Source organism: Pinus tabuliformis, chromosome 1_2 (assembly GCF_031772625.1).
Source record: "Pinus tabuliformis cultivar Carrire ecotype Pingquan chromosome 1_2, CPIR1, whole genome shotgun sequence".
Classification (NCBI taxonomy): Eukaryota; Viridiplantae; Streptophyta; class Pinopsida; order Pinales; family Pinaceae; genus Pinus; species Pinus tabuliformis.
This window is the reverse complement of record NC_142298.1, coordinates 882353155-882425243: the sequence shown is the minus strand read 5'-3', so window position 1 is coordinate 882425243 and position 72089 is coordinate 882353155. Positions and strand designations below refer to the sequence as shown.

The 72089-nt window shown below is 35.7% G+C and overlaps 1 pseudogene; it reads right to left on the bottom strand.

Annotated features, from left to right (window-relative positions):
- Positions 1-33694: 33694 nt before the first annotated feature.
- Positions 33695-61014, bottom strand: LOC149208778 (iron-sulfur cluster assembly SufBD family protein ABCI8, chloroplastic pseudogene; annotated as a pseudogene).
- Between the last annotated feature and the right edge of the window lie 11075 nt (positions 61015-72089).

The following is a 72089-nucleotide window of genomic DNA, read 5'->3' as shown; positions in this document are numbered from 1 at the left end:
TTTCAGACTGGATCCAAGAGTACAAAGCAAACATTACCGCAATACAATCATCAACTTATACTTGCATCATAATTCATTAAACAACCCAATACCGAATCACTGAAACCCTGTCATCAAGAACACAGAACCCAAACCAGAATCTAGAACTCTGCAACAACCACCAGAATCAGCAACAACCTGAAATATCAACCCTTATCATGCATACGCTACTTCACTGTACCAAAACCGCGTGTATACGCGCTTTCTCCAAAGGCAACCCGCGTGCAGATCTAGAAATGATTACTTCTGCCTTTGCTGTCAGATCCGACCCTTGCCAAGCGTCCCGAACAGATAACCAGCAATACCAGATCCTCTCACTGCGTCAGACACCCACACACACTCTCTTTGCCTAGTGATCTTCTCCTTATATAGCCTTAGGCCTTGTTCAATACCAAGAGCCAAAACCATAGAAACACAATACCATCAACTTCAAAACTAGGGATCGACACGCCCGTCGAGACACAATGGTCCGAAACCATAGGCACAACTTCCAAGGACTAACCGCCATGGACCAAAGGTACTTTTCCACATACACGCGCTTTTTCGGAAGCCAACCTGCGTGTACACGCGACTTGGGCTTAACAAACCTGCGTGTATGAACTTCCTTGGCAAGCTATACTAGGATCTGTCTTCTGAGTAAGTTGCCATCACCTGTACCAACTTCTGAGCATCTGTACCAACCTCTGAGTGAGTTGCCATCAAGGACAACACTTGAATCATAATGCCAACAATTTGTAACACTTTTTCCTTGGGTGGGAATTAGGTATAGTCCAGGCATAAGAAGGTCAAAATTACATGAAAAGAGTTCGACTGTAGGTCAAAAAAGGGAAAAAAGTAATATAAAAAGTGTATGATTAGAGACAAAAATGGTGTCCAATAGGAACCATGCTAGATAATCAAGACCTCCTGACCTACCAAGTCCTTGTTTACTTCTGTCAGTGTCGACCCTGGTTCCGTTTCACAAAGGGACTTTCTAGATCAACCCATGCCAAGTTTGAATACCCCATCTCATTTATTAAATGATATAGTTGTCGACCTACCTCACCTTTAAATTTTGGACTACTTGGTCGCAGGGTTCTCATATTGGGATTTTTCATAGAAAAGCCTTCATAGGACGGGGCCTTCAGATCCACTTTAGCCCCTTTTACTTCATGTGACCAAAGGCTATGACCAGGTGCTTAGTTATCAGGCTCTAGGGCTATTGGACTTCCTTTTATGGGTATTTTTCCTTTGTTACCTGGAATACCGCATACTGACAATTTACAATGCTTTGCCTTTTGTATCTCCCATTGACATTTGTGATTGTTGATCTGTGGGATCAAGCCCACCCAGGATATCACAATCACAATGTGGGAGAGAGTGACATTTTACCTCCTTTCATAGCTTTGACTGATTATCTAGACGCAAAACTTTCATAAGGTATGACACATAAAATATCGCATCCCGGAGGGTCATTCACATATCACAATTGTAGGTCAGAAGGGACTGCATCAGAGGAGGGACATGACTTTGTGCGATCACTGATTGCCGATTTGCAATGGGTGACATCATCATTGCCTTGTGTCACTTTGTGAGAGGTGACATGCATCACCCAGAAATGCCCCGTTAAGACCCATGAAAATGCCAGATCACCATGCCATGTGTTCTCCATGTCATCGTGACATCTACATATGACCACATCATGATGATGTCAACAAACATGTGGATTCATATGGACCTACGGTATTCCACCATGTGGCCCTATGGTGGAGAGAGAAAAGGGCCTGCCCGACCTTTTCTTTTCACTACAATTCTTTTCTAATTGGTTTTCGTCCCCTTTTGACACTTTTTACTATATCAGGACTTCCTCACTTCATAGTCGTTTTAACACCAATCCCATCCAGAGTCATCGATCGTTGAAATTGTGGGACCTATGATGTTGTTGGAAGTCCAATATGCAGGACCTCCCCACTTCTGATAAGTTGATAAACTGTGCTCGCGGCCCTCCAATCACCGATAAGCTGGTGTGCCAAGCCTTGGACCCGCCGATTTGAGATTTATGATATCATCAATCGGCCAATTGTAAATTTCGCTACCTTTACCTACTGTTATTTTGGAAAATCCCCGATTTTGATTTGCGATGAGCCTGACCCTTAGCCATTTTTCCTTTGTTTTCTGGCTTGGAGAGGGTATCTTCAATCTACTCTAAATTCTGATCCAGGACTCTGTTTTTGGACTCCCACCTACTGTTGGAAATCTTATTTTGAACACTATCCAGTGCAGAGGGTCCGATTTAGCTTTGGGAGTTTCTTTGGCTTTGAAGATGGCTGAAAATATTTATTTTATTTGGCACTCTTTGTACAAATGGACCAGTGTTTTTAGAAGGTGACAACATAATGTACTTGTCTGAAAGAAACTACTCATGTTGAGCTTATCATACAACTGATTCTCTCTCAACAATCGCAAAATTACTTCTAAATGCTCGACATGCTCTTTTTCATCTTTTAGATATACCAATATATCATCAATCAACACAATAAAAATCGTGTCCAAATATGGATGTAGTACACTATTCATCAAGCACATAATGGGAGCTGGAACATTAGTTAAACCAAATGGAACTATGACAAACTCATAATTCCCATATATGGTCTAGAAACCCGTCTTGTAGATGTCCTCTTCACTAATGCATATCTTATGATATCCAGATCTCAGATCAATCTTCAAGAACACTGTTGCTCCCTTCAACTGATTGAATGAGTCATCAATCTTGGGTAAAGGATACTTGTTGTTGATGGTCACTTTTTTCAACTGTCTATAGTTAATGCATAGCTTGATAGTACCATCTTTCTTCTTCACAAAAAATACTAGTGCACCCTATGGTGAAACACTTAACGTAATGTATCCCTTGTCAATCATTTCCTTCAACTGCAACTTCAACTCTACCAACTCACACGTACTCATCCTGTAAGGTGTGTTTGATGCCAGAGCTAACCCTAGCACCAACCCAGTAGAAAATTCTACTTCCTTATGAGGTGGAAACTTTGAAATATCCTTAGGAAATAAATTCTAAAACTGTTGTAGAACTAGGCACCTACTCAAAACATCTTCATCCTCAACATCCATACCTTTGTTACTAAAAATATTAACTACAAATAACACATGTCCTTTCCTGTGACTAGACTAGTCCTTCATAACTATCACCATTGTAACCGATGTTGCTTTCTTATTTTCTTACAAGACTCTTTATTCTCCATGGTCACCTAAGCACTCAATAGCTTTGTCATAACAATCCACCTTGCTTCCATGAAGGTACAACCAATCCATTCCCAACAACATATTGTATGATTCCAATGACAATACATTCAAATGTGCTGCGGTACGAATACCATTCAAATCAATTGCACAAGCTCTTACCCAATGATGAGCTCACTTATTTGTACCTATAGCCAAATTCACTAACCAAGACTTTGCATGCACTCCTTTATTAAAACCACACTTATCCGCAAAGTCAGGACTAACATAATTATAATTAGATCCATGGTCAATCGAAATAGAAACAACATGATAACAAAGCTTACCATCCATCTCAATGATAGATGACTAATGGTCTACCTAACTGTTATCCAACCCTGCATAGATCCTAGGAACACTTTGTCCAACATCTCCCACTGTTTGTGCCTCCTGAGAATTATAAATCTGTGGCTTACGACCCTGATATTGTGGACAATCTCTTCTGCGATCTCCTCCTCAAGTCTAACACTGCACGAGTTCCTTATTTTTCTCCTCATATCGAAATCCTTGTCCTTTGTCATATACATTGAAATTCTTAGATGGTGCTTCATTCTCTTTATTACCTACATTCTGTGGTCTTTCTCGCTTCTTGTCCCATTTTCCTTTGTTCCTTGCATTACCCTTCTAGTCTGGCTTAGTCTCATATATGTGCTTCGATTATGCATAGCAATGATTTAGCTTCTAGATGGACTCCTCTAATGATTGAGGCTCATCAAACTAAATCCTATATTTGAATGCAATCAGTAACCCATTGGTGAATCTTTGAATCTTGGCCTTCTCCTCCTTGAGCTAAGGCACATACCTTAGTATATCCAAGAACGTGTTATTGTAGTCCTCATCTATTATTGATCCCATGTTTAGATAATAGGATTCTTTTTCCCTATCATCAAAGTATCTCTCCGGTAGATACTTCTTCTTGAATAGTCTCTCAAGCTCATTCCAAGTCAAGTCAAGCTCATTAATTCCTATGGAATTCTTCACATCTTCCCACCAAATATTTGTTTTACCTTTGAGGTTGAATGTGTCTATTCTTTCTTTCATGTTCTCTGAGTAATCATGCAATGTGAAGAACTTCCTCATACCAAGAAACCATGCCTCTACATCCTGTGATTTATTCATCAATCTATCAAATTTAGGTGCCTTTTATTTCTTAAACTCATCCAGAAAATACCCCCTATCATTCCTCCTATAAGGATGATAATGATGGTGATGATCATGCCTGTTAGAACCAAAACCAGAATAGTACATGTGTCTACCACCTCTCCTATCTGGAGTATAGAAAAACCTTCCATATCTAACCATGTCATCTCTCTATGACATGTGACCACCATTATACCTACTACTATATGCCCCATTAGTTTTGTCCTCCTGCTCATGGCTGATTTGAAGTGGTCCCTGTCACTCTAATTCTGAAAAACATTGAAGTGTCACTACATTTGCCTCTATTTATTTCTCCTTTCGCTATATGATTCTGTCATTGTCCACCTTATAACTCCTTATTTCATCCTTTAAGCTTCTCAGTGTATTTTCCAAATCATAAGAATTCCCAACACCACGATACTCATCTCATCCACAAGGAGAGTATAGGGAATAGTAGTCTACCATCCTGCTAGTCACCTTTGATATTATTCGTGCTAAACCAAATCATAAGAAACAAATGTGCCTTATCATAATTCAGGGAGGATACCTCACCTGCAATATCAAAAAATCAGTGTAATACATGTATAACATAGTCATGACAACATATAGAAATATAAAACCTAAGCATATAACCACATAACCGTAATTCTAGCTAGAGTCTAGTCATCAACTCATGACCACATCAACTACACATACCATGACCCCATGCATGAAAAAACCACCACATCATTGTACACTTGAACACATGTGAATAATAACATGCATAAACAATGCATAATCAACCGCACACTCATGGTGACTCACTCCATAACAACACCATCAACTTCCCATGGTGACATCACTACAACCATGACACATACCATACAAATGCAACAGGTAGATGCTTTTACAACATGAGAGACACATATGCAACTGACATGAATGCATGAACAATACATAGCCCATCGAGTCTGACGGATGAGCCATGCTCTAATACAACTCTCTAACACCCTCCACCCACATATACCAAAGAATCCAACCAATCAAGGTAAACATGTGATGAGAAGTCACTATGATATGATTCGACGTCCTAAGTCATCTTAATGAAGTGAAACCTATAGAAACACACCACAAAGACCTTCCACATCAACAACAAGACTCTTAGGAACCATCCCAACCTCCCAGGTAGCCAGCCCTTGGGTTCCACTAATTTTTTAGACCATTACACTCTAGGAAGCTCACTTGACATGGGCATGCATGTGTCTAGAGGCCTTTGGACACTCCCATAGCATGGTATGCCACCATCTAGGGAATTTTCAACCCATTGATGTGCCTGAATCTCTAGAATTTGAGCCACGTTTTCAAGCCCAGAGGCTAGGTCATTGGCCAAAACTAAATGATACGTTCAGAATAGAAATATAAAAATGGAATTCGGATACAAATGAAATTACTTAAACAAGGACTTGAATGGAACCCTACTAGCCGTGACATGCATTTCATCAAACATATCACAAATATGTAATCTACAGGTGTAAATAATATATCTATGCATAGGAGTCTCGTACTCATCTGAGAGTCACTAAGAAGCATTGATTCCTCAACAAATTAGTCGCAATTCCATCCATTATGCCATAGATACATTGTTCATTCATTTACAACTAAAAACATGATGAGATCAACACATACCTAATGTCATAATACATGTTCATAACCAACATAATAGCAATAGACATACAAAGGAAATAAAATCCATATCATCCACATATAAACCAATATAATACTCATGAAATAAAAAGGAGAAATAACCTCATATTAATTATGAAAACTCCAACTGATTGTGGGACTTCCATGAATGACACGATAGTAGACATGTTTGAGCCAAATCTCTCTTCAACAAGTCACCCGCGTGTCACATTCCAAACATGAATATGGGATCTGATATAACACATTAATCCAAAAAATATAGGGCTTCCAGATGCCAAACCACCTCAACCCATCAAACAATGATTCCACCTCATGATCGAATATCACAACGATCACCAGATTGGTCTCTACACAAGCCTTCTAGCACTCTAGAGAGTTTGTTCCAACCAATGCTTCTAGGACTAGTAACTCAACCCACAACTTAAGAGGGCTCGAGAGTGTTTGTCCAACACACAGGGGCTTCACTCGATGAACCTCTAACATATCACGTGCATTCATGGAATATTAAACAATACCCTTAATTTGACTATATTGAAAAATAACTCTAAAAATCACATTATTTAACCCCTTATCAATATGAACCAAATACACCTTCCCAATTTAAAAAACCCCTACTTTCACTAGATGTTATAGGCATCCATTTTTTCATTATCATTTTTTATACTCCTTTATATTTTTTCACTAACTTTGAGCTCCATGTTTTATACTTACCAATACAGAAACCCTTTACCCCATATATATCCACTAATATATTGTCATTTTTTCCTCAATATATATCCCCCAATATGAACCCACGTGGTATGGTATTGCTCCATCGATGAAGCCCCCATGGTCCAGCCAAGGCTCCAGGACTAGTTTCTCAAACCACAAAGGGCTCCAGAGCATTTCTTCAACCAAGGCTCTAGGACAAGTAGCTCAACCCATGTTGTTACAGGGCTCTAGAGCGTTTGTCCAACGAAGGCTCCAGAAACTAGTAACTCAACCCAAGCTGAAGGAAAATATGAGAACCAACTAGAAAACAAAGAAATAAATCCAAAACACCATGGCTATCTAGGAAATAGAAAGGCTATGTAAATCCTCTGTCAATCTAAGAAATCCTCCATGCTAGTGACAAATCATGAGTAATAAACCACATGCATATGACATGCACGCCAAAACTAGTGAGGAAAACATACATGAAACTCAGTACTTGCAAGAAAAATCCACTTTAGTTTTTGATCTTGATGTCCTCTTGTGGTTTCCTTCTCTTCCTTTTCCTTCTTACTCCAAAAATCCATGTATGCCTCACTTTCCAAGAGTGCTCTAAGAAAACTCTAAGTGTCCAAGACGATGAGGGAGAGAGAATAAAGAGGGAGCTCCAAAACTGAACTGAAAAAAGTATCTATACTGATCCTCTGAAACCTTTTTATTAATGAGGCCTTTATTTTATTCATTTTCCACTATTTTTCTTCAATTTCCTCCTCACATGCAACCTGTGACCTTTCATGTCCCTTGTCCCCTAATTTCCACTATTTTCATAAATAAATGTTCTGAAATGCCATTTTGCCTTTCCAAAGCCTTAGCCATTGCCTGTGCCTATTTCCTTAGCCATGATAAACCAAATGAACACACAAACTAGGATTTATTTCCCAACATTCAATTTGGAATAAGTGTCCCATCAACTGTGGTTATTGTTTTTCATTTATTAACTTTTATTGCACGGAATTTTCACCATGGTTGTTACATTATATACATGCATGTACCATGAACGCTACCATTAGAACAATACTACATGCTTTATAGGGTGGCCAGGTTCATTATATCATACTTCAAAAATTAACCCAAAGAAATTTTTTCCAACAAAAGGTAAATAAAGGTATAAATTGGTATGAGAAAGGGCATATTTCATCAAACAACTCAAGCATAAACCTTAGGCTGTGATTTCCAAAATTGTGCACTAGTGAGAAGGCATCAACAAATTTATACTTAGGGATAGAATATGAAGATGTATGGATGCATTTTACATCTATCTAGGAAAATGGGGTTATCTAGGCAAATTGGGTCAAATGGGCTTTAATGGGAAGTGCACTTACGCTAGAAAACATGGTCATGTTATTGAGCTATTCAAGATATAAGCAACTATATTCCCATTCAAGTATGAAGGAATTGGTTCAGAACTCCATGATTTGATGATGTTTCTCCTATCTTTTTCAAGGTCTCCAATTACAACCCTAATCCACGAGCTAGAAAGAATTCAAAGACATAAAAAATTGTAGTTGGGTTCTCCATTCATGGGGTAGTTGGACTAGGTTTTTTGGTATTCCTATGTGTTGGGTTTCTCAGGCATAGAAAAAGGTCCATTATTAAATACATGGAACAATAGGTAGATTAAGAAGAGGCAATACAAACTACCATTGTTGGAGGAAAAAAAAGGCTCCAGCAACAGGTGGCACAAGGGCGCATCCCATGTTGGAGAGTGAACACAATACATAAGTTATGGCTAATTATAAAGATAGTAACAATTTTATGATGCTATCCAATTATTCATTGAGGAAGAAATGTACTTGTAACATTAGAAAAATTCAAATTTAAAAGCTGTTAAGAACAAAATAGAGCTTGGTATTTATTGTTGAATAGCTTATCACCTATGTGTTGACTCATCTTGTTTTAGTACCTATTCTTATTTTTCATATGCTAGTCTTGGGTGCCTAACAAAGTCCTATCATCAATGCATTTTGATTTTCACTTTCATGGATCTTCCCTAAAGAGGGCAATGCTAAGACATCAGACATGATCACACAACTCATCTTGAATTGTAGGAGTATTATGATTCATAGGCAGAAGGCTTGCAATGTTTCTTCTCTTGATTTTTGGATTAATTTTTAGTTAGGCAAATATCTCACAACTCCTCTTGAATTGTAGGAGTATTATGATTCATACAGTGGAAGGCTTTCAAGGTTTATTTTCTTTATTGTTGTATTAAATTTTAGTTACAGAATATGTCCCTTCTATAAATCCATCCTAAAAGGATGTCGACTGAGCCTAGTATTACAATTGACTTGGGAGGAATTATTATGTTGTGGTCGTGTTGAACCCCAGAAGTGCTTCGTTTTTACAATCATTTTTCACTCAAATCCTTCCTTTATGACCTACATAACTAAAATTTGGGTATAAATTTACAAGGTTCAAAGAATAGAAGGTAAATAATCATATTATATTTCATAAATGTCATTTCTCTTTAGTATTTAACTTAATATCTACTTGATCTACCAAATTACAGTGATTCTGTAGTTGATGTATGTTTCTACAGCTAAGTCCAAGGTTCGATAGGTTGTGGAGCCTCAGTCAAGAAAAATGGCACATGGGTAGTTGACCATTAGATGGGACAACAATTTGTTCCTATTTGTAGAAGCTAGATTGATGAAGAAGGTACTCTATCAATATGGTTAAAGGATCAGTCAACCATTATGAAAGGCAGATCAAGCAAGCGAGATGTAGATTTTTTTCCTCATGATTTGCTACGTTGATACCAAATATTGAGAAATATTACGATATCTTTTCTTGTAAGTTACTTATAGCCAAAGTCATCTAGCATAGACATAAAGGTTTGAAAAAGTTTATTGTGTAAGGGTTTTATAAATATGCCTCTCGGCACAACTAAAGGAGACTTGAATTTTATTTGTAAGCTCTCTATTTTGATATATAAAAACTTTGTTTTGATTTCATTCTGTTGTGGGATATCTATGTGTGGATAACTAACTTGTGAGAGCTTGATATTCTACCTTCTTCTCACAGGAGGGCCACCTTGAGATAGTAAGGTCTTCATTCATCAACAATTAGTATTTCAGTTTATATTTCTTGTAGATTTTTGTCAATTCATTTGAGTAATTGAGTCTTGATTCTTAGATAGAAGTTCTAGACTGTTTTGTTAACCATTTTACTGTTCAGGTGAAGAGGTATTTCATATGCACATGGATAGAGTATAATCTAACATAGCAGTAGAAGTATAATATTTACATTGTCATGATTTTCAATTACATAACTAATCCTTCTTTAAGTAAGAACAGATTCATTTGTAAGTGTGATTTATTTCAGAAAGTGATTTGATACGAGTCCAAGTGTGACTTAAATTTAAGAAAGTGTGGTTCCCAAGAGTGATTTTCATTCAAACAAGTGTGAGTTACATTTAAGAAAGTGTGGTTTTGAGAGTGATTTACATTTAAGCAGTTTTGCTTTTCAAGAGAGAGTTTTCCTTTAATCAAGTCTAATTTTAAGAGCAAGAGTAATTTTATGCTAAAGCAAGTGTGGGTGTCATCATTATTCAAGCAAGTAAATTAGAATGGATTTCATTTTGAATAAGTTACATAGCTATAGAAAAACATGTGCATTCCGATAACTCAAATTAACCTAGGAATTGAATGAGTGAAAAAGACTCCTAGCATATAAAATGCACATACATTTCATCAGTTTACTAGCTCTAGTTAATAATTCATGTAAGTAATCTAACATCAATAAAATTACCAAAAATTTTGGGATCGTTGTCAGGGAAGTGTATATAGGAGTATTTTTCTTTTTCTTTTCATTAAAAATAAAAAATAATAAAAATGATATGCATAGGGAAAGAGATTCTAGAGTTAGATTTGTAGGTAAAGGTATAAGTTTGATTGAAAAATCATCACTCACCCCACCACGACCTCGTAGTGCCACATCATCCACCCAAACTCATATTCCATCCATTACAGGCAGACACAAACTTCCTTAGGTACTTAGATCTGAAATCCAACCTAGAGATTCACCAACTTCATCAACTTAAGCCATAATAGAAGAAGAGGATCCTACATCCCCAAAAGAAGGAGTAATTTTTGTATCTTAAACTCGAGAACAAATTTTAGGAAAGGAACTAGAAATACCCAGTGAAGAGGAAGAAGAAGGAACCTATTTTAACATTCCATTGATAGAAGAACCAGAGGAGCTAGAAGAGGAACTAGAAAATCCAATTTGGAACCTTACATTAGTTTTCAGGAATATATAATGGTTGGAGAAGGGGAGGGATAAGTACATAATTTGAATGGTGAACAACCTAGGATTGGAGGTGGAAGAGGAGGAAATAAAGGAGGTGGAAGAGGTGGAGGTAGAGGAAGAGGAGGAGGTAGAGGATATCCAGGACCATTTGGATTTTCCATCGTCGATGAAGATACCAAAGCTATAATAAAAAACATCTGACCCTCCATCATTCCTATTTTTCATGGATTATAGAATGAAGATCGTGAAAAATTTCTCTTTCAATTTGAAGTATTAGATAGATCCTATGACTACCTTCTTGATACTCAAAAGTTGAAATTGTTTCCAACCACTCTTAAGGATGCAACATTAAAATGGTTTATGGGATTAGGAGTACATTCTATAAGAAAATGGGAACAAATGAAAACTACATTATAAGAGAAATACAAGTATTACTTTACGCCCCATAATCTTAAAGATAAATTCTTTAAGTGATGAAAAACTAGGATGAAAATCTTGAAGATTTCATTGAAATATTTTCTTATAATGTTAAAAGGATAAAATGTATAATCTAGATGAAGAAACTTTGAAAGCTCTCTTACTAAAATCTATTAGAGATGAGTGGATTGATATTCTCAATTTGATGGGTAAAGGATATATTTCTCAGTTAACATTTGGAGATATTTGTGAATTATGCATACACATTTCAAGGGGTAAGGAAGTAACTGGGAAAAATCGAAGAGATCATGTTACGTGTAGGATTAATAAATCTGCACCTCGGACAGTTAGTAGGGCTGAAATAGGAAATTTCCTTGAAAAATTTAAAACATATGTTTTGGGGAGTCTTAGCGAGAAAAGAGATACCCTTAAAGTAAAAAATAAGAAAAAGGTTGAAAATGTTGCATTATCTATATATTTTTTGAAATGTAGAAAGAAGCGTGCCTTAATAGAATGCTTTCTTGACTTAAATAGTGTAGAAACATGTAATATATGTGAAGAAAATCATGATAACAAGGAATGTCCTACAATAGTAGGTATTAAAGTTGTATATCAAGAGGAATTAATACCAAATCAAGTAGAACCCCTTCTGTTTATTGTTAAGAAACCATGGAAAAATCCACAATCAAATATGACTCAGGGCTTCAACACTCAAGCATATGCACAACCATGACAAAGCAATTGGACTACACTTGTGGCTCAGAAACCTTAGCCTCAAACTTGGGCACAAGCATGGGAAAATCATTATGTCAAGTATCCTCAATATCCTAAATTTCAACGACCTTATCTTGTTTTTCCACCACAATATTTTCCTCAACCTTTTCAACCATCTCAACCTCAAAATTCAAATCCACAACTTTCAATACCATTTCCACAAAGACCAAATCAATTGACTGCTCAGCCACTTCGAGATCCAAATAATAATAAAATTTCACAGCCTGTTTACAATATGGAAGGACATAATTTCCAAACTTACATGATAACTCCATTAGGTCTAAACAATGTTGAACATAGATCTGGTAGAGTGCTGGAAAAGAAGTCACCATCTATTATTATCTAGGAATATAAAAAATAAAACCTATCTAAGGAAGATAAATCTCCTCATCAAGAGGAAAATTCTAAAAAAAAAAAAACCACCCTTTCACATCTTTATGATGTTCCAATAAACTCAACTCCCATCATAGAACAAGCTTCACTTTCTATTCAAACACCACCTTTTCCTAAAAGATTTCAAGTTGATAAACATGTAGAAAAGGAAATTGCATTGCCTAATTATGATATGATAGATAAACTAAATATTGTTTCCATAAAAATTCCTTTGTTACAAGCCATCAAAGAAATATCAATATTTTGAAAGACAATTAGGGATTCAACTATTGAAAAACCAGGAAGAAAAAGAAAATAAGTAAAAAGAATTCAGTTAGTCTGAAAAATTGCAGATATCATGATGGGAAAAACAACAATTCAGAAATATCTTGATCTAGGAAGTCCCATTGTGGAAACACATATAAATGGTATTGAAATTCCAAATACATTGACTGATTTATGACTAGCCATAAAAATCATGAGTAAACAAACAATGAATCAATTGAAACTTCCTAATCTTCAATATACACCTACAATATTGCAATTAGAAGAGAGATATGTTATCAGTCCTGATGGTGTGTTAGAAGATATATTTTTATCCTAATATCCTTGGGAATATCTTGTTGACTTGATGATCTTGAAGCCTAAGAATAATCTAGGAGGACACCCATTGATTCTAGGAAGACCATGGTTCACTACAACAAATGCTTTTATAAGTCATAGATCTGGTGCTATGTTTATCTCTGATGGAAGTTCAACAAAGAAATTCACATTATATCCTCCTAGAAAAGCAATAATACATGTAGAAAGTGAAGAATAGATAGATGATGATATTGATTTACGACAAATCTTTGCTACTTCACAAATAGAATTTGAAGATCAGATTTTAAATCTAATGGAAAGTAATGAATCCTCTTCATATTGTGAACCTAATCAAAGTTTCCAAGAAAAATGTAATATTGAATATCTATCATCTCGTCAAATTTCTTTACATTCTATAGAAAAATTTGGCAATTATTTAATAGAATTTTTTCAAGGGAAAGCTTTAAATATTAATGATAATCTGGAAGAATCTTAAAAGGAAGAACTAATAAATATTTTACAAGAACATTCCTCTTCTTATGCTTGGGAATACACTAATATGAAAGGAATTGATCCTAACACTTGTATAAATCATATCTATATTGAAGAAAATGCCAAACCAATCTGACAAGCCTAGAGAAGAATGAATCCAAATTTAAGGGAAATTTTTACAGAAATTGTTAAATGTGAATTTCATTTATCCAATATGTAATAGCTAGTGGGTTTCACCATTGGTAATTGTTCCAAAAAAAGAATTGAAAATGGAGAGTATGAATTGATTGTAGGGAATTGAATAAATCTACTTTAAAATATAATTTTCCACTTCCTATTATAGATCAAGTTTTAGTTACATTGGTAGGAAAAAAATGTTTCATTCTTGGATGGTTTTAGTCGGTATAACCAGATCCAAGTAGCTCTAGAAGATCAATATAAAACCACTTTGAACTATCCATGGGGAAACTATGCTTACCGAGTACTTCCTTTTGGGTTATGTAATGAACCTACAACATTCCAAAGGGAAATTTTAGGTATTTTCTCTGATCTAATTCACGATTGTGTAGAATTTTACATGGATGATTTTACTACCTATGGAAATTCCTTTTAATAAGCTCTAAAAAATTTGCAAAAAGTTCTCATTAGATGTAAAGAAGAAAATCTCTCATTAATTCATGAAAAATGTTTTATGATATTTACTAAGGGAATTGTTTTCGGACACCATATTTAAGGAAATGGAATTAGAGTGGATACATATAAAGTGGAAGCTATTTCTAAATTATCAATTCCAACCTATCAAAGAGATGTTAGAAGTTTTCTTGGTTTTACTAGTTATTATAGAAGAATCATAGAAAAATTTACAAAAGTTTCCTCTGCACTTTTGAAATTTCTCACAAAAGATTGTGAATTCATTTGGAATTCTGACTACCAAAAATCTTTTGAAACATTGAAATAAAAGATATTTGAAGCACCCATTTTAAGAGGACCAAATTGGAAACTACCTTTTGACATTTCAACTTATGCCTCAGATACAACTTTAGGAGCTATATTAGGACAAAAGGATTTAACTCCTTATTCCATTTACTACACCAGTAAAAATTTGACTCCTGCAGAGCTAAGTTACAATATAACAGAAAATGAGTTTTTAGTTGTTGTACATGCCATCAATAAATTGAGACATTACATCATTGGCTATGAAACCTTCATAAACATAGATCATTTTTTATTTAGATATCTAATGAATAAACCAATTACTAATGGCATAATTACAAGATGGTTATTGTTATTACATGAATTCAATATTACTATTTTGGAAAGACCTGGAAAACAAAACACAGATGCTGACATTCTATCTAGAATCCAAAATGATAATAATGATGTTCCTATAGAGGATAATTTTCATGATGAATATATTTTTGCAGTAGCTGTTAAATCTCAATGGTTTGCATATATTGCTATTTATTTGGGTACAAGGAAGTTACCATCATACTTGTCTCCTCGAGAGAAAAATAGGGTTATTCAAACTAGTGCAACCTATTCATGGATAAATAAAGAATTGTACAAGACAAGACTTGACCTAACAATTCAAAGATGTGTTAGAGAAGATGAAGTACCAAAAATATTGAAGGCCTCTCATAATGAACCATGTGGAGGACATTTCGGTAATAAACGAATTTCTTATAAAATCCTTCTGTTCGGATATTATTGGTTTGATCAACTGCCATTAAGAAAAAAAAATGTATATTCTTATTTGTATAGATTATGTCACAAAATGGTAAGAAGCTAAAGCACTTTCTTCTGCTACTAAAAATGATGTAGTTTCATTTCCTTTTTTGGATATTTTCACTCATTTTCGTGTCCCAAGAGAAATTGTGACAGATCAAGCCATTCAATTCACATACAAGCTAGTACATAAGATAATGGAGTAATACAAAATAAAAAATAGAAGGTCAACTCCATATCATCCCAAGAGATAAGTTGAATCTACTAACAATGTAATTGAAGCAACTCTTACAAAAAATGTTCATTTTCATAGAAAGGATTGATCAGAAAAGCTTCCATAAGCTTTGTGGACATATTGTACCACATGGAGTAATACAACTGGACACACTCCTTATGAACTTGTTTATGGAAAACATGTTTTTTTTCTTATTGAGTTCTAGATAAAGACTTTTAAAACAAAAACCAAATTGGGTGTTGATCTAGCAGAAGCCCAACGATAAAGAATGGAGCAATTGAATGAATTTGATGAGATGTGACAAGATGCTATTCAAATAACCAATGTAGTCCATCAACAAAGATCTAGGTAGCATGATAATTTTATGAAATAAGGAAAATTTTAGACTGGTGATTGGGCATTACTTTTTGATTCAAAATTTAAAGATTTTCAAGGATAATTTCACGCTCATTGGTTTGGTCCATATGATATTGAAAATTTCTTTGATAATGTAGTAGTGAGAATCATAACTATTGATGAAGAGAAGGTGACCTTCCTTGTAAATGGTGATAGATTACGAATATATCATAAACCATTAACAAGGGAGGAATTCATAAGAAATTTGCAAAACAATATTCATTTAAAGTTGGTCAAGGAAGACTCTTCTTCCCCTCCAACTTAGTATTTTACTTTCTTATTCAAAAATATATATAAAAAATAAAAAATAATAAAAACTTTGTATAAACATGAAAACCAACATTGTTGGCATGTTTATACAGAAAATCGAAGTTGAAAACCAAGAATTTTTGGCAACTTAGATTTTATTTTCCCTATTCTAATCCCATTTTATTTTTATTACTCTTTTTATCCTTTGAAATAATGTAGTTAGATAATTGTCAACAACCTGAAGCTGTAACAGAATTCAGCGGTTGAATAATTAGATTATGACTAGAGAAAATGGAAATGATGATAAAGTAAAAGTCTAATGAAGATTGCATTTCAAGCAACTAGACAACCTACAAAAGACAATAGCAATAAGATAAAGGAGAAAAGGTATGTAAATATTGAGTTATATAACAAAGCTAAAATATTTGGATTATGAAATAAAAAGATGAGTAACCATTGTTATTGCCATATTGAATAATGACTACCCTTAATTGTTTTCACACCACTTTGGTTTAACGAAAATGTTAATGTCTTGTCAACTAAGTCAGGGTTTGACCGTGATATAATTCAAAAATAACCCTCACCTCTCCATTCCTCATTCCTCATGCCAAACACTTCCATTTCACTTAACCCTGTTTTAAGTGTTGAGACCTCTCTCACCTAAACTATGTTTTCCTAACTCGTTTCATACTCAAATTCCTTCTCATTCCTTAAAATTGTCAAAAGAGCAATTGCGGGTTAGACTTCCTCTGCCATGGGGACCACTGCAGGGTTAAAGCCAAATGGAATTAGGTTTCTGGAGGGATATCCACAGGTCAAACAAGTGTTGCAGCAAGCTGAGTGGCTAGAATTTTATGAGAAATTCAATGGCCATGAGAAGGAGGTAACAAGATATTTTGGTAGGGAATATGACTTCATTGAAGTATAAATTGCGGATGTGAAGTTGGTGTTGACAGATCCTTCATAGTAGAAGCAGCAAGATTTCTGAGAATTGGAGAAAGTTATTTTAAGAACAGAAGAATTGAAGGAAGAGAATAGAGGGTTTTCCTCAAGAATCCAGGTATGAATATTTTTTATTTTAAAAAGGGGATACCAATTACAGATTTGAATAATAAATGGAGTAACCTACTGCTAATCATTCAAAACTTTATAACTTTTGTAGGAATATTTGGTAAAATGTTCTTTTATCATGCAAGATTAATGATGAATATTTTAGATGGAAATGAACTTAACCTAGCATATTTTCTACTTCGAAGCTTAAGAAAAATGGCTAGTAGCATTCAAAGGAAAATTCAATCTATTGATAGTGCTCTATATCATCATGGTCTATTAATAATATTGATTAAATCACATCTTAGAGAAATTGGAAATAATTGGGAATATTTCTTAGTTAGAAATCATTTCAAGGAAGCAGAAATAGAAGAGCCGAGTAGTAAAAAAAAGTGAAGTAGAAGGAATATGCCCATCAAAGATAATTCATCTCCAAAAAAAGAGAAACATTCAGAAGATGAGACTCCTACCGCATATATGTTAGTGAATCTTAAAAATACAAATCTTAAGAGAATGGTAACTATCACTAGGAAGGAAATTCATCCAAAGAGAAAACAGAGTAAGAGAAAACATAACAAGGAAAGGTTAAGAAGCAACACCTTATTACTAAACCATCATCTTCCATAAAAGGAAGTGCAAGGCTCAATAAAAAAATGCATGAAAATCCTCAGCAGTCCCCAGAATTTGTTGATTTAGAGAAATAAGAAATGGAACCTATAGTTCGATCATCACCAATACCATAACCTACAGTTCCATCATCACTAATGCCATCACCCACAACCACTAGTGAAGTTAGAGGAGCCCAAAAAATTGATCCTCTATAGTAGGAAAATTATGAATATATAGAGTCTTTGGAAAGAAAAGCTACAGGTAAAATCGTTGCATCATCCTCAAATCAAGGATAAAATGAAGCAGTCCATTCTAATATCTCAGGAGAATATCAACTTGAAGAAACCCTTAAACGAAAAATTTATGAATTCGAAATACTGAATAGGCTTCTAAAGCAAGAGAATGAAGCAGTTAAACCATGGAATGAAATCCACAGAACTCAGAATGACAACATCCTCCTACACCCTAGTTTGAGGAATAAGAAAAGCAAGAAATTGACAGTTCATAACACATTTCTTAAGAGGAAGATTATAGGCCTGCAACACAAAATTATGATGAAAAGGCTGAGGATGACAATCACTGCTAAGAAGTCAAGGAGGAGTAACATGGATATTCTTGCTAAAATATCTGAGGAGGTTCAGTAACAAGAAGGAATCACAAATTTTGAAATTTTGCATGAGGACATGCAATGTCTTCTATGTGGGGGAATGTTGAACCTCAGAATTGCTTCTTTTTTATAATCCTTTTTCACTGAAATCCTTCCTTTTTGACCTTCATAACTACAATTTGGGGATCAATATTCTAGGTTGAAAGCATAGAAGGTACATAATCATCTTATATCACATAAATATCATTTATCTTTATTATTTAACTTAATATCTACTTGAGCTACCAAATTACAATGGTTCTATAGCTGACCAACACCTTTGCAACCAAGTCAAAGGTTGGATAGGTTGTGGAGCCCAAGTTAAGAAAAAGGGCACATAAATAGTTGAAAATTAGCTGGGGCAACTATTTGATCCTATTTACAGAAGCTAGATCGATGAAGAAGGCACTCTATCTGTTCGGTTAAAAGATAAGTCAACCATTGTGAAAGGCGAATCAAGCGAGCGAGATGGAGATTTTTTGCCTCATGATTTGCTGCATTGATATAAAAGCATGAGAAATATTACGATATCATATCTCTTAAGTTAATTATAGACAATGTCTATTAGCATAGGCATAAATCTCTAAAAAACATTTATTGAATAAGGGCTTTATAAATATGCCTCTCGATGCAGCTAAACAAGACTTGAATTTTCTTTGTAAGCACTATGTTTTGATATATAGAAACACTAATTCAATTCCATTCGATTATATGATCTTGATGTGTAGATAACTAACTTGTGAGAGCTTGAAAGTGTTATCTGCTTCTTGTAGGAGACCCCCCATGAGATAGTAAGGTCTTCTTTCATTAACAGTTAGTATTTCAGTTTATATTTCATGTAGATTTTTGTTAATTCATTTGAGTAATTGAGTTTTGATTCTTAGATACAGGTTTGAGACCATTTTTGCGAATCATTTTGTTGTTCAGGTGAAGAGAGATTTTAGATGCACATAGATAGAGTATAATCCGACATAGTAGTAGAAGTATAAGATTTACATTGTATTGATTTTAAATTACAGAACAAATCCTTCTTTAAGTTAGAACAAATTCATTTGTAAGTGTGATTTTATTGTAGAGAGTGATTTGATTCAAGTACAAGTGTAATTTACATTTAACCAAGTGTAATTTTCAAGATTGATTTTCATTCAAGCAAGTGTGGTTTACATTAAAAAAAGTACAGTTTTGAGAGTGATTTATATTTAAGCAGTTATGGTTTTCAAGGGAGATTTTTCATTTAAGAAAATATGATGTTAAGAGAAAGAGTGATTTAATTTTAAAGCAAGTTTGGGGGCAATGATTATTGAAGCAAGTAAAGTAGAATTGATTTCATTTTCTATAAGTTACATAGCTATAGAAAAACATGTGCATTTCGATAACTTAAATTAACTTAGGAATTGAATGAGTCACAAAGACTCCTAGCACATACAGTGCACATACATTTCATTCATTTGCTAGCCCTAGTTGATAATTCATGCAAGTAATTTAACATCAATAAAATGACCAAACAATTCACCACAATTTTTTTTTCCAAACACAACGAGATCACATCAATATGGAAAAATTTTCATCCACCAAACCAGTGTATGTGGTTAAAACCAATAGTATAACTAAGCATGCATAGCCAAGGGATAATTTTGATGGAAGCATGGCCCTCTGTATAAGAGACTGGTTTAAAATAGGTTCCCCTCCTCTACTAGGACTGAGAAGCTTTGGAATTATAGTAAGGGAAAGGGAAACTATTTTAATCAAGTAGCTTTGCCACCAATTACCTATTAAAATTATCTAATGACATTGATAACTTGTCAACAACCAAAATAAGCATGACCCTACTAGATTGCCTACGAACTCCCAAACAGATTGAAAACTTATATATGATTCTTAAGATTTATTCCTATCATATGAAATCCACCCAAGGAGTTACAATATTTATTCATCGCTACATGTTCTAGAAATTCCCTTATCTTAATATTTGTTATGAGTTGATATAGTTTTTGACATTAAATTCCAATGAAAAAATAATATAGATCCAAATTGTTTAGTGTCTACATGGAGGGACATGGGTGATTGTCAAAGAAAAAAAATATAGACTTATATTTCTATAAACTTGTTGAAGCAGTATATTCCATAATTTATATTTCAACATGGCATGTTTTGACTGTAGCCTCTTGACAGTAAAAATGTGCCAAAACCCAATCAATGATTAAGAGATTTAAAAATCTACAATAGGATTAGGAAAGATTATGGCCAAGGGTAGGCACAAAAATCAACACACAAAAATTGTGGCTAGGATAGGCACACAAACGTCATCACACTTCAAGATCAAGGCCTAGGAAGGAACACAATTTGCATAACAAATTGTGGCCAAAGCTTGCATACATGATTTAGATGTAATAGAGCATCATGGAAGAAATGATAAGAATAATATATGACACCATCATGCTAAGATATTTACCAGGAAGAAGAAAAGAGTTGAAATTTAATGTTTCAGTGCACATGAATTTACAAACCCTAAGCATCTGTTGACTTCAATGGAAATGATTGCTAATCATTTACTATGGTATTCAGCCTGATGGTGTCTCAAGGATTTTGGTGTTGTGATTGTCAAGGAAGTGAATGTGTCCCTAGAAAAATTGTGGTTGGTCAACCTTTTCCAACTTGTAAGTAGCTCAAATTAGGGTGCATATCAAGTTGCAAAATTTTATGTAGTTTTGTATAATCCAGTCAAAATCATAAATTGATGGTTTAGGGTACTCTAATTCAAACCCTTCATAGTTGGTATGGGGTTACCTGGTTCAAAATATGTGTGGTATATTCAAGATGATAAACAGTTTAACAAAATAATATAATTTTATTAAATGTCAAATAAATGACCACAAAAATTTGGTCAATGGTTAAACCCAAGGAGTTAGCTCAAGTAGTTGTCATCAGTGTTATCAGACATTTGTCTAGATCCATGGTGGTAGGTGTGCAGTTAGAATCCACTTGGCTTAGCCGCATTACTCTATCCCAAAGGATTTACTACAGATTCCATCTATAAGTGTGTGAAAGCATTCCCTGGGTTACCCCCTCAGGTATAACTTAGAAAACAATAAGTGAATATACCACATACTAACTATCTAATGAATTGCATTTGTAGCCCTAGTATAGGCATGCTAAAGAGAAATTTGGATTGAGCACAAATATTCTTTGGGGTGAGTTACCATACAATTAGGAAATTAAGTGGATCATGGAGGAGTGTGATGGAAAAATTGGTTCTAATGTGCCTCTCCTCATGTATTTCGTAGAGAGTTATGATAGATATTCCCTTATCATGGTCAACGAATTTAAGCATGGACAGGATGAATCATGTAACCATCTCACTTCAACTTCATAAAACACAACAACATGGTGGCTTGCGACCACAAATATGAGAGTGAGCCTATTTGGAGTGTCTTCAGGGGAAGGTGTTAAGACTGAGTTTTATATATTATATATTGAGGATTTGTGAGGGTTGAGGCAATGTGGAGAGAAAGAAGTGTGTTTATATGGTGATGTCAGTTCTTAAGAACATTAGTGTGTTGGAATTATGCCTCTAGTGTTGTCCTTGATGACAACCTACTCTAATGTCTATTCATTGTCAAAACTCAAGCCATTTGGTCTTGGCACCATTAGGCTCAAATTTCCTGAACTTCAACACTTTCTTCTACATGATGTTCTATACCTCCTAAAGTTGAGGAGAAACTTGTTCTCTTTAGTCCACATTCGCCATCAAGGACACTCCATTCATATATTTAATGGAAAGTTTGAGGTCATAAAAGCATCATATCACTCACTTGTCATGACTGGGATAGAAGAAGAAAGACTTCCGAAGTGACAAGGAACCTATGCTTATGCATAATTTTTTTCTACAGTTATCATTATGATGAAAGTGCACTTCCATCAACCCTTTTATGGAATGCTATATTTCGACATCTGAAGTATGATAACCTTCATTTTTTGAAGAAAAATAGTGTTACTAGTTTGCCAACTATTTTAGGGAAACTTAAGAAATGTGATGCTTGTATCCTAGGAAAGAACAACAAACAATAATTCCATGATTCTCATTCCAAAGCACATAGAAATATTGAACTCATTCACTCTGATTTGTGTGTCCATATGCCCATTTCTTCTACAAATGGAAATAAATAAATGACGACATTTATTAATGACTACACCATAATGTGTTTGGTTTATTTATTGAGGAACAAATCTGAAGAATTTAAAACATTTGAGAACTTTCATGAATGGATTGAAAAGGATACATGATATCATATTGGCTCTATTTGTACTGAGAACGAAAAATAATATACTTCAAATGAATTTGAAAAATATCTTTGCAAACATGGGATCAAATATTAAATAATCGTGCCTTATAATCCCTAACAGAATGGACTAGTTGAAAGAATGGCCAGGACAATCTTAAATATGGTACGTTCAATGATATTTTCCAAGAATGTTAAATCAATGTTTTGGGTTGATGTGGTGTATATTTTGTGTATATAAAGAATAGGTGCCCATCTCATGCTATCAGAAGCAAGACTCCCTATGAAATGTGGTATGGCCACATACCTTCATTGAGGCATCTTAGGGTCTTTGGTTCCACCTATTATGCCTTGATACCTAAGGAATAGAGAAACAAACTTGGTGCAAGGAATCACAAATGTATTATTTTGGGGTACTAAAATACCTCCAAATCTTATTGTCTCTATGATGAAGCGAATAAGAAGTTTATAATATCTAGATATGTTATCTTTCTTGAATCTTCTAAGTCTAACAATTTTGTTGAGTGGCATCTTGATCGCTTGGATATATTAGGACATGCAACGTCCTTTCAAGAGTTTGATAATGACATTGAAGATCTTAAAAGGGGGATCCCTATATTGGATCAATCTATGGAATCTCTTTCTGGAGCACTCTCTCCCACACATGAAGCTCCAGCCACTCATCAATATGACACTTTGAGTAATGTTATTGACAAAATTGGGAGGCTAAATCTTGATTCAGCCCCATCTCAATCAACTGAGAAACTTGGGTGATCTCAGAATGGTCCTCCAAAATGGCTGACAGAGACACTTGAAAGTGTTCGTCCTGATGAGGTTGGAAAGACAAGAACAAGAAGCTCAACCAGACAGAATGGAGGTGATGTAGACAATCTTGATTCACTTGTTTATGTGGATGTTTCTTATGATTTTGAATGACATTTTTCTACATATTTTGAACCAAATTCATTCAAAGAAGTCTCTTCTCTTGATGAATGGAAAGAAGCGATGCAAAAACAATATGATGCATTGATAAAGAATGACACCTGGAATTTGGTTGATCATCCATTTGGAACCAAAACAATAGGTTTCAAGTGGGTCTTCAAGAACAAAAATAAATTAAATGGCTCACTTGAAAAGCATAAAGAAAGGCTTGTGGAAAAAAGTTTGGCACAAAAATAAGGGGTCGATTATGAAGATACTTTTTCCCCCACAACAAAATGGGCTACCATCCATACACTGTTTTCCTTGGTAGCTCATAACAGTTGGAAATTGCATCAAATTGATGTAAAAAGTCCTTTCTTGAATGGAGATATGAAAGATAATGTGTTTATGTCCCAACTAGAAAGATTTGTTGTGAAGGGTCAAGAAACAAAAAGTATGCAAGCTTGTAAAATCCTTGTATGCCCTCAAACAAGGACTGTGATCATGGTACGAGAAGTTGATTGAGCATCTTTTGAAACTCAATTTCAAACATTATGTTCTTCATGATGCAAACATGTTTGTCGATAAAGTTTGAAAATTAGTTGTGTATCTTGTGGTGTATGTAGATTATGTTTTGATGAGAAGGAACAATGATAACTACATTGCATTCATAAAGAAATAACTGAGGAAATGTTTTGAAATGACATATTTGGGCTATGTTTACTACTACCTTAGTATTGAAGTAACCCACCATCCGAAGTTTATATTCCTGTCTCAAAAGAAGTACATTGGAGATCTGTTGAGTAGGTTTGGCATGGCTGAGTGAAATCCTTTAGCTACTGCAATGGAACCAAACATAAAGCTCATATCCATTGAAGGAAAATAATTTGAGGACGGAAAAAAGTATAGACATCTCGTAGGAAGTCTCAACTACTTGAAGTTGGCATCCTCTCTAGGTTTATGAAAAAGTCTTATGAGGGTCATTTCTCTGCTGCAAAAAGAGTTCTAAATTACTTCAAGGGAACTCCAGACTTTGGACTCAACTATACATAGTTGGGTGACTTCAGCTTGATTGGATACTCTGATTGAAACTTTGATGGAGATAAACAAAGTAGAGTATCTACTTCATGTTATGTTATGAGTCTTTGATTGGGATTTGTCTCCCAGAGATAATGCAAATAGTCAGTTCTAGCACATTCCACAACTAACACATAATATGTGGTAGTAGTTGAAGCAACAAACGAAATTGTGTGGCTTGGAAAAATTTTGGAATATTTGCAAGAAAACAGCTACATTCAACCTCTCTTTTGATTGAAAACACTTACGAAATAAAGTTGGCTAAGAACCCAAAGTTTGATGATTCAATGAAACACATCAATAAAAAATACCATTTGATTCTACATCATGTTGAGCCCAAAACAATCCACGTACGGAATTGTTCCACAAATGAGAAATTTGAAAACATCTTCACCAAAGTGTATGGAAGGGAAAACTTTGAAAGTTTCATAATGATGCTTGGACTCACCAACACCCCTTCAAATTAAGGGGGGTAATGTTGACACGTAATCTTTGGGATTAGGTAAACTTATGTAAAATATTATAAATAGAGAAAAATAAAGGAAGTTAAAAGGTGAAGAGACATTAGGAGATGAAACCCAATAGTCCTCCCGTCCTTGTATATATTCATATTCTCTCTTAATTCTGCAAAACACAATTTAATTTAGAGTTACAAACCTAGAATGACAGGAAATACACTACACTTATGTAAAATATTATAAATAGAGAAAAATAAAGGAAGTTAAAAGGTGAAGAGACATTAGGAGATGAAACCCAATAGTCCTCCCGTCCTTGTATATATTCATATTCTCTCTTAATTCTGCAAAACACAATTTAATTTAGAGTTACAAACCTAGAATGACAGGAAATACACTTACAATAATATTATTAGGTAAATGAGAGCATTAGAAAAAATGATGGAATGATAACAAGCACAATCCTTAGTGGCATTTGTTTGCATTTTTATGGCATGTGAAGCATCAAGGGGTTTGCACAAGATGATTGAACAGGTCTAGTTTGAAGATAAGGGTAATGTGTAGCACATGGGATGAACAAACGAGCATAGCATGCAAGCATGTAGAGAGGCACAAATTAGAATGAGTTGAATCATCTAGAGTGGACATGGCGAGACAACGCGTGAGTTAGGTGAGCACAAAGGAGCACAAATTACTATTGAGATGGGTTGGGCCAAACTATAATTTGGTAAAAGTATGTAATACATAAAATTAAGCAATTATAAATGGAAGGATGTAACCTTCTTCATTTTGGAACGATTGCTTGTAAATGTTACAAGAAAGTTGGCTGAGGAAACAAGCATTTGACCAAGTACCATTTGGATTATAAGTGCTAACATGATATGAAGAGTTGGTTAAATTGGAGGGGTAGTCCATAAGTTTACATGGTTTTGGATAGTGTTGAATCAGCCAATGTCTAGCATGATTGGGTGGGTCATTGCACAATTCACGACACAATTTTCTTACATGAAAAATTGTAGGGAGATAAGTTCTTGTTAGTTAGAGGCAAAGATAAGCATGCAAACACAAGAAAAATAAATACAGAAGCTTGTACTTGAATAGAGAATTTATATTCATTAATTATTCTCTCATATACATCCACCGAGCTATGACTATTCCCTCTTCTTGCTTCACATTACAATGGCCCAACCATAGGTATATAAACACAAAAAAATTAAACATGGAATCATGGAAACTGTAACTTTCCTTTCCTCATTCAAATTAAGACTTTGAAACTTCTCTAACTTTCTTTTAACTTAACTCAATATTTTTATTTTTCTTAGTTCAACTTTTTTGGACAAAGTGTTAACCTTCTAACTCTGGCTCACTTGACTTCTAATCTTAGTCTCGAATTTCTTTCCTTAACTCAACTCCACTCTTCATACATTGCATGCATATGAGAGTAATTACTATTTTCAAACTCGAACCTTAACTATGACCATGTGACTAAACCTTAACTTAATCATGGCTCAACTATGCATCCTGTGCTTGCAATAAAAAAATTGACTCAAAAAAATTTCTACAATGTATTTTTCTCTTTTTCATTTCTTCCATATTCTATAACCATGAATCTACTTCATTTTCAGTTGCAATTTATTGATGTAAGCTCCATATTACTTCACTTGCTACTACTGTAATTTTTCTGACTTCTTTTATATTTATTCTAAAAACCAATTTAAGGTTTCAGAGCCTATCCTCTATAGCTTCCTCTTGAAATATTCTTTCGCTCATGGACTACTACAAGAACTCTTTATTTTCAAACTATGAAGTTTTCCATGCTTCTTCCACTTCATATTCCTCATCTTCTTTATTCCATATTGTTGGTATAAGGAATTACTGGAGGTGGGTGATTTCTATCATGGAATTTAAACATAAGTACGGGCTTCCAAATTCTTCACTTACATCGTAAGAAATCCTCCATACAAATAATTTACTCTTAGTTAGCTTGCCCATTCTAATGTGACTTGCATGCTTATTCAAGGCTTAAAAGAGCTTGCTAGTACTTTGAAAATGGCTTCTTTGTTCCTAATTTAAGACTATAAGACATGGAGAGAAAATAGAAGATGGCCTTTGTCTCTATCTAAATGAACATTTGAAGTCATAATAACTCCAGTGACCAACTTTCTTTAATTCTCTTAGCTTCCAACTCATTGAATCTTGCAATGCACACAACTATTATAATTATGTCAAAGCTCTTACACATCATAACCTTTTATTAATACGCGATTATGAAATCGCAAGGTCCTAATTACCCTTTAGCTCCTCCAAACCTAGTTCATTATCACACTTCTTACCATGGGACTGTTGCTTGTGACCGAGTGCTTCAAATACAATCAGAGCTCCACTTCATTGTAACTTTTATTAAAAAGGCCTTCTGAAATTTTGAGCTTCCGATTTTCTTTTAGCCACTTTTTCTTAGCTCCTTATCTTTTCTCCTCCATGGGACCAAGAGCTGCGACTGATGGTATAGCCCTTTGGTGCTGTAATATTTGAGCCACCATATATCATAATGTTTATTCAAATGATGTTATGAGGTAGAAAGGTTCTGAGCTCCTTTCGCTTGGAACTTCCCATTTTTTCTTCGATGGGAATGAGCATTGTAACCAACAACTTAGCTTTTACATGCTAAAGCCTTTTGTTCCTACCACGAGCCTATATTCCTTTGTAAAGTCCTCTCCACCCTTGGTTCCTGAGACTCAACATGATCAAGCATCAAAACACCATCGGAGCCCGCCTTTCAATGGACCTTTCCTCATAGCGAATCTAAATAGGAGTTACGAAATATCCATCCTCCGATATTCTCCATAGAACTTCAGTGATAGACCCACTCTATGTCCTTGGTTCTCCACGCTTCATGACCATGTCCCACCTCATTCGAGCCCCTTTCATTAAAATCTTTCTCATAGGGCCTTCACATTGGAGTTACGAAATCCTTGACCTTCGAAATGTTGACCTCGAGGCGATGTCACACTAATATGATCACTCAACGTGGAGCCTCCTCAATGGTGACATGTGTCACCTAGATTTGGCCCACTAGGCCACCCAAAATGCCTAATCTGCCTGCCAAATGTTCTACCGTATGACCACATCATGACTATGTCATCTAACACCTCAACCCCTTAAGGCCAATAAACTAATTCCATGTGTCCACTTGGAGGAGAGACAAAGGAGTCCATCAAAATTTGGTTCTTCAATGAATTCCTTTATATTTCACTTCTTTGCATCCCTCGAAAATTCACACTATTAGATATCTTAAAGAATTCATTCATTAAGAAGTTTCAACATTCCAATGTGTTGAGGCTTCGATGGACTCATTTGTTTCGAGGTTCCGAAATCGGGCTTGTTTTATGAGATCAGAACATTCTTCATATGGAATTTCGCTAGAGTTCAAAAATCCCAATCCCTGATTTGTTGTCCTTCGATATTTGAGATTCTGAAACTTGGCCCCGCCGAAATGCTTGCCTACTCATCCTCCAATACTAGGTCTCGATATTTCAACAACCACTAGTAGGAGGTTCTGATAAGCCAGCCAACCTTGACATTTTGACCTATTCTAGAAAAAGTTCGAAAGATAATAAATTTTAATCCCTATGGCCTTTCCCTGACATGTTCATACAGTTTGAAATCTCCTTTTGAGAATTTCGCAATCAAGAGGGCCTAATGTAGTAATGAGTCCACTTATGGCCTGAAAGAAGATGCCAAGAATCTAACCCCCCGATTTGGCATAGTCATCAAGTTGACATCAGTGCCAACACACTCACAACCACTAGCCAACCTAACAATGCCAACAGTACAACAGTCTCCCCCTTTGGTATTTATGGCAACACCATAAGCTCCCCCTCAAGTTGGGCATGATCTTCCAGTTGACTTCTCGCCCTTTGGAATCAATGGAAAATAATACTTTGGAATACTCTACCTAAACCACTGCAGCCTACTCTTCGATTGATCCCTCATGCTGAGTAACTTCCAACACCTCCGAAAATGGAGACATTTGGAAGGAGGAGTCACAAGTCCTATCGACTGCTTGAGATATTCAAAGGGTTATCTTGCTAGTGGCTTAGTAAAGATATCAACAAGTTGGTATTTAGTGGCTACATATTCAAGTGTGACAATATTGGCTACAACTTCTTCCCTTAAGAAATGGAACTTGATAGCAATATGCTTGGTCTATGAATGTGTGAATGGATTTCTAGAGATGCTGATGGCACTTGTATTATCACACATAATTCGAATAAGAACAATCCACTAGTAAAAAATTACTAATTAGTTACAAAAAAAAACTAAAATTTGCATATAAACGACCATTTTTCAATTGGTGACCAATAGTAGCTAATTTATAGTATGTTAAAACGCAACCAACTTTTACTCATTTTTAGCTTAGTCATTAATTGGTTTCTTCAATTCTGCCATCTAGTAGTATATTAAGTCATTAATTTTGTCATTAATTTTTCATTGGTTTAGTCATTAATTATCACAATTAATGACCAAATATACAAGAAAATATATTACTATATGAATCCTCGAGAAAACCAATTAATGACTAAAAAAATATGACCAAAATGTTTGTTGTGTTATAAGATACTTTAAATTAGCTACTAATGGTCATATATATGCAAGTTTTAGTCATCATTTAAAACCAATTAATGACCAAAGAAATATGACTAAATTTTAGTCGTGTAATATGATATTGTAAATTAGGTACTAATAGTCATATATATGCAGAATGTAGTCATCATTTTAATCAAAATTTTATCATTTGCAGTAGACATTTATCTTTTCTTGGTATTTTCATATCGGTTATATAAACGACTGACTTAGTAGTTTCTATTCATTTCAGTTAATTTCATTCATAATCATTATAAACGACTAATTTAGTCATATATTCATTTTATTTTTTTTCATCATTAATTAATATAAACTACTAATTTAGTAGTTTTAGATTGATTTTATGTGTTTATTATTAATCAACATAAATTAATTAGTATGATTTTGCAAGTAAATTTAAAAAAAATGTCATAGAATTTGCATGTTTATCTAATATGATAACGTAAAGTTACATATGTTAATTACAAGACTAAATAATGTCAAGTGCAAATAAAAATAATTTCAGCCATATAAATTTTATTATAATAAATATCAAGTATTACAATATGAGTTTCCAACTTGACATCGGTTGGACTACAATTTACACATGAAATATTGTTTCATCATTTCAAAACATTATCACTGTGTTGCCAAAGAATTGCAAGTGAATTCACCAACTCTAAAGGCTTGACCATCAGTCTCTATGAGTGTGTCTTATGCAAGATATTGGCTCTATGGGTATCACTAGCTAGATTCTCTTCTCTGTCTCATTTTTCGTTTCTCACTCCAATGTTATTGTTCTCCTCTTTCTTCAATTTCTACTTCTTACCATCAATATTGAGTTCCTCTCCTGAAAATGAAAGAAGATACAATGCATAGTATAAGACATGAAAGACGATGGATACTTGACGATAAAATAAAGTATACTATAAAAGATTTATACGACATATACCTCAACATTCAATAGTGGCACTATGCGGCTAGATGACATGTATAAACAAAGAAAATAAAACTTGACCATAGAAATAACACCTTACGAACTTAGTATTAAACCTTCAGAAAAACCTTAGGCACAATCATACCAACTAAGTTACATGTTAAAAATATTAAGTAATAGATAACTTGTGAAAACAAATGGAAAAAAAAAACATCAGTGTAAAAAATATCATTATTTCTTGTTCTAAAAGAGTCATGTTCCTTAAATTTGAGATATTCTTTTTCCCACATTAAAAGTTCCTCACTATTATGACCTATGTTTTTAGGATCATTAGATTGTTCCAACATCATATTGGATTATGGAGATTAAATGGTTCAACTTTTGAAGATAAGTACCTCACTTTGTTGAATGAAGGTGCTAGCTGTGAGTAGTGTCAAAACCTTAGGTAAGAAGAAAAAAAAGGCCTAAGAAAATATATCACCACTTGTCCACTGAAAGAAAAAAAATTAAATCCCATAATGGCCTCTGGGAGTACATTTCGCTGGATGGATATCACACTCTCAGAGATGATTGTCTAATATAATGAGAAGTGTACATATATTGTGACAATGCTCCTCACAGCTAGACCCTATAGTTGTGTCCTATAATATTTTTTTTTTTTTCTAGTTAAGACTAACCTAAGTACCCACGAGGGATTTGAACCGGTGACCTATCGCAAGGAGTGCCTTAACAGCGCACCCATTCACCGTCAATCCAAAGCCCTGTGGGCTTTGTGTCCTATAATATTAATCATATTATACTATTTAATTATAAATTATGACTATCATGTGATTATTAGTTTTAATAATTAATCTGAAACTGTGTTTTTAGTATTTAAGTATACATGAAAACATTCAGAAAAGAAGGTACCTTTTGTGACTAGTTAATTTCGAGTGAATCTAAATAGACAAGAAATTATGGTGCCTCGTTGTTTCTCTAGTGGTTATCCACTCATTGTACCAATTTATCCCATATCCTCTACTGCTTTTGGTGAATTCCTCTTTGATGATGTCCAATGCCAAGGCAGTGGAAATTTATCCTCGATTTTTTTCTGAGCCAAAGGGAAGCTCCAAAAGAAACAACCAAAAAGTAGCCTCAAATATATTATTGGGGGCCAAAATGTAGTAATTATATGACATGCTAAGAAACACTACACATTAATCATCCTCCCTTTAATATTGATTAATAATTTGTTTGCATGATCATGTAATACTAAAGTGTCAAGTAGGGACATTTATTGTCAATCATCCATAAATATCACCTTTGAGAGTGATTAGTAGTTAATACTTCCTATCACACATAGAGTAGATCACGAACTTCAAGGATAGCAATATAAACACAACAAAAATGAAATTAAAAGAAAATATATTCTTCCTATTACACAGATAGTAGATCACCAACTTCAAGGATAGCAATATAAATAGAACAGAAATGAAATTAAAAGAAAGGCTAGGAAGTCAAATGAGACTAATCTTGAGTTAAGAAAATACCAAGCCTTTCACATTAGCAAGGAATTCTTAGGCTCTAAAACAAAAAATCCTTCTATTGTATCATTTTCACGTTTTCTTTAATTTCTTTAATTGAGAACATAACTTTCAAAAAAAAAAATCATTGAGAAAGGTCTCAAATCTGAACAAATGCTCGAACGATTGTCGTATGAATTAAATAGAAAGGCAATCATTCTATATGATTTTAACTTTTAGAATATATTGAAGAATATGAAGCTTTCTCATCGCTTTCTCGTAATCAAATTGTAATTTGTGGGTTCCAATCAAGTAATCAATTTCCCTCCAAGATAGTTAAGAGATCACTTCGAAGAAGGACTTCTAGAAGCATTGGGATAGTATAAATGGAATTAACTAGGAGGAAAATGAAGAACTTTAGTGTCTGCTCCAAAATATTTGAACACAACTGAAAATGATTTTATACTCCCTCCACACATTTTAAAACAGAAACCATTCAACTGTATCTCATTTATTTTCCACCTTTCCGTAATATGTAATTATTTGAGCAAGAATAGAGCATTCATAAATATTGTCATGAAAGAGGAATCTTCATAATCCTAATAAGTTGGGCTCTAACAAATAAATAATGTCATGAAGTGAATAAATATTACATGGTAGATTTAAGTGATTAAAATGACAACTTTATTCTTAATCTCATTACAACAAAAAAAAATTGAACCCTAACTAGTTGGAATCTAACAAATAAAGAATTCCATGTAGTAAAGTAAACTTACATGGTAGATCCAAATTATTTGCAATGATAATTTATTCCTGATCCTAATATAACAAAGATTTTTTTTTTAGGTTGTGGTTCATGAACACCCTGGTCAATAGGTGGCACTACATCCATGAAAATATCTGGGTTGATTGACCTCGAAGGGAATCTATTCCCACAACCCACTAGCAAGGCCTGACCCCAAAGGCTTCGGGGAGATTGGACCCTCTAACCTCCTGATGGCGAGGCACTGATTTTTACCAACTGAGCTAACCCTTGGGGCTCTTACTACAACATAGATAAATTCAAGAGTACATACATATTTCCTTATTTAAGACAAACTTTGAACACATTCTGAAATTTCACAGAAATATAATGATATGATTTACCTGTAGGACACGAGAAAGCTATCTACACCTAGCGTTTGTCATTGGACAATAGTGTTATTGAGACACCATCTCATTGCATTAGATTCATGTAGATATATAATGTTATAGATATATCTTGCAACACATATTGAAGACTACCTTCAAGCTTCAAATTCATCAATTGATTTACTTTAGTAGCAAATTTTAATGGGATTTCACTAAATACAACCCGACAAAAGCCATTTATGATAGTTGTCATTGCCTTCTCTGGATCTATGCCCCTCTAGAAATAAAATAACTGATATTCGCCAATTTTTGAGGTACTTGCTTCATGTTCAACATGGGCTATTGGGTTCTTCATGTGGAAAATGTTACAAATATTACATGTATAATGGAAACAAGCATGCAATTCAACGTTGCTCTTGAAGCCTTTTGGGTGAATTATAAAACACCATGTACTTAGAACATGATATATCTTTGGTTAAGAAAAAGGTATATTTTCTCCCCAGTAATTGCTTTATTTTGTATTTATCCTTACACGATTGTATTTTCTTATGAACCGAAATAAAGGAAATTACAGCTAAAGTTGGATGAAAGCACTTGGTAACAATTTAGATAAATCTGGCACTGGAAACTCACTGTTTACTATCCTTGTGTGCAAAAGATGTGGATTGGTCAATAGCTATTCATTTGACAAAGCAGCACCAGGCCATAAAAGGGAAAGACAATGTCCGACGTAGACAAGGCAGTGAGAGACCAGGCATACCAATACTATTTCATGATAAAATCAGATTATGTATTGCAAAATCGTCAGGATCCCCTGATCTTGAGGATTCACTTTTATCTAGTTTATCTCTTACTATTATATATAAGGTGGAAAGGCAAATGAAGTTCAGTTTAGAATCATGTAATGCATAATCATTCTTTTTGAGACATATCCTACTATTATCTCAGCGATGTTGTAATCTCGTTACTCATATTAATGAAAGACTCTATTTGATCTTCACTTATATTTTGAGTATTCCTTAACAGAGACTTCTGGCAACTCTAGGCCTGGTCAAGAGAAGTTATACTGCTTTCTTCTGTTATAATCTTTCCATTGAATATTTATTGATTGTTAATATTCAGTTAATATTTTTTCGATTATCATGAGGATTGACTATTTCAATTCGTATTTCTGTTCATTTCGATTCATACTTAGTCGTGTGATGTATTTGAATAATGCTTTGATTTGATTGGTTATATTAGTTTCATAGTAGATTTTTGTTCCTTCTGAGTTATGATAACATAGATCTTAGAGATAGTGTCAATTAATTTCCATAGTCTGCTAACAGAAAATAGTTGTTGTTTAGAAGTCATTTATCGTATTCCTTGGTTGTCGTTTAATTAAGAATTGTTGTTCAATTGAGAATTTCCATTTAATCAAGATTTCTGTTCAATTAGGATTTTCCGTTCAATTCTAATTTGTGATAGATTAACATTGTTTCTCAGTTGTTATAGTTCTCTTTCTTGATCGAGTGAGTTAGCTTTAATTTTATTTCAAGATTGTCAAGCATGATTCTTTACATTTACATTCAGATTCATTTAATTTTGGAATAAGTAGACGAAATTGCAGTGTGTTAAGAGTTCTTTCAGAGTTATTTTTCCCTTACTTATTTCTTTAAGAGTTGTGTTACTTAAGTTGAAAAGATATTTATTAGTGATTGCAACGATTTACCTATAGCTAACCTTTGAATTCACTGCATAGATTGTATTGACACTCTTGAGATAAAAAGACTTACCTTGGGTTGACAATTAATGTAGGAATTAAGATTGCCTATAAAAATACAACTGTGTGCACCAACATTTCGGCATCGTTGTTGGGGAGAGTGTTTCAGGTGATTTCCTTTTATCTTGCTGTGAAAGAATTGGGTTTTAAAAACAAAAGGTAAGAACCTGCGTACCTAGCAAGTAAAGTGATTTCTTACCAGCCCGTGTTTCAGCAAAGGCTTAGAGGTTAAATAGGAATTGGTTTTTATGAATGACTAGGAATAGAAAGATAGAAAAAGAGCAGAACCCCCCACCTAAATCCGCAAAACCCAAAGGATTAGTGAACCTTGGAAGAACAACCTTTATAGACGAAATCGTAAGAAAAGAAGAGCCTCAAGTGTTAGTAGGATTCCAGGCAATACCTAGAAAATGTTCTATTGATATCCCTCAAGTAGCAGGCTCACCATCTATAGCTTACACTGAGATTCAAGGCCAAGTTGGAGGATTAGAACATAATCTTCAAGATACAATAAGTTTACATTTTGATCCTCTACAAAAGGGAAAATATTGTAACTTAAGAGAATTAGAAGGAGAAACCAATGGGACTGCTAAGATAGAATCATAGCTGCCTAAACAAGGATCTTCTATGATCCCAGATCTATGTAGTGTTGCAAAGCTAGCTTGAGTTGCTAATCCTCTACTTACTCAAAAAGCACCCCCTGAAATCCCTGAATGTTATTGGCACATCTTTTACCAAATGGAAGATCACCCACCTCAAGGTCAAACCTCGACATTAGAGTACCCCATAGTCGAACAAGTGTCCAATACCCCCAAGAAGGATATTCCTCTACAAAGCATCCCAACTTTCCATGGGATAATCACAAAGGATCTTGATGCTTTCCTGTTTGAGTTTGATGTCCTCTGTAGAGGGTATGACTACACCACTGATCCCCAAAAGCTAAAATTTTTCCCTTCCACTTTGAAAGGAGTAGCCTTAAGATGGTTTATGGGTCTAGGTGGGTGAACTATTAATTCTTGGGACGAGATGAAAATCTCCTTCCTCGAAAGATACCAGGACTTTCGTAAGACTAGGGAACTGAAAGATGAAATTTTTAAGATGACTGCAAAAGATAATGAAACACTAGAAGAATATGTAGAATGATTTAATTATAACTTGCAGAGGTCTCCACACACTGCCTTACCAAAAGAATTCCTAAGAGCTATCTTAATTAAAGGAATGAAGGAGGAATGGGAAGAAACTCTAAACTTAATGGGAAAAGGAGATATTTCTCACGAAGATTATGATGAGATCATTCACTTGTGTATCAGGTGTACACGAGGAAGCACATTGTTGGCATTTTGGCTCAGGTATGGCGCTATGATACAGGTGTTGTCCTTGATGGCAACTCTCTTTGATGACAGATCTCCGTTCAGTCTACAGAATGAAGAGAAATCTCATATACGCAGGTTAATTAAGTCCAAGTTGCGTATACACGCTGGTGATATGCATACTAAGTCGCGTATACGCAGGAGAGCTATATAATAAGGCGCGTATACACGCAGATGCATGAACAGAAAAGTGCGTATATGTCGGGAAGTTTCCTTTTGGTCCATGGTAGTTAGTCCTCGGTACTTGTGCCCATGTCTTTGGACCAAAGTACCTCGACAGTCGTGTAGATCTCTAGTTTCGCAGTTGATGGTTTTGGATTTCTATGGTTTTGGCTCTTGGTATTGAGCAAGGCCTAAGGCTATATAAGGAGAAGAAGATCATTAGGCAATATCATCTTTCGAAAAGGCTTGAATATCTGAAAAGGAAAGAGATCTGATATGCAGGTTCTGGGTTGCTTGATCTAAGCCAAGGAGAGATCACATCGGTTGATGGAAGACTAGATCTAAGGATAGATCGGGATCTAATGGTTTGAAATGCACTATCATGATATGGTTGATTATGCGTATTTCTAGATCTGCATACTGTCGCAATGTTATGTTCTGGGTCTAACTGATGTCTGGTACAGCTGCAAATTGAGAAAGTTTATTTTTAGATCTGTACGTAGGTTGGCTTCGGTAAAAGCGCGTGTATATGCGGGTTTTGCTCATTGAAGTAGCGTATATCTTTTGAAGCTTGATTTTGGGTTTACAGTTGGGTCTGACTGTTATTGCAGAGTTCTGTAGTATGTTCTGTGTTCTGGTAACTGGTGATTGACAGGGTTCAGTGGTTCAGTGATTCAAAGTTTGGTTGTTTTATGCTTCAATGATCTGTTGTGAAAGGTGAATGAATTGTGGCCTTCAGATTGTAATGTTGTGCTTCAGGAATATCCAGTCTGAAAATGTATGAAAGGTGGTACCTGAAGGAAAGAAGATTGTAGGTCAGCACCTACGTACTAGTATCTTGGCTAGTACAAGAGCAAAGGGGGTTGGAGCTCCCTTCCAAGGAAGTTTGGAGAACGAGAGAAGGTTGTAGCCTTCTGCAGGTTGTAGCCTGCGTACTGGTATAAGGCTGCACCAGTACAAAAGATTGTAAACTGAAGTTTCATATTAAAGAAAGATAGAGACAACTTGCAGCAGGTGGTTTTCACCCACATTGGGTTTCCACCTTATATCTTGGTGTTCATGTGTGTGGCTTTTGATCTGTTCTGTTATACTGCACCTGTTTACTGTTAATGTGGTAAATAATGTCCTGATGAACTTAACTGAAGAATAAGCTAACTAAATTATGAGTTTTCTTCTTATACGCTGTTTTATTTAGTCACAGTAGCGTGTACACGCTGGTTCACTTAACTGAAGTAGCGTATATGTTTCTAAGCATTGAAAAAGTTTGATTGATCTGATAATACTGATTCACCCCCCCTCTCAGTATTATTTCCAACAATTGGTATCGGAGCAGGTCCTTCAGAGAAGCTTGATCGCTTGAAGGTAGATCATTCATCATGAGCAACTACGAGAAAGAAGCATCAATCAGGCCACCGATTTTTGATGGGACAAATTTCAATTATTGGAAGGTAAGAGTTACTGCATATCTTCAATCTCTTGGTACAGAAGTTTGGAACATTGTAGAAACAGGCTATGCTTTTCCTTCAGCTACTCCTACAGATCCAGCTGAGAAAAAGCAGTATGAAACAAATGCAAAAGCAGTCAGTACTCTATTAGGAAGTATATCCCAAACAGAATTCATGAAGGTCATGCACTTCAAATCAACAAAAGAGATATGGGACAAAATGATCACTAGCTATGAAGGAGATGAACAGGTAAAGCAAGCTAAACTTCAAACTCTCAGGATTCAATATGAGACTCTCAAGATGTATAATGATGAAAGTGTGGCTAATTATTTTCTTCGGGTAGATGAGATTGTTAATTGTATGAAAAATTTGGGTGAAGAAATAAAAGAGACTATAGTAGTTCAAAAGATTCTAAGATCATTATCCCCCAAGTTTGAATCTAAATTATCTGCAATAGAAGAAAAAGAAAATCTCCGTGTTCTCACTATGTCTCAGCTACATGGAATTCTAACTGCTTATGAAATGAGAAAGGGAGGTCCATCAGACAGAAGGGAAGCTGCTTTTAAGGCATCAGGAAAAGAAGATTACTATGAAGCAAGCCATGTTCCAGAAGAAGAGGAAGAAGAATCAAATTTTGTCAGAAATCTTCAAAGGGGTTCTGGAAGGTTCAGAGGTAAGCTACCTTTCAAATGCTTTGCTTGTGGAAGAGTAGGTCATTATGCTGCAAAATGTCCTTATAAGGATAAAGGAAAAGAACCTGCTAGATGGAACAAGAAACAAAGTGCAAATAAGAAAAGCTACTACACCCATGAAGATAGTGATGGCTTATCAAACAGTGATGAAGATGAACAAGGTAATAAATATAAGCTGTTAATGGCATTTGAAGATGATGATTATGAGGATGCTGTAGATGTGGATAATCTCTATAATGAAATTACTAGACTCAAGAGATGCATAGAAGAAAAGAATGTGATCATTGATACTTTGCAATTTCAAATTGATGAAAAGGAAAAACATCTTGAAAAACTAGAAGGTGAAATTGTTGGTCTCAGAAAAGAAATTGAGAAAACAAAAGCTATTAATCTTAAGTTTGTCAAAGGATCTGAAACTTTGGATGAGATTATCAATGTGCAGCGGTCTCCTCTAAACAAGACAGGTTTGGGCTATAATGGAGAAACCTCTCAAGCATCCACCTCAAAAAGTTATCTTGATGCAGCAAGAAGAAATGAGCAGAAGAACAATGAAGATAATCAGGTAAAGCAGGGACGAATTACAAACAGAAACTATCAGGGACAATCCTTCTTAAGGGTGAACAAAAGCTACAACCAACCACAGGTAAAATCTTCTCAGTTTGGCTCAAGAATAGATGAAAATAGAAATCAGTTGGCTGGTAGATTCAATAACCGCAGAAGCTTCTTCAATGGACAATGCTTTTCTTGCCATAACTTTGGTCACAAAGCAGCTCAATGTGTTGCATATAAAACAATCATGACTAGGGAAGCTCAAAAACAAAGAAGTATGACAGGGATTACAAAAAGAACCTATAACAACTTTTCGGTTCTTGAAAATGAAGTTGAATGTTCTATTTGCAATAATTTTGGTCATAAAGACTCTGAATGCAGGAGCAGGTTTCAGGAGAAAAAGGAACAAGCCACGAGCACCAAAACATGGAGAATAAAGGAACCTCAAACAGAAAGATGTGGGATAGAATTTTATGCAGAAGGACAGGAAAATCTATGGTACATTGACAGTGGATGTTCGAAACATATGACAGGTGATAAAGAAAAACTTGAATCTTATTCTACTTTAGAAAAGGGAAAGAAAGTTTCTTTTGGAAATGATACTCCTGCAACTATAAAAGGAAAAGGTATTGCTCCTTTGAAAGAAAAGGTCAAGGTTGGAAATGTTTTATATGTTGATGGATTGAAGCATAATCTACTAAGTGTCAGCCAGATGTGTGATCAAAAAACCGAGGTTATTTTTAGATCGAATGGATGTCTTGTTCGTGATCTTGATACAGGTAAAACAGTTCTCAAAGGCAAAAGAACTCCAAATAATCTATACATATTTGAAGAAGGACAACAACAATGCTATCTTAGCAAGGATGAAGAGCACTGGTTATGGCATCGAAGGTTGGGACATCTAAGCTTCTCACAAATAAGGAAAGCATGCAAATATCAGGCAGTTTGTGATCTTCCAGATATCAAAATTCCAGACAACACCATATGCAAATCTTGTCAGTTTGGAAAGCAAACCAGAACTAACTTTCCAGAGAAGGAAGGATCAGCTAGCTTGCCTCTTGAGCTAGTCCATACAGATGTATGTGGTCCATTTAGGAAAAGGACACCTCGAGGAGAAGAATATCTGATATTATTCATTAATGATTTCTCAAGGTTTGTTTGGTTAGGGCTTATGAAGCACAAAGATGAAGCATTCGAAAAATTCAAATCCTTCAAAGCACTGGTTGAAAATGAATCAGGACACAAAATTAAGTGCCTCAGATCTGACAGAGGTGGGGAGTTCACCTCAAATGAATTTTTCGATTTCTGTGACGAACATGGGATAAGAAGAGAATTCTCTACAGCTAGAACTCCTCGGCAAAATGGGGTTGTGGAAAGAATGAACAGAACTATCCAACAAATGGCTCGTGCTATGCTCGATGAATCAGGTACTCCTGCAACCTTCTGGGGTGAAGTTGCACATGCTGCTGTTATTATTCTTAACAAAACAAATGTCCGAGTAAACAACACTCAAACACCTCATGAGCTTTGGAGTGGTAAAACTCCTTCCGTGAAGCACTTCAAAATCTTTGGGAGCAAATGTTATATTAAGAATACTGATGAGCAACTTGGCAAACTTGAACCAAGAGCAGATGAGGGCATTCTTCTTGGTTATTCTCCACATAGCAAAGCATACAAGTGCTACAATAAAAGACTTGGCAGAATTGTTGACAGTATTGATATAGTGGTTGATGAGAAGGGATATATTCCTAGGCAAGTTCATCGTGAAGACATTGAAGAAGATGAAGGTTACTCTTAAAGGCGAAATGATGAAGAAGAAGAACCTCAAGAAGAAGAAGAATCTCAAGAAGAACCAGAGGAGCAGACAAGAATAGAAGAGAAAACTCCATCCAGATATGTTCAAAAGAATCATCCAGAAACTCAGATTGTGGGGCAGAAAGAAGCAGGAGTACAAACAAGAAGGACACTTGCAGAAGCTTCAAGCTACTTGGAATTACTCTCCTCCACTGAACCACAAAATGTGAAAGAGGCATGCAAAGATGAATGTTGGGTCAAAGCAATGGATGAAGAACTTGAGCAAATCGAAAAGAACAACACTTGGGAATTAGTTCCTAGACCAAAAGATAAGAATGTAATAGGAACAAAATGGGTCTTCAAGAATAAATTAAATGAAAATGGAGAAGTAATTAGAAACAAGGCCAGACTTGTTTGTAAAGGGTATGCACAGCAAGAAGGAATAGATTTTGAAGAGACCTTTGCTCCTGTGGCAAGACTTGAGGCCATCCGAATGTTCCTTGCTCTCTCAAGCTTTCAAAACTTCAAGGTATTTCAAATGGACGTGAAATCAGCCTTCCTGAATGGAGACTTAGAAGAAGAAGTATATATTCAGCAGCCAGATGGCTTCATTCTTGGGAATGATCCAAACCTTGTATGCAGATTGAAAAAGGCACTCTATGGACTCAAACAAGCTCCAAGGGCTTGGTACTATCGGTTGGACAAATATCTTCACCAACAAGGCTTTTCAAAAGGATCAGCAGATAGCAATCTCTATATAAAAGTTGAAAATAACAAATTGCTAATTCTTGTTGTTTATGTAGATGATATTATTTTTGGCAGCAATGAAGAGACTATGAGTCAAAACTTTGCCTTGGTTATGCAGAAAGAATTCGAAATGTCACTTCTTGGAGAATTGACATATTTTCTTGGATTGCAAATCCAACAAAATGAAGGAGGTATCTTCTTGTCTCAAACCAAATACCTCAAGCAGATCTTGAAGAAGTATGGCATGGAAGAGTCAAAGCCAGTATGTACACCCATGGTTACAGGATGCAGCCTCAGTGCAAATGATGAATCAGCAGCAGTTCACCAACCCACTTATAGATCCATGATTGGGAGTTTGCTTTATTTGACAGGTACTCGACCAGATATTACACATGCAGTAGGAATGGTTGGAAGATTTCAAGCCAACCCAAAGGAAACTCATCTTCAGGCAGTCAAAAGAATCTTCAAATATCTTCAAGGGACCCAAAACTATGGCTTATGGTATCCTAGAAATACAGATCTCACTCTTCATGCTTACACAGATGCAGATTGGGCTGGAAGTGTGGATGATAGGAAAAGCACAAGTGGTGGTGCTTTCTTCATGGGTTCCAGATTAGTATCTTGGTTCAGCAAGAAACAGAGTTCGATTGCCTTATCTACAGCTGAAGCAGAATATGTGGCTGCAGCATCTTGTTGCACACAACTTCTTTGGATGATGCAGACCTTGCAGGACTTTCAAATCACTTGCACTCCACCCATCTCTATCTTATGTGATAATACAAGTGCAATCAGCATTTCAAAGAATCCAGTCATGCACTCAAAGACCAAGCACATACCAATCAAGTACCATTTTCTTCGGGAACAAGTGCTTGAGCAGAAGGTCAAGTTGGAGTATGTTCCTTCTAAGGAACAAGTTGCTGATATTCTCACAAAACCACTGCCCAGGGAAACTTTTGAATATCTCAGACAAAAGCTGGGAGTAGTTGATGCTTCATCCTGCTGTTGAAGTTTGTTTATTCTACAGAAGAGTTGGTATACGCAGGTTACGGAAGGGCTATCCACGTATATACGTAGGTTACGGAAAAGGAAGTCGCGTGTATGTTGGACGCTTGTTGCAGAAAGTATATCCACGTACATACGCAGTTTCATGCAGGAGAAAACGCGTATATGAAGTTCTGAACAGCAAGGGCAATCTCTGGAGTTCTGAATAGCAATGGGTATGTTAGAATTCTTCAGGCACAGTTTCAGGGGGTGCAGCAGGCACAGGTTCAGGGGGAGCAGCTTAAAAGTCTCATAAAGCATTGTTGGCATTCAGATGTTTTGGTTGTTCGGTTCAGGAGAAGGAGCTCAGAAAGAAATCCTGGTTGCTGATCTAAAAATATGTTTCTTAGATGCTGCTGGTGACTTTCATAAGTCTTGGTCTAGATCTGTTTTCCCTATGTCATATCTCTTTTATGATGTCAAGGTCATGTAACGGCCTATGTTGGTTTCCCCACTATGCCTGGGATGAATGATGTAATATAATTGATTGTCTCTGATGTGTCCCCTCTTGGTAGGGAGTATGGATGTATGTATTGAGTCTTTTGGTGATAGGAAGGTCCCTTATGGTGTATAAGTCTTGGTTCTTGTTGAAGAACATCTTTTGTAGATCTTGCCTACAGTCAGGGGGAGCATGTTTCAGCACAGCCAAGCAGAGGTATCAGCATGTTCTCAGGGGGAGCACAGCCCTTTGCCCTTGATGACAAAGGGGGAGAATGATTCTAAGGATCTGAAGGTTGCCATCAAGTCCAAAGGGGGAGATTGTTGGCATTTTGGCTTAGGTATGGCGCTATGATACAGGTGTTGTCCTTGATGGCAACTCTCTTTGATGACAGATCTCCGTTCAGTCTACAGAATGAAGAGAAATCTCATATACGCAGGTTAATTAAGTCCAAGTTGCGTATACACGCTGGTGATATGCATACTAAGTCGCGTATACGCAGGAGAGCTATATAATAAGGCGCGTATACACGCAGATGCATGAACAGAAAAGTGCGTATATGTCGGGAAGTTTCCTTTTGGTCCGTGGTAGTTAGTCCTCGGTACTTGTGCCCATGTCTTTGGACCAAAGTACCTCGACAGTCGTGTAGATCTCTAGTTTCGCAGTTGATGGTTTTGGATTTCTATGGTTTTGGCTCTTGGTATTGAGCAAGGCCTAAGGCTATATAAGGAGAAGAAGATCATTAGGCAATATCATCTTTCGAAAAGGCTTGAATATCTGAAAAGGAAAGAGATCTGATATGCAGGTTCTGGGTTGCTTGATCTAAGCCAAGGAGAGATCACATCGGTTGATGGAAGACTAGATCTAAGGATAGATCGGGATCTAATGGTTTGAAATGCACTATCATGATATGGTTGATTATGCGTATTTCTAGATCTGCATACTGTCACAATGTTATGTTCTGGGTCTAACTGATGTCTAGTACAGCTGCAAATTGAGAAAGTTTATTTTTAGATCTGTACGCAGGTTGGCTTCGGTAAAAGCGCGTGTATACGCGGGTTTTGCTCATTGAAGTAGCGTATATCTTTTGAAGCTTGATTTTGGGTTTACAGTTGGGTCTGACTGTTATTGCAGAGTTCTGTAGTCTGTTCTGTGTTCTGGTAACTGGTGATTGACAGGGTTCAGTGGTTCAGTGATTCAAAGTTTGGTTGTTTTATGCTTCAATGATCTGTTGTGAAAGGTAAATGAATTGTGGCCTTCAGATTGTAATGTTGTGCTTCAGGAATATCCAGTCTGAAAATGTATGAAAGGTGGTACCTGAAGGAAAGAAGATTGTAGGTCAGCACCTACGTACTAGTATCTTGGCTAGTACAAGAGCAAAGGGGGTTGGAGCTCCCTTCCAAGGAAGTTTGGAGAACGAGAGAAGGTTGTAGCCTTCTGCAGGTTGTAGCCTGCGTACTGGTATAAGGCTGCACCAGTACAAAAGATTGTAAACTGAAGTTTCATATTAAAGAAAGATAGAGACAACTTGCAGCAGGTGGTTTTCACCCACATTGGGTTTCCACCTTATATCTTGGTGTTCATGTGTGTGGCTTTTGATCTGTTCTGTTATACTACACCTGTTTACTGTTAATGTGGTAAATAATGTCCTGATGAACTTAACTAAAGAATAAGCTAACTAAATTATGAGTTTTCTTCTTATACGCTGTTTTATTTAGTCACAGTAGCGTGTACACGCTGGTTCACTTAACTGAAGTAGCGTATATGTTTCTGAGCATTGAAAAAGTTTGATTGATCTGATAATACTGATTCACCCCCCCTCTCAGTATTATTTCCAACACACATGTACAAGACCAGGAAGTTGAGATCCCATGAGTAGGGGAATCAAACCACATAGTGGAGCCGTAACACGAATGGAAATCAGTAAAATCTTGGAAGATTTTAGGACAGACATCCTGAGCACTCTCACAATGCAGCTGGATGTCTTACAGGCTAAACAAAAACAAGCCTTAGCATAACAAAACTTGGCCATCTTCTATCCACGTTGTTGAAATAAGCATAGCCAATAGGAATGCTCATTATACATGGTGCAAACATGTACTATTTGTACTAAAGAGCACGCCACTGAACAATGTCCATCATTGTTGGGGCTGAAAGTAGTATTTAAGGAAGCAGAAGAAGAAATAGAGTTAGTATATCAAATGAACCAGCGTCGATAGTGGCAGGCTAAACCAACATGTATGACATAAGACACATCCTAGTTCTTTCCTTCTTCATAGTTTAATCAGCAATAGAACCTTGGGAGAGCATGGGAGGGCAAATCACCCTACCCAAGTTGGAAAACCCAACCATTCCCCATGACATCTTAGCCAATGCAATCTTTTCTAGGTAATGGCTGGCCAAATTCTCCTTTTACTCCTATTTGGCAAGGCAATCCCTATCAATCCTAGTGTACAACCTCTACCTCTCAAAATTCGAATTGGTCTACAAATTAGCAGTGACCTCTGGGATATATAACACATCTATGGGGGCAAGTCCTCAGCCTCAACCTACATTTTGAGCACCTTATACATTATAGCAAAATCCCCAACCTCTTCTGTGGCCTCAACTACTAGCTCAACCGAATCCAAATCCTAATAACAGACCAGTACAGTTGGTGTAGGTTATTGAAAGCTCAGATTATGAGGTTGAGCAAAAAGAATGTAATGAAATCAGATTGAGGTCAGGTCATATCACCACCCCTAAGGAGAATACATATACCACCGCCTGCAATTAATACTGAACTAAAACAAGGAGAAGAGACAGATCAACATGGAGATCCTGAAAAGCTTACAGCCACTTCTCCCCCGTTCCCTGAAATGGTAACGATACCGAAATCTATTGGTTATCTAGATTTCAATCTTGTAGGGAAACTGAAAAATATTTGTATTAAAATCCCTCTCCTCTAGGCCATTCAAGACATACCGATCTATGCTAAAACAATTAAAGAGCTATGTGTAAAGAAGCCTGCGAGGAAAGGAAAAACTTCACCAGCCATTCACATTGTGGGGACCTTATCTGATTTACTCTTGGGAGAGGAAACTCCAATAAAGTATGAATATCCTGGAAACCCCATAGTGATAGTTTAGATATATGGCTGCTCTTTTCCCAATACTTTAGTTGATCTGGGTGTAGCCATTAATATTGTAACATCAGAAACCTGTCAAGCACTTGGTATTACAGCCTTAGAACTAACCACCACTTTATTAGAACTTGTTTATCATTCGGTGGTAAGGCAAGAAGGAACCTTACAGGATATCACAGTTCTTTTTTATTCGTGGGAATATCTAGTAGATTTTCTTGTCATAAACTGAAAGAGTAGATTAGACGACACCCTTTGATTCTGGGCCAACCTTGGCATGTGACATTTGATGCTAGGTTGGCTGTTGTGAAGGAAGCATGCTTATTGCAAAAGGGAATGCTATAAAAAATCTTGTGTTATATCCTCCTTCCAAGCCAAGTCTGCCCATTGTAAAAAATATCTAAACAACCACCAGTGTACCTAGAGGAAAGAATCCATTCACCACTCATAGTAGCAGAGGCACTAGAATTCAAAGATCATACTGAAGATGATGTTATTAATAACTTGATGAATCAACCTGCTAATGTGAGCAATGTAAAGTTTCAAATGCTGAAAGAAATATTTGATAATGAATCCATGGAGGATCCTCTGAAGGATACTGATGATCAACATATTCAAGCGATTTTTGTTCATAACAGCAAACTAGTAGAGATCGAACCTGGAAAAATTATAAATATCAATGATGGTCTGGATAGCAATTAGCAACAAAAGATCATACAGGTCCTACAGAAATATAAAGGGGCTTTTGCATGGGATTATCCTGATATGAAAGGAATAGACCCATAACTATGTACACACCACTTCTATACTGAGAAGGATGCTCAACCCATCTAGTAGCCTCAACAGAGATTGAATCCGCATCTCAAGGACATTGTGAAAGAAGAGTTACAGAAGCTATTGGATGTAAAATTTATTTATCCTATCTTAGACAATAAATGGGTCTCTCGATTGGTGGTCGTCCCTAAGAAAAATGGGAAGTGGCATATCTGTGTAGACTATAGGGAGTTGAACAAGGTGACACAGAAAGATCATTTCTCCCTCCCATTCATTGATCAGGTCCTTGATACTTTGGCAGGGAAGCAATTCTTTTCCTTTTTAGATGTTTTTAATGGCTACAATCAGATTCATATCACCCTTGAAGACGAAGAAAAAACAACCTTCACTTGCCCATGGGGTACATTCAGGTACAGAGTATTACCATTTGGCTTTTGTAATGCCCCAGCTACATTCCAGTGAGCTATACTTAGCATTTGTGTTGATTTAATAAATGAAGGACTTGAGGTGTATATGGATGATTTTACTCCATATCAGGATGACTTCGATTAAGCATTACAAACATTATAAAAAGTCTTAGAATGATGCATTGCTACCAGGTTATGTTTAAGCAATGTCAAGTGCCACATGATGATGATCGAGGGCATAATATTGGGACACTACATCTCTGCAGCAGGAATACAGGTAGACCCAACAAAAATTCAAGTAATTCTTTTACTACCTACCCCCTACACTCAGACAGAGGTATGTAGGTTCCTAGGATATGCAGGCTATTATTGTAGGTTTATTAAAAGAATTTCACAAATTGTTGCACCTCTTTATGATTTGACTAGAAATGTTGATTTCAGTTGGTCTGAAAAATGTGACACAACTTTTACAGGTTTAAACAAACTATTATCAACAACACCAGTATTGTGTGGACCAAACTGGGAGTTGCCTTTTCACATATCCATGGACACATGAGATGTAGCTATAGGCACTGTCCTTGACCAGGAGGAGGAAAACAAATGTTATGCTATATATTATATTAGCAAAAATCCCATTTCTGCGGAACTTAATTATATAGTGACAAAAAAAGAAGTTTTAGTTGTTATTTATGTAATAAACAAATTTAGACACTATATAACTAGCTACCCAGTCTTTCTATACAATGATCACTCTATTAGGGCCTAGATTTACCTCAAGCTGAAAAGGTAGGATCCAGGGCCAGTCACTTGATTGTGTTTTAGGAATGTGAGGTTTAGGGATTTAGTAATTTTGAAAATGATATGGGAAAGAGAGAGTAATAGGGTATGGTAGGGTTTAGGGATAGGAAAATAGGACTTTAGAAATAAGTTATTTGGGATGTAGAGGAACAGGGTATTTAATAGGGATGATGGGTTTAAGGTGAGGGAAAGAACAACACGGTGGTGAAGGGGAAAAGGAGTCTTTGGAACCAAAACACCAAAACACAACCCTAAGGAGCAGCTTTAAACAAAGTAATAAGGTTTGCAATTTGACATCACAAACTCTCATAATCCACTTCAATGAGCACCAAACATGTTAATGGCAATTTCATAAACTTCTTGGAGTGAGAAGAACCAAGCGGATTGGAGTTGTTTGAAACAAATGACAAAAATTTGAGTTCTGTCTCTGTGCGCTGCGCCAGTGTATTTTTACAGTATGGAAAACTGCCCAATGCGCTGCGCACTCCATGTACACCGCGACACTCAGCCTATGAACCGCGCGCTGCAACTGTAACACATTTTTGGCCTTCATCCTGATTTCTCCACTCCTCCATGATTTGTCTTGGTTTCACTGATGTCTCTTGGTGTGTAATTGGGTTATTGGAACACAAACATATCTCTTATGATAGGGATTTTGATTTTTTGATTTGGGCACATCGAATTTTGTAATGTTTGAAACATTTGACACTTCACTCTAACTCTGTTTTGCTTCCTTTATGATTTTTTTAGCTGAATGATGAAACTCTTGTCTTTTTGTGCAGGGATAGCTATCATTGGATTCAACAAAGGAGACTAGGGTTGCGCTTGAATAATTTCACAACTGAAGGAGATTTGAGAATTACATATTTATTACAAAGATAAAATGGATGATTTTTCTTCAAAACAGAGTTTTGAAGAAGAATCATGATGAAGCATATTGACGATGGAATTTATATCATGAAAACCTATTTCAAACCTCCCTCATGTGCCTGTTGATATTATTAGACACTTTGCGGCCTGAATTGTTGAAACCCTAGACCTAAGGAGACCTAAAAAAACCCTAAAATGACTCTTTGCTGACCAAGAGAGTAAACAGGACTGATTTTAATAAAATACATGGACCAGGAGGTACAAAAGATGAGGGGAATGAGTGACGAGGCCCTTCCGTAAGATTATGGCATGCCCCTAACGGAATACGTATGAATAAATCGAATGAGACACCTAAAAATGAAATTCAATAAGAGAAATGATCTCTGACAGAGGGATGTAAAGACCGACTCTAACACACTCTTCCATTCGGTATCTAGCTAATAAAACTATCACAAATGGTCGAGTAACACGATGGCTATTTCCTTTGTAGGTGTTAGATATTACTATCAAGGATCGTTTGGGGAAGGAAAACCCGGTTGCTAATTTTATATCACGAATTTTGAAGGTGAATCATACACTCGTGGTAGATGACAAATTTATGGATAAACATCTATTTTCCGTGGTAGTCAAGGCACCATGGTACGCAGATGTGGCAAATTATCTGGCAATCAGGAAGCTACCAAGGCATTTGACAACAAGAGAAAGGAAGATGATCGTTAAGTGCAGCACCTGATTCTCTTGGATAGGTGGATATATTTTTCATACAGGGGCTGACATGTGTATACGTATATGCATCCGCAAGGATGAGATTCATGACATACTAAAAGCTTCCGATGGCAAGCCCTGTGGGGGACATTTTGTAGATCAAAGGATGGGGCATAAGGTATTACAGATGGGCTATTAGTGGCCCACTATTTTCAAGGATGCTAAGAAATATGCCCAGGCTTACGATAGCTATCAAAGGATGGGCAGGCCCGACCAATTTGATGAAATGCCTCTTCAACCTCAGTTATTCATAGAATGCTTTGAAAGGTGGGCTTTAGACTTCACTGGCCCATTACATCTGCCATTCAATCACAGGGCCTACATATTGGTTGCCATGGATTATGTAACAAAATGGGTGGAAACAATAGATTTACCAAGATCCACAGAGGAAGTTGTGCTTAACTTCCCTTTTGGAAAATTTGTGCGATATAGGTTACCACATGAAGTGATCACAGATGGCAGAGGGCAATTCACTGGACATAATATTACTGCCACTATCAAGCATCATCATATTACACACATGATCACTTCCCCATATCATCCGTAGGCGAACGGGCAGGTCGAAAGCACGAATAAGGTCATTGAAGCAATTCTGACCAAGGCAGTCTCAACACACTGACGAGACTAGGCTACTAGACTGCCAGATGCCTTGTGGGCCTATCGTATGACTTGGAGGAATACTACTGGATACTCTCCATACTAGCTCGTGTTTGGCAAAGAACCTACTTTTCAGATCAAATTCGAAATAAAGACTCCAAGGATGGCCCAGGAAGTAGGGTTGGATCTAATAGAAGCCTAGACCAAGCGACTCTAGCAGATTAATGGAATAGATGAGGCTCGACTACTTTGCAATGGACTGCAATTATTCAACAACAAAGGGAAAAATGGCATGACAACCTTATCAAGAAGAAAACATTTCAAAAATGGGTTTGGGCACTGCTTTATGATTCTAGATTGCAAGATTTCTCGGGTAAGTTACAAACAAGATGGCTCGGCCCTTATGAGATTCAAGAAGTGCATAACAATGGTACTCTTACCTTGGTTACTATTGATGGATCTGGCCATTCTTTTAAGGTGAATGGACACCTAGTATGACTCTATCACAAACTGCTCACCAAGGCATTTTTCTGCGAGCATGTACGCGAGGACGCCTCCATGCAAATTTTAGCTGTGGGAAGAGATGACCCAACAACTTTTCTTTCAAAAAATTGAGATCTCGTTAGAAATTGTAAATAATGTATATACTCTTTTCGATTGGTTGTAATTAACAGTAGACATTACCATGTAAATATGAGAGTTTCTATTGCTTGATAAGCGTTGTTAAAATGATTGAACGATTATTGTTTAATTGATTGAACAACACATTTTTGTTCTTTGATATTGCCGTTCAAACGATTGAACGGTTGTTGTTCAATCTGTTGAACAACACATTTTTGTTCTTTGATTTTTCCGTTCAAATGATTGAATGATTGTCGTTCAATTGATTGAACATCACATTTTTGTTTCTGATTTTTCCGTTCAAATGATTGAATGATTATCATTCAATTGATTGAACAACACATTTTTTTTCTTTGATTTTGTCGTCCAAATGATTAAATGATTTCCATTCAGTGGATTGAACATCACATTTTTGGTTTTGATTTTTCCATTCAAACGATTGAATGATTTTCGTTCATTCGATTGAACAACACATCTTCATTTTTTTATTTTTTCGTTCAAATGATTAAATGATTGCCATTCAATCGATTGAACAACACATTTTTGTTTTTTTATTTTATTTTGTCGTTCAAATTATTGAACGATTTCCATTCAATCGTTTGAACAACACATTTTTGTTTTCGATTTTGTCGTTCAAATGATTGAATGATTGTCATTCAATTAATTGAACATCACACTTTTGTTTAAATAATTTTTTGAAAGAAATCACATTGAAGATTTTGGTCCATGTGTTTTGAACCAACAAGTGTGGTTCATCTTTAGGACATGATGAAGAAACAGATCTAGGAAGAAGGTTAAATAGAGAGTGAGGTCAACCTAACAGCTAGAAGATAACAACTATATTTGACTTGGGGGAGGAAAAAGGGAATGTCACATAATATTTATAAATTTTTCTATTAATTTATTAATTGTTTAAAAGTATATATAAATATATTTTTATTATTATCAACTTAATAACGACTATATTTGATGATATTTGTTTCTTTGATTTTTCTATTCAGACAATTGAATGATTGTCGTTTAATCGATTTAAAATCACATTTTTTAATTTTTTTTTTCGTTCAAACGATTGAACGATTGTCATTCAATCGATTAAACAACACATTTTTTTGTTTATTGATTTTGTCGTTCAAGCGATTGAACGATTGTCGTTTAATTGAATGAACAACATTTTTGTTTGCGATTTTTTGCTGTTCAATCAATTGAAAGACACTTCTATTTGCGATTTTTGTTGTTCAAACGATTGAGCAATTGCTGTTAAATCAATTGAACAACTCTTTTTGTATTTTTAATAGAATAAATTGTTAATTTTTCTTAACGACCATGATGCCATATTTTCTTTCTTTTTCCTTCGTATGGTGAATAAACACCATCTAAATGGATTTGTGTTTGATGTAAGAAAAAAAACAGTAATAACAATATCATTATGACTCATGTAGACGTTTGACTATTATATTTGTTCCAAAGCTCATACGGTGTATCTTGATAATGACTAACTAAACATCTCTTCTCTGGACACATCATAAAATGATTCATTATTTTCAAACCATGTTGGCTTATGTTTTTACACTGTCAATTGGATAAATCTCATTAACATGATGATATGGGGGTAAGAGTAAAATTTTATTGGCATCTTCTTACTTCTTACACCATCCCTACCTCTTAAGGAGGAAATGGGCCTCCTTCTCTTTAATAAATAAAAATTCCACTAGAAAAATGGACATAGTGAGATGTGAAAAAGAATCAAACATTGTCTTAAAAACGATAGGGGGTCTCATCACGAACCAACCTACCATGATCATCAGGATCTAACAAGTGACATTCCAATTTGGCTACCAAACCAAGATAATGACCTTATTGATGGTTAAAATTTTCAGAAGGGCAGGGGGTATCATCATGACCTAGCCTGATCACTTTGTTATATCCTAGTGAATGGCACTATGGTCATCTGGTCACCAAGCCAGCATAGAGGTCTCTTTATGAAAAGAGAAAGAAGAACCATCTACATTCTAAAAAGAGGACTCTAGCTCATTTGTGGGGTTCAAGGCTATGATTTCCTGCTGGCAGTAGCGGCTCTGATTATGGTATTGAGGTATCATCTTACACTACCAAATGTTCTCTAAGCTCTTATCACCTATGGATTTGTTTCTAAAGGGAATTTTCCACTTGAACAACACTCTTACAAGTCGATCTGCATGGTAAACTTATATCATATATTCATTGTATTCCAAATTGTCCAATCATTTTACGTATGTCATTAATATATACCGTCGATTATGCCTTTGTCATTAATACCAATTCGAGCAAAAATCTTTTGACATAATGCATTAAAATCTCCTTTTAATTTCTTTTCAGCCATTTCACATCCAATGACATGTCTTGCTTTAATTGCTTTACTGATTAACATGATGTTTTTAGAATTGGTTGTCGGCGTTTATGTCTTGTTAATGCTTTCACTTGCTTTTCACATGTTGAAAGGATGTGGATGCCCTTTTCTAGTCAAAAGGGGGATGGCATGCGTATGCACGGCATGTGTGACAGTTAATAACAATTGTGTGATAATCATTTGAATTAACTTCCAGGAAAGGACGTGGATGCCTTCTTCTAGCCAGAAGGGGGATGACATGCATATGCATGGCATGTGTGACAATTAAGAACAATTGTGTGATAATCATTTGAATTAACTTCCGAGAAAGGACTGAAGGATGATTATGAATGAGTAATAATTAGCAAGTATTACTCATTGGGGTAAGGATGACAACAATTATGGCTGGCATGCAGACTCATGATCCTACATTAAGTATGGTTGACAGGACTAATGCCTTAACTAAATATGATATTAAATCCCAAAATATCATCATTTCTCTGTTAATTGTTATAACATTTTCTGTTCTTTTTCTGAATTGTGGTAGTGTAAAACAATTGCATGCAAGTGAACCAGTTATAGGTACAGTAGCCATTGGAGGAAGAGCTATCAGGAATCAACTTCCAGTATGTATGGTATTAGATCAAGCTCATGAAATTCTCAAATGCGTAGGATGGATGAAAAATCTGAATAGGTTCCAGGATTTTCATGAGGGGCTCACGTTGAAATTTCTGCAAAATTTGAAAAATGGTAGCACCATAGTCAGAGGCAGAAGTATAATAGTTTCCTAAGCAGTCATAGCCGAAGTCACTAGACTTTTGGCTAGAGGAACCAAATGGATAGAAAAACATGTCCTTCTATAGAATGCAATTGAAGTATTACAGGATCTAGGAGAGCAATTGGTGCGAGCAGGAAAAGGGATCCATCGTTCGGTTTTAAGGCACCTGTGGCAAGAATTGGCCGTCATCATGCAAAGATACATTACATGCAATGGTTGACACGTTGTGGTAAGCCCTGCCAACTGAAACTTCTAGCCATTTTAAAAGAGAAAATTTCAGTTAATTTGTCGTTTTACTTGAATTCCCTATTACATGATGTCGCCTGTCAAGTTAGGACAGCCGAGGACCCACACAAAGTAATCATCCATCACCAATTGAATAAATTAATTATTATGAATGGACTGGCCCAATAGTGGTTAACTTGAGATAATGTTATAAATCCTACCTTGGCTCCACCCACAAAAAACACAGTAACAGAGCAGCAAGGGCCAATATCCCCAAGTCTGAGAAAGACACTAAAAATAAAGAATTCCTTCGTGACCCTGAACCCAATAAAACGTAGGCACTCTGTGCGAGTGAGAGACCAGCCAAGAATCCAAACTCAAGCAGATGAGGCTGGACCATCCCGCACACCACCTGCACATCCGCAAAATTCCCCTTTACAAGACTATGAGGAGGAAGTGGCCAGGGTATTGGAAAACATGGGGATATTTGGAGAATGTAAAGAATAATCTGGGAATACTGAAGAATAGAATTTCACCTCCAACCAATCTACCCTTGCTGACAGCCTTGGTCGTCAGCAAAACCTGCCATGCACTGATTCTGTGGAAGAACAGAGGGAACCAATTCCTTCTGTGGAAAAACCCATTAAGCAGAGACACATGAAGGAGATGTCACTAAAGGAGGAAATTGGGCAGTAGACACCAGTCCGGTGGACCCCCCAGCTGAAGAAAACCCTATAAATGAAACCCTGGTAGATGAAAATCAACCAGGTAACACTATTTTTCCCAAGTCCCTTGAGGACGAGGCCTACCTAGAAGAAAATCCAAAGAATGACAATTATTCAGGAGACACTGTTGTAATAGGGTCTCCCGAAAGAGAAATCCATGATAAGGTAGAGTTAGAAGATGAAGCTCCCTTGGGAGATACAGTTCAAGATGGAACCCTCCCTTATGCCGGCACATTACCACCTGTACAAGAACCAAAGGATAATGTAGTTAACCCATCACCAGTTGGAAGTCCAAGGATAAAGAATTCCTACAGGAACAAGCTCAGAAAATTACTTAAGAAGTATAGGAAATAGTAATGAATAATTGGGTTACTAAGGCAATGGTTAAAGGAGGCCATTATAGCGAAGAATTTGAAAGTAGAAAAACAGACCACAGGAACACAGACAGAGCATTGTTCTAGAAGGAACATTGAGACCGAAACTGAGGATCTTTTGGCTTGTCCAAAGGAAGCTCAAAAAGAGTCATGTCTTGTAGAAGATGTTGAAATGAAAACCGAGGACCCCTATGTTTTCTCACGGGAGGCCCAAATGGACCACCCTACCATGGATATTGATGTTCAAATAGATGCTGAAGAGGACATTCCAATTGTTCATTGTATGATTCGAGAGGAAACTAAAGTTGTTGTTCAGACCAATCCCATGGAGACCCAGGAAGCAGAAACCTAAACATAAGAAACACCTACCTATACTCCCTTAATCAGGGAAGCATTTATTAGTAGACTGCAGAATGAATTACTAAAGGCACAATAGGAATTAGAACAGTACAAGGAGGAGGTAGTGCCCTTGAAGATACATCAAGAATTAAATAAAATATTTGCGACACTAACCATAACTGAGGATGAAACCTTTCCTCAGTTCAAGTTTGAACAGAAAAAGGTTGAGAAAGCATAGGAGAAATAACAGAAGGCTAAAGAGCAGTTGGAAACTATCGGCTCTCTCTATTCAGACACCTTGTCACGTAAATCCCCTGCAACAAATTATGCCCTATACCTCCTAGAAAGGTTCCCACTGCTAAAAATCAAGGATGCTAAGGCTCGTAAGCCTATGGAAATCAAAACCACCTCAGATTTTGTCAAATTCCTTAGAGAATAGAACGATCAGGTACAATGCCTCCTTTGTGAGTTGTATATGCACAATTTATTTATGGAAGATGACAGGGATAGTAACCCTGACCCCTTTATAGGGGATATGCAACTCCAGGCATTTCTCTCTTTTGCTACTAATCAACTCAAGTGGGCCAAGGCCCATAATACTTTTAGGAGGTGTGAAGAAGGAATTGACCTATGGGTGAGAGGGGAAGCAACCAAACCCCTGCAACTCTTGAGTAAACACAAGAAATTCATGAAACGAGCTAGTGTTTTAGGCCAACTGGGGCCATTCAGTAAAGATGTTATACAAGCTGGAAAGGAGTATTTCCAAGAGATTAAGGAGGAAGCCTTGTCTACAGCTAGACAAAGGAGGGAAGCCTCCAGAATTACTGTTATAAATCGAGAACCATTTGGATATCGGAACATTAAAGCTGCCTCCTCTTGTTTCTATAAATACAGTGAGATGATTTTGACTATGGGACTTGAATGGATAGGATGCTGGTATAGGACTCCAATCATATGGTATCCTCTAGATAAGTATCGTTGTGATTACACCTTGTAGGATCAGGATGTTACCCAGGATTTTATTATATTAAAGAAGAAAAAATGGCTTTAGACGTTGTAAGGATGAGGTGTATTATGCTTACTCCCTAACTCAGCTACACATCATCTATTTAATTTCATGAGGACATGCAACAAGGTAAGTTGGGGAGTATGTTGGGTCAAGAAAAAGGTATATTTTCTCCTAAGTAATTGATTTATTTTGTATTTATCCTTACATGATTATCTCTGTTTATGAACTGAAATAAAGGAAATTACAGCTAAAGTTGAATGAAAGCACTTGGTAACAATTTAGATGAATCTGGCACTAGAAACTAACTTTTTACTATGCTTATGTGCAGAAGACACAGATTGGTCAATAGCTATTCATTTGACAGAGCAACACCAGGCTTTAAAAGGGAAAGACATCATCCGAAATAGGCAAGGCAATGAGAGACCAAGCAGACCAATACTATTTCATGACAGAATTAGATTACGTATTACGAAACCCTCAAGATCCTCTGTTCTTCAGGATTCAGTTTTATTAATTTTCTCTCTTACTATTTTATATAAGGTGGAAAGGAAAATGAAGTGGAGTTTAGACTTATGTAATGTATAATCATTCTTTTTGAGACATATCCTACTGTTATCTCAATGATGTTGTAATCCAGTTACTCATATTAATGAAACACTGTGTTTGATCTTCACTTATATTCTGAGTATTCCTTAGCAGAGACTTCTGGCGAATCTGAGCTCAGTCAAGAGAATTTATAATGCTTTCTTTTGTTATAATCTTTCCATTTGAATATTTATTTATTGTTAATATTCAGTTAATATTATTTTGCTTATGGTAAGGATTGACGATTTTAATTCATATTGTTGTTCATTTCGATTCATACTTAGTCGTGTGATGTATCTGAATAATGCTTTTATTTGATTGGTTATATTAGTTTCAGAGTAGATTGATGTTCCTTTTGAGTTATGATACCATAGATCTTAGAGATAGTGTCAATTAATTTCCATAGTCTACTGACATATAACAGTTGTTGTTTAGAAGTCATTTATCCTATTTTCTTGGTTGTCGTTCAATTAAGAATTGTCGTTCAATTGAGATTGCTGTTCAATTAGGAATTTCTGTTCAATTCTAATTTTTGATAGATTAACATTGTTGTTCAATTATTACAGTTATCTTTCTTGATCGAGTGAGTTAGTTTTAATTTTGTTTGAAAATTACCAAGCGTGATTCTTTGCATTCACATTCAGATTCATTTAATTTTGTAACAAGTAGACGAAATTGTAGAGTGCGTTAAGAGTTCTTTTAGAGTTATTTTTCCCTTATTTATTTCTTTAAGAATTGTGTGACTTAAGTTGAAAAGATAGTTATTAGTGATTGCAATGATTTACATCTAGCTAACATTTGAATTCCCTGCATAGATTGTGCTGAAACTCTTGAGATAAAAAGAGTTACCTTGGGTTGACAATTAATGTAGGAATTATGATTTCCTATAAAAAGACATCTTAGTGCACCAACAATATATGGTAGTAATAAAAACCTACCCAAGATCCCACTTAAGAATTCAAAATGTTGGAAATAGGATATGTCTTCAAAATATTAACTATTTAATTGCATAATCACACTAAAAGAGACAAATCTTTATTTCATTGAAAAGTGTGAAAAAATGGAGTTGGAATATTATAGTTATGTTAGGGTAGATATAGCTATGTAAAATGTAACTTCTATCTAAAACACGTAAATGTAACTTCTATAGCTACATGAAATGTAACTTCTATATAAAAAAATGGAGTTGGAATATTATAGTTACATCAGGGTAGATATAACTATGTGAAATGTAACTTCTATATAACATTCTAAATATCATTTTTCAATCATTTAAGAGACTAACATTTTTTTATCTTTGGTTAATAACTTAATACTCCACCAAAAATAGCATTGAATTGGTTCTTCACCAACCAAGGGGAAATTTTAAAATAGTGTGAAAATGCTTACTCATTCCCCTGCCATATTTCTAATATTTTATTTGTGTGCGGATTTAAGCTAGTGTAATGTAACTTCTACATATTTGACAATTTAAATGTAAAAAATTACCCAGATTGAAGTTATACAATTAACATATGCACAATAAGATACAATATGCATGAGTTATAAGTAATATGATGTTTACATGTTATATCAAGACAAACTTTTTCTCATCTCATTAACTCTGATCTTATAGTTGGTGATGGATATAGCCTTCAAAATTATGTGCCATCCTTATCATATCTTATATTTAATGATGGATATAGCTTTTAGAAACATCAACCTTGTTTTTTATTTTATGTACGGTCAATTTAAATGGAAGTGTTCATAATTTTATTCAATATTATCTTGTACAATTGGAAATAAAATGATGTGGGGGTGGTGTTTCTAGTGATTTTTAAACTTGTTTTAATTACCTAAATTTAGTATATTTAAAATAAATAGGGGTTTTGTTTCTAGTGATTTTCAAGCTTGTCTAAATTTGGTCTGTTTAAAATAAACAGGGGTGGTGTTTCTATTTATTTTCAATCTTGTTTTAATTACCTAAATTTAGCCTATTTAATGTAAATATTTGCAATGACCATATTATCTTCAAGTCAGTAACTTTGCTTGAGGCATATTTATGACATCCACCATCTCTAAAAATTATGAAATATTTATAGTATCTTGCACTAAATAAACAACGTTGGCATAGAATCTTTTATTGTGTTCTTTACTCTGTGTCACAAATTTATTGATATTTTATGATTTTTTATTTCGATTTCAATGCTAAGACTGGATTCATCATGCTCGTTAGGATTTTTAGTTGTGCACACATCATATTTCTCACTTCTAATTCTATAAAGAAAATGGAGAGTATGCACAATACCATGTAGTGACATGTGGGTGTCGATTTTACTCAATGATATGTTTGAATTTTTAACCCATTCCAATCCTACCACAATGAAATTAGGAGAGACAGGGACACAAGAAGGACCATAAATAAATGAAATTAGAGACTTTAGAATGCAACTAAATTGTACCTGAATGTAACAATAAGTATTTGAAGCTTCCTAATCACTGATTAGCATCGAATCACACTCTGAAAAATTACTTGTATTATGACAACTTGGTTGCACCTACGATAATCCTCTGTAGTAGTTCCTTGACTTGTCTATATATATAATTTTAGAAACAATCCTACTCCTACAATTCTTCCCTATATGGATCATCTTTGTTCCCCTATTGATAGTTATTTTTCAACACAACAGAATAGAACTCTCCAATTGCATCATTGCCTTTAAAAATAATGCTTGAGTATTTCCAGGTGATCATTGAACCAGTCTCTACTCAAGTCCATTAAATCCTTGATTTTTCTCCATCGCACAAACCTCTTTTCATTATAAAATTATAAATACCACATTTTTATTCCTCATCCCTGACATACTAATTATTTATAATGGAATACTTTATCGTTGCTCCCTCAATGAAATAGAGATCCACTATTGTGGCATGGACATGATTGGTGTCATAAAATGGTGTAGTGCAACCTTCAATATATGTCACAAAACTCCTCTCCTCTACAACAATAAGAGTCCCCTCAAACTGCCTGGTCCCCATCTCATTCATCCTGAAATAAGTGGATATTTCCATGGGTGACAAAGTGTGGTTGGGGATTTAATAGCAGGAGCTATCACTAAAAAAAAAATGCAGCATAATATTTATCAGCAAGAGGAAAAACCCCACCAAGCTACTTCCTAGCTAGATAAAGATACTCATGAATTACCTCTTATAACGAAAAAAATATAAGTTCAACCACCTATAAAATCTACCTATGCATGGTAGCAATGAAAACACTATCAAAAACATCTACAACAACAATGGTCAAACTCTTCTTCTAGTTAGGGGCATGCCCAACTTTTGAAAAGTATCAAGCAGGTCAAGGTCCACCTCATCCAGGCTCCTCTTCTTCTTCTACTCTCTTTGTTTAGGTTCAGAACAATAACAAAGCTCTTGGAAATTCATGGGTGGGTAAAAGTTATCAGACTAGTTGGGTCCTTCCATTTTTAATCATTGTCTGTAAGCATTGAATCTAAATTACAAAATCCATTCAGGTTCCTTCTCTTTAGCTGAAATTAACCTAAGCTTTGGAGAGTTGTAAGCTTTAATGGATCTAAGTATACGCTATTTAAAACATAGTAACACAGTTTAAAAATATAAGCATTGAGATCAGAATCTAAGGATGAAACATAAAATATTTTATGTTCATGATTACAAGAAATTTTAATTTTATGTAACAATGTTTGAGGAAGGTCTATCACTTGCATCCTACCAAAAAAAATTCTTGCATCACTCGACTTTGAATTTGGGCATGCTAGAGTCCATTACACAAACAATCACCACTAAAAAAAGGTGAAAAGAAAAAATAAAGTTTCATGCATTATGGCCCTAGAAAAGTTAGGGAGGAGTGAATCGATCTGTACAATAAGGACATGCAAAATTATTACTTGTCCATTCTCTTTTGATGAATTGTTGTCCACAATCAAGATCTACATTGTCATAATCATTAAACCCTTTGTACAATAAGGACATGCAAAATTATTACTTGTGCATTGTCTTTTGATGAATTGTTGGCCGCAATCAAGATCTGCATTATCATAATCATTAAACCCTTTTTACAATAAGGACATGCAAAATTATTACTTGTGCATTGTCTTTTGATGAATTGTTAGCCCAATGAAGATCTGCATTATCATAATCATTAAACCCTCAGCTCTAGATAAAATTTATTCTTTGATCATATAACCCTCAAAATTGTTTACAATCAAGATCCACATTATCATAATCATTATACCCCCAACTCTAGATAAAATCTATGCTTTGATCATATAAAGCCTTGAAATTTTTTACGTATAAGAACAAAAATCATATTTAGTAAAAAGGAAGAACTCTCGAGAGTCCAAATTCATATCGATGTACAAATTACCAAAACGTCCACGCCCAATGACCTTGCCCTTCCTCCATATAGTGGTTGATGCTCTCCTAAGGTGCTTCCCATGGAATCTTCATCTAGGTTTGAATCCCATGAAATCCATAGATCACATTGATGGTCTTCCTTATTTTGGCATTTCCACACAGATATAGACAATGCAAAGAAAAATTGAATGCTACAATGTGATGTTGTAACCTTTGAATATTTTATTTGAACCCAACGCTAAATTGGAAATGAAAAAGAAAGAAATTTTTATAATGGAAAAAATAAAAGAAATATTTATAATATAATATAAAATATATAAATTACAATTGGTTAAATGATTTATTTTTACTAAGAATTTGTTATTTTTGCGTAAGACGATAAATTAAAAAGAAGAAGAAGAAGTTAAAAATTATATTGGGATGAGTGTAAACATTTAAATATGACTTGAATTAATAATAAAAATTTAAATGAATAAAAATAATAAAATTCAATTTGTTATATTTTGATTTTGTTATTAATAGGCTTTCTTACAATACCATGGGCCAAAATCATGGATTATCAATACTACAAGTCCAAAAACCATAACTTATTTCACAACCAAAATATTTTATAAAAATATGACAAGATTCTTAACTGTTGGGTTGTGTTAAATTATTTCCACGTAGTTAACAAGGGGTTTGAAGGGCACCCGTAACCCCATTTTATGGGGTCCAGGGCAGCGCCCCGAAAAATTATGGTTTTGGACCCTATGTTAGGTTGGGCAGACCCACCTATGGTTTTGTGCATGATTTTCGCACATGTTTTTTGGACGTGATGGTTTTCGGTCCATGGTATTGGACGTGATGGTTTTTGGTCCATGGTACTGGATGCTTCGGCATGTATAAATATGTATTGTAACATTCAAAGGAATATAATGAAAAGTCAAGCCAGTAGTCTCGGTTTTGGGATCCAGGGGAAAATCTCTATGTATATGTGTTTTATGTGTTATGATCTCGCATTGTTTATTTTCTGTGTTTTAGAATTCGTATGCAGGTAATTTCTGTACAGGGTTAAAACCTACATTTGGTATTAGAGTTGTTTTGGCTTCAAGGGGACGCCTTTATTGTTGAGGGCTTTCGCTTGGGCCTGTGGCAGACCCTGTTCAGTGGGAGATCTGCGAGATCGATTCTGGAGGTGAAAGAAGATGGCGAGCAGTGGAAAGATAGAGATCAAGAAATTTAATGGTCAGAGTTTTGAGTTGTGGAAACTCAAGATGGAGGATCTGTTGGTGGATAAAGATCAGTGGATCGCAATAGATCCAGTTACTAAACCAACAGGAGCGTCCGATGAAGAATGGAAGAAGTTGGATCGGAAGGCAAAGAGCACAATATGATTGTGTGTCTCAGATTCAGTATTGCTGAATGTATCAAGGGAAGCTACAGCAAAGGCTTTGTGGGACAAGTTAGGGACTTTGTACCAATCTAAGTCTCTGGTGAATAAACTGTTCCTATGGAAAAAGTTGTAGAACCTGAGGATGAAAGATGGAGACTTGGTGACAGAGCATATGAATTCATTTAATACTATGGTAAGTCAGTTAGCATCTGTTTATATTAAAATTTCAGATGAAGATAAGTGCATCAGTCTATTGTGTTCTCTACTAGATTCGTGGGATAGTCTGGTTATTGCAATAGGTAGCAATGCAACTACCTTGCATTTTGATGAAATGGTCTCATCCTTGCTGACGGAGGAGATGAGACAGAAAAATATGGAGAGCGAAAATGGTGATGCACTGTCTGTACGAGGGCGGACCCAGAACAGAATAAAAAATATGTCATTGAGTGGGAGATCTAAATATAAAGCGAGATCTAAATCTCTAGGAAAACCTGTAAAGGTGGTGTGTTGGAAATGTGGAAAGGAAGGGCACTACAAAAGGGACTGTAAATCTGAAGCTCCTGACAAGGCAAAGGGATCTAACGAGGCTCCTTCTGCAGAGGTGAAAAACACCTCAGATGAAGGTGGGGATTTGTACTTGGCTTCTTCAAGTACACATGTAGATCACGACGCATGGTTGATTGACTCAGGTGCATCCTTTCACTTCACTCCCCATAGAGAGTGGTTCTGTGAGTATGAGAAATATGATGGTGGCTATGTATTCTTGGGGGATGACAGGAAGGCTAAAATCATTGGTCGTGGAAAAGTAAAGTTGAAATTGAAAGGTGGAAGGGTTAGAACACTTCTAGGTGTTCTACATATTCCTGCATTAGCTAGAAATATGATTTATGTTAGCAAGCAGGATGATGCAGGTATAAACATAGTGTTCGAGAAGGATACCTGCAAGATGGTTCAGGGAGCACTAGTATTGATGCAGGGAGTTCAGATTGGAACTCTGTACAAGCTACAAGGTAGCACTGTTATTGATGGGTGCAATAGTTCTTTGGTTCTTGAAAGTTGAGTAGAAAATCTAGTGGTCTCTAGAGAGAAGACCATGATGTGGCATCAAAGGCTTGGACATATTAGAGAGAAGGGCCTTTGAATACTTCATGGTAAAGGTATGGTAGAAGATATTAATAATAGCTCTCTGTATTTTGATTTTTGTGAAAATTGTGTATATGGGAAGCAGAATCGGATGAGTTTCCCCTCTGGTAGTAAGAGGGCGAAACAGATATTAGAGCTTGTGCACAGTGATGTGTTTTGACCTATGAAGGTTGTATCACTGGGTAAGTCTATGTACTATGTATCATTTATAGATGACTTCTCAAGGAATAAGTGGATATATTTCCTTAAGAAGAAATTTGAAATCTTTGATAGGTTTAAAGAATTTAAGGCTCTCATGGAAAATCATACAAAGAAGAAGATAAAGGTGCTAAGGACAGATAATGGTGGGGAGTTTTACTGCAAGGAATTTGAAGAATTTTGTAAGAAGTGTGGTATATCATGACAGAAAACTACTCCATATACACCTCATCAAAATGGAGTTGCAGAAAGAATGAACAAGACGTTGATGGAAAGGGAAAGAAGCATGCTCAGTTGTGCCAGGTTAAGACAAGAATTTTGGGTAGAGGCGATGGATACTGCATGTTACCTGGTCAACAGGTCACCTTCATCAGCGTTGGAGGATAAGACTCCATAAGAGGTATGGACTGGTAAGAAACCGTCTCTTTCACATCTGAGGGTATTTGGATGTGATGCATATGTACATGTTCCAAAGGAGAAATGAACCAAGTTGGAGAGTAAATCTGAAAAGTGCATCTTTATTGGGTATAAAGATGGTTTAAAGAGTTATAAGCTTTGGAACCCAGTCACACAGAAGGTTGTGTACAACCGAGATGTGGTGTTTATAGAGGTGAAAGATGTTATTAAACATGAAATACAATGAAAGGAACCTGAGAAGATAGAGTTTGCACTAAAGGAGGAAGAATCAAACTCTACAGCGGAGGAGGAATCAAAAGATGAAGAGATACAAACTCCGGCAGTGAGAAGATCAGTTCGAGAAAGAAGGTAGCTTGAAAGGTATAGTCCATCTGCTTTCTGTTCAAATTTTTCTCTATTTATTACTGACGATGATCCCATAACTATGAAGGAAGCAGTAGATTCAGACGATGGAAAACTCTGGAAAGAGGCCATGGTTGATGAAATGGCATCTTTGTACAAAAATGATTGTTGGGATCTAGTGGAGTTTCCGGCTAGAAGGAAACCCATTGGCAGCAAATGGGTGTTCAAAAAGAAGACAAATGCAGAAGGAAAAGAGGAGAAATACAAACCTGGGTTGGTAGCAAAAGGTTATTCCCAGGTGCTGGGAATTTATTTTGGTGATATTTTTTCTCCTGTTGCTAAGGTAACTTCTATTAGATTACTTTCATCTGTTGTCGTTGCTTTTGATTTTGAGGTAGAATAGATGGATGTGAAGACATCATTTCTTCATGGGTATGTGGAAGAGGAAATCCACATGAAGCAACTTGAAGGCTTTGCAGCGAAGGGTAAGAAAGAACCGGTATGCAAGTTAAAGAAGTCTCTGTATGGGTTAAAACAGTCACCAAGGATGTGGTATCAGAAATTTGATACATTTATACAGGGACTTGGCTTCACTAGAAGAAAAGCAGATCACTGTGTGTATTTTAAATTAATTGGTGATCGTGTTATTTATCTGGTCTTGTATGTGGATGATATGTTGCTGGCTGGAAATGACAAAGAAATTATCCAGGATTTGAAGACCCAATTGTCCTCCAAATTGGACATGAAAGATCTTGGTGCTGCAAACTATATTTTGGGCGTGGAAATTAAAAGAGATCGGGCAAAGAGGAAGCTCTGGTTAAACCAGAGGAAGTATGTCGAGAAAATACTGCAGAAGTTTAATATGTAGAATAGTAAACCGATGAAGATTCCTATTCCTGTAGGTGTGAGGTTATCTGTTGAACAGTGTCCCAATACACAAGAAGAGGAAGAGGACATGTCCCGTGTTCCATATGCAAGTGCAGTCAGTAGCTTGATGTATGCAATGGTCTGTACTAGACCAGACATTGCACATGCAGTGGGAGTATTGAGCAGGTTTATGTCAAAACCAGGAAAGGAGCATTGGACAGCAGTGAAGCGGGTTTTCAGGTATTTGCATGGTACTAGTGATTGTGGTTTGTGCTACCAAGGAAGACCACGATTGGACAGAGTGTTGAATATTTGTGGCTTTGTTGATGCAGACTTGGCTGGAGATCTCGATAAGAGAAGATCTACAAGTGGGTACGTGTTTAATCTATTTTGAGGTGCAGTCAGTTGGATGAGTAAGAAACAATCTGTAGTGGCACTATCAACTTTAGAGGCAGAATACATGGCAGCCACTCATGCAAGCAAGGAATCAGTTTGGTTGCAGATTGTGTTCAAGTATGGGGTTAGTACAGGGAGCTGTAAGGATAGACTGTGACAGCGAAAGTGCAATTTTCTTGGCAGAGAACCCCACATATCATTCAAAGACAAAGCACATTAATGTTTAGTATCACTTTGTGAGGGATATGATAAAAGGCAAAAAGGTGTTGCTGGTAAAGGTGGACACTTTAAAGAATATTGCAAATGCATTGACAAAATATGTGAGCTCTGAGAAGTTCTCTTGGTGTAGAGAGACAATGGGCATTTCAGAGCTGGAAAAATGACTAAGCTCTCTTATGGCCCCCTGTGGAAAGAAAACAACAGGTGGGAGAATGTTGGGTTGTGTTATATTCTTTCCACGTAGTTAACAGGGGGTTTGAAGGTCACCCGTAAACCCACTTTATGGGGTCACGGGGAAAATCTCAGTGTATATGTGTTTTATGTGTAATGATCTCGCATTGTTTATTTTTTGTGTTTTATAATTTGTATGTAGGTAATTTCTGTACAAGGTTAAAACCTACATTAACTGTGGATATTCACCCCCACATTACGGTAAATGTTATTAACTTGGAAAAATATCCTTTGTTACAATACCATGGGTCAATACCATGGATTATCAATACCACATGCCCAAAAACATAAATTATTTCACAATCAAAATATTTTATAACAATATGAAAAGATTGTTAACCATGGATATTCACCCTCACTTTACCATGGATATTAACATGTAAATTGGCTTTGTTACAATACCATGGGCCAATACCATAACTTATTTCATAGTTAAAATAATTTTATTTTAATTTAATTTTACAACATTTTCTTAATTGAATCTAAAATGGAAAATGCTACAATTTGAGATATATATAAACCCTCTATCCTCATGACTACTAAAACTATTCCCATAGAAATAGTGATGGGGGGGAGAGAGAGTGAGGTGGGAGAGAAGGAGCGAGAGGAAGGAAGAGAGAGGAGAAAGAGAGGGAGAGATGGAGTTGGAGTGATAGAGAGAGGAAGGAAAGAACAAAGATATAGAGAGATAGAGGTAGAGAGAGAGAGGAGTGAGAAGGGAGAGATCGGGAGAGAGTGAGGGAGAGAGGAGAGGAGGGAAGAGAAATAAGAGGAGAAGATAGAGATAGAAAGAGAAGGGGAAAGGAGAGAGATAGTGATAGATTTAGATGGAAGAGAGAGAGAGAGAGAAGGAGATTGATTTGGGGGGATAGATAGAGGGAGGTGGGATATAAGGGATAAAGAGGAAGGGAGATAGAGATGAGGAGAGAGAGAAGGAATTGGAGGGGGTAGTAGGGGGAGAGAACAAGAGAAACATAGAGGGAGAAAGGTGGAGAGAGGGAGGGGGTTACAAGGGATTCATGGAGAGAGAGTGAGGGACGGAGGAGAGTAGGAGGGAATAGAGGAAAGGACATAGATAGAGGGGGAGAGAAGGGGAAGATGGAGATACATAAAGAAGGGGAAGAGAGGGAGAGAGAGTATGTGTGGGTTTGGGGGGTGAGATAGAGAGAGGTAATAACAAAGAGACACAAATACAAATATAAATCTTATATGGTTTTATATAACCAACCTAGATCCATATTAACCCTACAAATACCAAGTGTCGAGAGGGATCCAATATCTCAAGGTGCAGACATTTCCTCAAGTTTTGCACTAAAAGAGAAAATTGCACGTCGAGAGATTAGACCCTCTCGGTGCTTGATAGATCCGGGGTTAAGATGGATCTAGGTCAGTTAATATGAAATTAAATTAGTTTTTATTTGATATTATCATCTTAAAAATTAAATTTTTCCTTCAAATTAATTTCAAATTGGAATTAGATCCAATTACAGTGAATGAATAGATTTTTCAAAAAATATATAAAATAATATTTTTTATTAAAAGATATATTTTTAAAATTACAAATTATTAGAGATAAATAATGTAAACTTGGCTCACCTATACACTATGTGAGGATTAAGAAGTGTTTAAGGAAGGATAACCTTTCAACCAATCTTTAACAACCTTTCAATCCCCTATCACTTGTAGGTTTAGATTGCTTGACAAAACTAAGATGACTAACATACAAAATTTATTCATATTATTGTAGTACTTGTTAGGTAGTTCTATTTTTGTTCTTAGACTAAATTAGTCATTCACGTTAGTCATTTTTAGTTGTCTTACTTATTAGCTAGTCACATATTTTAACCTGCAACTAAATTAGTGATTTATGTTAGTTGTTTTTAGTTCGGTCACTTAAGATTGCTCATTTTTGGTATTATTTCACTTGGAAAAGTTGTGGTGTCTAACATTTTTAGTCACCTAGTCACTAATTTATAATTTTCTACTAGTGATCAAGTCTATATAAATGTCTTTTAAGGTCTTCTTCATCCATAGAATTTGCGTGAAATGGGTAGCAACCACAATATACTCTACTTCAACATTCGATAAAGAAATGGAGGCACTTTTCTTGTTGACTCATGACACCGAAAATTTTCCCAATAATAAAGTTGCACCTGTGGTGCTCTTCTTATCCTCAAGACTACCAACCTAATTAGAATTAGTGTAGGCCTTGAACTTGAATTATTTGTTCTTAGCATACCATGGTCCATATTATGTTGTTCCTTGACGACATTTGAATTTTTTTTTAGAACACCAACAAGAATTTCATTAGAGAATGCCTAAAATCAGGCCACAAGACCCAAAACTTGCATGATATGTGACCTTGAAGTTGTAAGACACAACAAGCATCCTATCATGGATCTATATTCAGTTTGATTTACCAGTGGTGTCTCATCTTCTTTGCACAATTTGCATCCTATAACCATAATTTTGCTCACTAACTTGCAATCTTCCATCCCGAACTTCTTCAGATTTACTCGAAGGTATTTGGATTGGGAGATAAATAGTCCACTTGGAGACTAAGATATTTTCAATCCCAAGAAGAAAGTAATCTCTCTGATCATTGATATTTCAAACTCTATTTGGATACATTTTACGAATTGATGTCCCAATTGTTCCATGCTGTTGCCAAAAATTATATCATCCACATACACTACTACAATTAGTGGATGGTCACCTATAGATTTTATATATAAATTGCTGTCAACAGTACCATTTTTAAATCCTTGATGCTAAATATATTTATCCACCCTTTCATACCAAGATTTAGGAGCTTGTTTCAGTCCATATAGATCCTTTTTCAGTTTTCACACAAACCCTTCATTTGTGGTGAGCTTAAATTCTTCACGCTTATCAATGTAAACTTCTTCTTCCAAATCTCCATTGAGAAATGAAAATTTCACATCCATCTGATATACCTTGATGTTTTTATGAATAGCAAGTGCATGAGAAATTCAAATAGATTCTAGTCTTGCTATTGGTGCAAAGGTTTCTTTGAAATCCACCCCTTCTATTTTAGCATACCCTTTGCAGACTAATCGAGCCTTATTCCTGATCACTTGAGCCTGCTCATTCATCTTGGTTTTGGGAACCCATTTTGTCCCAATGACATTTTTCTCTCTAGGTCTTGGAACAAGCTCTCAAGTGTCATTCTTTTCAATTTTATCAAGTTATTCATTCATATCTTTCACCATAACTTTGTCTCACTTGCTTGCCTAATATTCTTAGCTTTGATCTATGACAAAAGAGCTAGATTTGCATAACTTGTATTGCCAACAAGTTTCCTCCTAGTCGAAACTCCATGTCCTTGATCTCCAAGTATTTGAACCTCAAGTCGTTATTTTTGTACATACCTGGAAGGTGTCTTTGGCTTTGGAGTTGTGCCTACTTCCTCGTCTTCACTATTTGAATCTGTTTCTTCTAGATTTTCGGATCTCATATCTATATTTTCTTCAACTTATGAGTTCATGTTTCTTTTAGAGGACTCAGGTTGTGAAGCTATTTCATCTACTATCACATCAATCTAATCCTCAATATTATTTTTCCACTTCTTGTAACACTTATATCCTTTTCTTCGAGCAGAGTACCCAAGTAATATACCCTCATCAACATGAGAGTCATACTTTTCAAGATTTCTATCATTCCTTTTAATAAATAATTTTCTCCCAAATACCTTAAAGTGCTTATATGACGCAGGTCTTCCCTTCCACAACTCATAAGGTGTTTTATTACTATTAGGCCTGTGTTGAGTCTTATTTGATAGGCATATTCCATTGTGTTACTTCTCCCTAGAAGATGTGGGATACTTCTGCTTCATCAAATATAACTATGGCCATTTCCCAGATTGTTCCATTCTTTCCCTCAATTATTCCATTTCCTTGTGGTGTTCTAGCCACTAAATACTACCTTCTAATGCCATGTTCTTCAAAAAATTCTTTGAGATCTCTTGAGTTGTACTCTCCTCCTATGTCTAATTTTAAGAATTTTATCTTTAAGTCTTTCTCATTCTCTACTTGAGCTTTAAGTTTTTTTAAATTCTTAACTGCTTCTGACTTTCCTTTTAAGAGCACAACCCAAGTGGCCCTGGTAAAATAATCAATGAGCAACATTAACTACCTCTCTCCTTTTGGAACTTTTTCTCTAGTTAGGACACAAATATTTGTTTGAATGAGCTCTCGTGGTCTAGATGAGGACAAATATTTTGACTTGAAATGAGTCCTAGTCTACTTTCCAAATTGACATGACTTCACATTGAGTTATCAAACCTTGACAGCATTGGTAATCCTCTCACAGCTCCCATCTTGCTAAATTTGATCAAGATGTCATAATTAATATGGTGAAACCTCTTGTGCCACAACCATGCTTCATTCATTTTTCTTAAATAACAACTAACTCTAGAATCATCAAACACATATACATTATTATTGGTTTTGATTGCTTTTTGCACCAACTTTCCATCCTTCATGTTATGGATCTCACAGTCCTTTGATCAAAAGGTCACATCATATCCATTATCAAACATTTGGCT